The 72089-nt window shown below is 41.0% G+C and overlaps 1 protein-coding gene across 2 annotated transcripts; it reads left to right on the top strand.

Moving 5' to 3' along the window:
- The first annotated feature begins 25685 nt into the window (after positions 1–25685).
- LOC311253326 (uncharacterized protein) lies at positions 25686–30550 on the top strand. 2 transcript variants are annotated; one of them, XM_084347212.1, is made up of 9 exons: positions 25686–26180; positions 26478–26523; positions 26667–26729; positions 26832–26894; positions 27157–27231; positions 27334–27419; positions 27657–27731; positions 27834–27896; positions 28109–30550. In XM_084347212.1, the coding sequence occupies exons 1-9, from the start codon at positions 26098–26100 to the stop codon at positions 28281–28283; spliced, it is 729 nt and encodes a 242-aa protein (XP_084203338.1). In that variant the 5' UTR covers positions 25686–26097; the 3' UTR covers positions 28284–30550. The 2 variants fall into 2 exon arrangements, 1 of the variants encoding a protein (XP_084203338.1); XR_014621666.1 differs by lacking the exon at positions 28109–30550 and having other exon boundaries at positions 27334–27397.
- Positions 30551–72089: the final 41539 nt, after the last annotated feature.

Raw genomic sequence — 72089 nt, forward strand, 5'->3', positions numbered from 1 at the left:
AGTTACATAAAAACAAAACAAAACTATGCTGCATCCTCTCTTCTGTTTCGGTCGGGCCACAGCACCTCATCCACATTGCATCATCATGTTGCCCTTTTATGCTAAAGCTCTGATTGCTAATTGTAAAACTGTGTGACAGGTGTTTGCCCATGTGATGAGTCAGTGTATAGTGGGGCAATTAAATTTAGAATTTTGAATAACAGTGTGTTCCTTGTGAAAACAAGAGATTTTCTCCATGGAAATTGTGCCAAATGCAGAGAATTGTGCGTAGTGTTCTGAAAAAAGTGTGTTTTACAACTGCAATTTGAGTGTAAAGCAGGAATTGCGCTTGTAGTTTAGCAGAATTGGTTCAGGGGGTTGGTGCACAAGTTTCATGTTGAGGTCATTGTGTCTCAAGTACCAGTAATTGTGTGTAAACAATAGAGAAAAACTGTAATTAGGAGGAGGACAGTCAGTCTGATCGTGTGTCGTGACGTCGTTGTTTGGACAAAATGAGCCAAAGGAAATGGAGGTACTTTTCTCTTGTGGAAGACAGTAAGGCAAAATGCAGTATTTGTCAGAAAAATATTTCTTTTAAGTCCGGTTCAACAAATAATTTGCATAGACACTTGTAAACACAACACCCAACAGTGAAAGTGGCAGAGGTGAGAAGAGAGCCAACTGACTCAGGCAATAGTGACAATGAAGTCTCCATTGACACTGAAAATGCTAGTGCTTCCCCTGCCTCCACATCAGGTAGTGCTAGACGTCATACCAGTGCTACTATTACTCTAGCCACAGCTACAGCTACAGCAGCCTCTGAAACCACTGGGCCCACATCTTTGCCTGACCAGGCACCTGGAAAAAGCATTCCTGCTGCTACCACAAAAACAAAGCAGACATCGCTCAGTCAGTATTATACAGCTCCTGTCTTGACCCCATTGAGACATATAGATGAAGAGCTGGCAAAGATGATAGCCACTGATTTTCAGCCATTTAAAATTGTGGAAGACAGGGGATTTAAAAACTTCTGCTATGCACTCAACCCCTCCTACATTCCTCCATGTAGGAGGGTACTAACAATGAAATGTATGAGAGAGAAGCAGCATCACATAGGAGAAGGGTGTCCAAAGTGTCAGCAGTATGCCTAACAACAGATTGTTGGACATCAAGGGTTACAACCTCATTCATGTCTGTAACATGCCACTTTTTTGAAGATTTTCACATGTCCTCCTGCCTACTGGACTGTTTTGAATTCAATGAACGGCACACAGCAGACAACCTGGCAGAAAAGCTTCGTAGTGTTGCAGCAGAGTGGGGGATTGATAAGAAAGTGGTGTGGTGCTTAACTGACAATGCTGCAAACATTACAAAGGCCACTCAAATAACAGGATGGATCCACCTTCCATGCCTGGCACATACCATTAATATTGTGGTCAGAGATGCCCTAAGGTCCACAATCTATCATCGATAAAGTTAAAGAGGCAGTGGAATACTTCCACAGAAGCACAGTGGCTGCGCAAAAACTGAAGGAAACACAGCTCCAAATGAAGATGGGTGAACTACGACCCAAACAGGACTGTGTCACAAGATGGAACTCAACATATTACATGTTGCAGAGTTTTCTGACCAACAAAAATCCCATCATGTCCACCCTGGCCGTCACCAATGCACCAGTCCGCCTTTTATCCCAAGAAGAATGGACTACAGTGCAGGAAATGTGCACCATCTTGAAGCCATTTGAGGAGGTCACTGTTGAACTCAGTGCAGAAAGGTATGTTGTTCAGCTGGTCAGCAGTAGATTTCTATAGCATGCATGCAAATTACCTGATACTAAATTATAAGATTTGGTACCTTAATAGATATGTGTAGTACATTGTAGTATTTATCATTGTTTATCAACTTTATAATTGTATCATTAAAGTAATATTTATTTTTTTCTCACTAGCTACGTGACGGCTTCCAAAGTCATACTGCTGGCCAGGGGACTGCAAAGAGCCACAAACGATTTCCGGAGGAAGGCAACAACACAGGCAGCAAAAGACATGGTCAACTGTCTTTGTGCAAGCATGTCGGCTAGATTCCATCGAATCGAATCAAACCACATGCTTGCAGATGCTGCTGCTCCTGACCCTCGATTTAAGAGGATGGCTTTCGCTGAAACTGCAGATGAGACCTTCCAGAGGATATCAACTGCAGCAGGAAGACTCAGTCCTAGCAGCAGCGAACCCATCCAGCAACCAGTCGAAGTGGAAGGAGCAGGCAGTGTGGCCGCAGCTGAATCAATTGTTTGGAGCTATTTCCATGAGGATGTAAGTGTGGCAAAATTGATCACAATTTTTTCTCTAAATCTAGGATGACATCAGTCTAATATCACAATCTCATAAATTGTTGTATCTCCCATTGTTATATCTCCAACCCCTATGAGCAGGTAGAGGGAACAGTATCAGCCAGGAATCCCACGGCAGATGCTGTCATGGAGGTGCGAGCCTACCTACAGGAGCCTCTTGTTGCAAAAAATGAGGATCCCCTCAAGTGGTGGGAAAATCGGGTCCCTGTGTACCCCAGGCTTAGCGAGCTGATGGCCAAGAAGCTGTGTGTTGTGGCGACAACAGTTCCCTCTGAGAGAATATTCTCAAAAACCGGGCAAATTATCTCAGAGAAGAGAAGTCGCCTCAAGCCTGCAAAGGTCAGATCACTTGTCTTCCTTAACGCTAATTTGCCCAAGGACAAGAGGGACAGGTAGAAGAAACCATGAAGTATGGAACTGCTTTGTATTTGTTTACACTGCATTTTGTTATTGTTCAATTAAGACTTGAAGGGGCTCATCTCCTGTTTTTCTAAAAGGAGCTTATTTGCACACACTTGTAGGACAGTCCACCAGTCCATTGCAGAGTTAATATTAGTAGCAATAGTGGGCTTTATGTTCATATTTTCCTCTTATTTATTCTAGTTTTATCTATTTTTCTAATACTTGAAATATTTTTTGCAATTGAAGTACCATGTTGCAAGTTGTTTTCTAAGTTTTTCGAACAAAAATAATAACTGTATAGAATTTGCACTGATGCTCAGGTATAGGCTGCTATTCACCCAAGGACAGTTCAGGAGTCCTCCTCAGGGTTTAACTTTTTTTTTTACAAAGCAGCAAAATGCACCCCAGGACAGTCCACCAGTATGCAGATTTTATATTAGTAGTAATAGTGGGCTGTATCTTAATATTTTCCTCTTATTTGTTCTAGTTTTATCTATTTTTCTAATACTTGAAATATTTTTTTGTAAAATGTTTTTTGTTTTTCTATCAAAATATTCTTGTGTGAAATGTTGAATCTTATAATAAGCCTTTATTACAGTAGTGTAAAATTGTGTGAACATTTTTGCACTAAAAGCTGTTTTGCACGGATATTCATTGTAGTCTGCTTTGTTTTTTAATGTTTATTTGTAAGTGTTAAGGTCACAGTGTTGCATGAATAACAGGTAGCTTTACACACATACAAACAATTTGTATAAAGGGTAAATCCAAAATAGTGATGTCACTGTCAAAGCAGAGTGATATGGCGCAACCTTGTGGAATATTTACAATGAATCCAGATCAGACTTTAAAATCTAGTCCACACATGTCAAATGAGGTTATAATCAATATTTCAGAATAATTCAAACTCAGATATTGGTGGGTTATCTAATTTTGTATTATTTTGTTCCAAATCTCACCCTATCATACCTCCCAGTGATTATTTCCAAGATAAAATGAGTTACCACCAGGCTGGCTTCTTAAAACTTAATAAATATAAAAATCAGTCAAATGAGCCAGTTTTTTGAACGGCTCTGTGAAAGGAACGGCTCACCAAGATCCGGCTCCCCTCAAAGAGCCATAAATCCCATCTCTAATATCCACTGCTAAGCAGTCGAGAAGAGACGGCCCATCCAGCCTTAGGGCACTTACTCATTTCACTTTAATTGTTTCCACATTTCTCTCACTTCCTTGCGTCTTAGTCCCGCCCACAGAGGATTCGTGGAGAGACGCGAGGAAACCACAGGAGGAGAGAGGACAGAAGAAATCTGTTTTAAGACAAATGAGACACCCTTTCCTCTGTAGCATCACGTGAAGCGAAGTCCGTTTCTGATGATGGCTGCAGCTGATCACAGCTGGATCAGCTGTCAGTCAGCTTCAACATTTGTAGAGACCAGATGAATTTATGCCAAAAATGCCATTATCTATATACAGTATATTCAAATTATAACACAAACAAAAACTTGTTGAGAGATTTAAATAATCAATAAAGTTAAACTGATGTACCGAGCATAATTGTGCACATCTCTGTTAACTGAGAGACGCACTTATATTGTTTCTTATAGTGCAGGTAATGTGATGTTTTCCTCTTTAATGAGATGTATTATTTCACCCACCAGCAGCCCATCTGATATTAATCACAATGTTTAGTTTTTATGACAATGACCGCCCAACACAGATTTCCCGCGGTGTCCATGGATATAGGCCTACCTGTGATCCGCGCATCACTACCATGAAAAAATCAAACGTGTGTCTGCAGTTTAAGTGTAATCAGTTCATACACTTGGGAAATTACATTGTGATGAACTTGATTCACGGATGATATGATTTCAAATAGATATGATTGTCAATGTCAAATATCTTTGAAGCAGACGACAAACAGTTTTGCTGGATGATCAGTTTATTTTTTCAAAGGCTGATCTCTGGAGAAACTCTAACAGCTGGATCTGTATCCCACTTTGCTGTCTTCTTTTGTGTTTTGTGCGAGTTAAGTTCCTGTTTCAGTCTCACAGTTTTATCACTCATTAGACATGTCACGATGTGATGCTCCTGCTGATATCCTGATTATTCATTTTCATGCAAACAAAGCCTCGGTTGTACACATTAAACTTCTTCTGGATTTTCTTTTGTGAACCCACACCCTTAAAGTTCAAACTGTGGCTGAGATTTTATGTCTGTTACCTGTTTAACAAACACCTGCACATTAAGAACAAGCTGCAGTCTGTATTTATACTGTGTACTGTGTATTTATACTGTGTACTGTGTCTACTCGGAGGCACAGGATCTATTTCAACCCACAGAATGCATTTATATATTGATTCATTATTTGACTCTGTTCAGTGATATTCTGATTGTTAAATCATCATTTAATAACCCAAAATGTGATTATGGTGTCTTCTTGACACTGGAAGCTATTTTTAAGCTAACTGTTTTAGGGAAAACTGAAATGATGTAACATATGAAAGCCGACGCTCAGCAATGATCAGCCTGACGTGTTTAAAACAGACCATGAAAAGAAAAATGTTTCTAATAAATGAATAAAGCTGTTTGTTGTACTTTAGTTCTCCTACAGTCAGGCTGACACATTTTAACTCACTAGTGAATCAGAAATCAGACAAAATATAAAACTTGACTGTGACACACTTGAGTTTAATCTGTAATCTGTCTTCACTCTGGTATGACACTCCAGTAATGTTGTGATGTATGAGATCAGTCTGATCTGCTGCAGCGTCCAATCAATAACTAAGGGGGTGTGTCGGCCAATAAAAGATTTGCGTGAAGGCCGCTCTCATGGGTCCTCGCTCATCGCTCCTCAGAGATCGATCCTTGTTCATCGCTCCACGATCCTCGGAGCACAAATAAGATAATTGGGATGGCCTACAAGAAGGCAGACATGAACGACTTCTGGTTCAAGCGAGGAGCAAGGAAACGAAAAATAAGATAAATTATAGCTGCTGCGCAGCAATGGGTCGGGTCCGGGCTATTTTTGGCAATTCTGAGCAACAAACAGGAGAATAGGAAGACAAGACAGTTGACAACAATGTTCATTTTGGACCACTTGAGTATTGAACCCGCAACTTCTGGAACCAAAGACTGTCATCTATCGCTCTGAGCTAATTGGCAAGTGGTAATACAACAGTGGCTTCACAAATTGAGTAAGCCATTCACTGTTGTGCAGGCAGATTTGAAACCACTGTAAAATATTCAGTTATCAAGACAAAAATCTGAAAATACACATATTGCAGCATGGAGATGTTGGTAATTTTAGAAATGATTGATTTGCTCCATAAGTGAATAACTGGTGTTTAGCTATGTCATCATTGCATTGACTCCAGTTGTTCCCATGAAAGAAAAATTTAAAATGCTGTGAAAAATTCAGTTTTTGAGGGTCAATTTTTGATAAATCAAAGGAGGAGAGAGGAAATAGGTTTAAGAAGTTTTACAGTTTTTGAAAAAAAAACTGAGTGATGTACTTCATAATTTTTAATAGGTTTAAATGTACAAAAGTTTCTTCAATATTGAGGCTACAGTTTGATGAAAGTTCTGAAGCTGTAGGGAGTATGGTTGATTTGTTATGAATTTTCAAAGGTTTGAACTTTAGACGCTTGCTGTAGCACCACCATCAGGACTATTGGCTTGGGTTTACAGCTGAGGTAATCTGGCATGAGACTGGACCTTTGTGCAAAATTTGGTTAGCTTTCGTCCATGGTCCAGTCCAAGCTATTTGATTTTATTTAGAGGCTTGCTGTGATGCCACCGTCAGGACAATGGTCTTGTGTTTTATGTTGAGGACATCTGACATTTATGATCTGTCATCATCATCATCCTTGCTGGGTCTTGAAACCACAACCCCTGACATCAAGCACCAGCTCCTAACTCACTGAGCTAATTGGCTGGAAGTGAGACCTGCTGTGTGGCTTCATTTGTCGACTCAGGGAGTCACTGTCCGGGCAGTTGTTGTCAAGGCAGATTTCAAAAATGGTCAAAATGTCAGAAATTCCTTGACTTAAAAAAAATCTGATAATACATAAATTGCATCTTGACAGCATGGAAATGTTGGTGATTTGTTTTTAACTTAAAGTGTTTTGCTTCATAAGAGAAAATTTGATGTTTAAAAATGCCACTCTTACATTGACTCCAGTTGTTCCCATGAGAGCAGAATTCAAAATGTTCTCAAAAATTCAGTTTTTGAGATAAAATTCTGATATTTGCCAAACTCCATCAACCATGACTGCAAAATATTCTCAATTTTTTTTCAGGAAGATTGAAAATGTATTTAGCAAGAATTTGATAGTATATGTTTAGAGTACTGTTTACAGTCAAACATTTTGATGCACTGTAGGCTTAATTTTTGATAAATCAAAAATCCGAGAAACAAGTTTTGTGGAGGACGGTCTGAAGATGCTCTCTAGCAAGTTTGGTGACAATTGGGCAAAAATTGTGGGAGGAGATAGGTTTTATAAGTTTTACAGGTTTTGAAAAAAACTGAGTGATGGACTTCATAATTTGTAATGAGTTTAAGTGGACTAAAGTTTCAGCAGTATTGGGGCTACAGTTTGCTGAAAGTTTCAAAACTGTAGCATGTACTGTTGATTTTGTAGGTATTTTTAAAGTTTTTAAATTTAAACGCTTATTGTGCCCCCCCCCCAGGAGGAATATTGACATGTCCTTGGAATTAAGTAAATCTGGCATGGGGCCGGACATTTCTGTAAAGTTTGGTGAGTTTTCGCCCATGGGAAGTATGACTTCCTCGGAAGAAGAAGAAAGAAAGAAAGAAAGAATTCCTAGGAATACAATAGGTTCCTGGCAGCTTAGCTGCCCGGACCCTAATGAGAAGTACGCACGGTAAGTTATTCAGTGAACACAAAGATGCAGAAGCTCCAGAAAAATGACTTTTATCATAATCTCAGACAACAGCTCCTGAAAAGAAGAGAGAAAAGAAGCGGCATAAAGAGAAACTAAATAGGAGTACATTATGTCAAGAACACTGGAGACAGCATAAGTTAGAAGATGAACTCACAATGTTTCTTTAGACCGCTAAGTAACATCTAACGCTGTCTGTTTACTGAAACATATCTAGTGTAACTAATGACACACAAACTCTAACAGCGTGATGTGACTGTTTTCTAGGTACTGTGGAGTTGGTAAAGCTGTAAACATACTGTATTCACAAACGCCACATGTGAAGATCATAAGATGGCAGTCTTATTTTGACCGGCTGCATTTTTGCTCTGCTGTCAGTTATTAGTTGCCTTTAATTACAACATATGACTGTAAATTGCAATTGTATGGACCCAGTAGTAGATAGACTATCATCCTTCAGTTCTTGTTATTGTAACGACTTTGCATTCTGGTTATGAGATGAGGCAAGATTTGAGGTTATGTAACTTTGCTATACATTTTTGAGGACATTACAAGGTTTATTATGTGTGTCTCACTGTAGCAGTCACACTGTTAGACATTATGTACGGTTAGTAAATCTTGAAATTCTTGCTCCAGGAAAGAACAAGGAGCAGCTCTAGCTTCTACCCACATGAAGAAACGACCAGGCCTGCAGAGCTGGAAGATCCTGCTGCATTAATCATTGGACCAAGTGACAGTGACAAGTAAGTCTAAAGTGGCTGAAGATCAGAAGTACTGACATCGTCTGAGTGAAAAAAATGAATAAATCCTGCCTGTAATATTGATATTAAAGATCCTACTAATTATATTTTACATGTACAGAGGGCTTTACAAAAAACATTCAAAACACCAGTGTTCACACTGTATATATCTGAGCCTGATTACATCACTGTATAATAAACAGTCCTAACATGTTCTAATAATAAAACAATATGTCTGAAGTAAACTTTCTTACCACATCTTCCAGTCCAGAATTCCAGTCCAGCCACCCCCAGGGATGAATTACCACCCTGCCCTTTATTCTCATCTGCAGCTGGTTTCAACACCAAGCCCCAAGTCAGCTCCCCTCATCGGACGTCTGTCTCTATACATTACATCAGCTGACATCTTTGACCGTCATCCCATGACACATAGGGCTCTATCTTATGCTCGATGCAAAGCGGCATGCAAGTGTCATTGCCAGTTTTAGACCGACGCAGTTGTCATTTTCATGCCCAGCACCCACATTGTGTAAATAGCAACTGTACTTGCGCCCACCTGTGCACCCCTGGACGTGTTGGTCTTAAAATGAAGTGTGGTCAGGCGCACCGATAGCGGAGTGCTATAAGGTGGCAGAAAGCGACAGCGCCATAGACCAACAAAAAGCTGGGCTAAAGTCAAAAGCGCAGTCTGTTTCCTGCTATTTAAAGGACGCATTAGATGTGCCTACACAGGCTGGTTCATACAGTTCATACACTCTGATTTTATAATTTGAGAGGCTGCTTTCAGTTATTTTAAACATGTCACTGTAACAAATATTGTGGCACATTTAATGAACAACACTAAAAGCTGTAGTTATAAACTCTCCGAAAGAAATGAGTCAGGAGTTTTAAATAATCAATAAAGTGCAACATCTGTTCCTTGTGCGCAAATGCGTATGCTAATGTAGAGATACACATATCTGCTGCTGGAGGATCGTTGCAGGTCATGTCATTAATATTTTCCTCATTAAGGACATATTCCACCCTCTCATTTCATATGCAGTCAAACGGAGTTGTTGATGGGACAGGTGATTGTGAAATGGCGGGGCACTGGGGGCAGAGGGTCCAGCAGCAGAGGATCACATCCCTGTCCCTCACTGAAGATGAGTGCCATTGGTTAAAATGTGCCAGGTCCTAGCACACCTGGCTCTTAAGGGAAGGGGAGATGACACTCGGATTGGTTTGATTTATGTTCCACCCAACACACACCCATGACTAATTCTCTAAACACAACCCCTTTGCGGTGCACTTTGCGCCCAGATTATTTGCCGATTAACTAGCAAAATGGACTTGGACACACCCTAAACGCACTAGTGCACTGCACTTTAGACCATGCGCTATAGACCGTCTAAATAGGACCCATAATCTCTATACTGTGAACTTTTGCACATCCCATGATTAAAAGGTTTGCACAAAACTGTGTAGCTTTGTGAGTCTAAAATATACTACATACTTACACAATATACACATACTTACTATGGTATTTTCTTATTTTTTTATTCTATATTCATGGTCTTCACTGTTGCAGTTATTAGTCTTCATTTTTCATGCACCAGACACCAAGGCAAATTCCTTTCTCTAAAAAAGGAGTGGCACTGTAAATTTTGTAAACTGTAATAAATGGCAAAGCATGAAAGGCTTTTGTAGCAAGTTTGAGACACACCACGAAATCACCAAGACACCACAGCTCACTTTGGGTCTCTTTTACTTAATGAGCCTGTAATGATACAACATGTGACAGGGACTGCATCAGTTCACATCCTCTGCTAAAGCTACTGTCTGTTTCAGCTCCAAATGCAGATTGAGTACAACAAAACAATGATACAGTGTAGATAAAACCCATTAATTGAAATGATTGTATGGGGACTAATTTTAACAGTCATACCTGTAATGATAAATCATGTGACAAGGACTGCATCAGTTCACACCCTCTTCTCAGTCTACTGTAAGGATGCATGAAATAATAATGTAAAATGATTACAAAATACAATAAGTATGCCCTGCCTCACATGTCTAGTCCATCACAGAGTAAACACAATAACTCTACATGTACAAAAACACAAAACAAAATAAATATACCATGCCCCTTGTTTAGTCCATCACAGTGTCAGCACAATGACTTGATGTGTGTTCACCCAACCACACATACAACATTAGCAAAGTAAAAATACACTTCACATTTGCTCTATACAAATCTGTCAGGAGAACTACATCTCCCATAATGCTGCGAATCGCAAGGCGCGACTCGAAGCAAGCGGCAGCACTTCAAAGGAACACAGTTGAAAACAATGCAGTGCTTACTCTTGAGATAACTTTAAAACACCTTACAGTACAGACTTGCGCTTTATAAATTACAACTTTTTAAAATTGCTCTTCCAGAACATTGTGGAATGACAGTTAGAGGCAGAACACTGGATAAACACAACTGTCTGTTTCAGCTCCAAATGCAGACTGACAGGGAGCTTCCTGTGCACACGTACCACAGTGTGACAGGGGGGTTCACATATCAAAATACTCAACATATTCACCTGAAAAAAGTGGCACATAAAACATTAATTATTTTTGTTAGTACTGAAAACAAATTCACAACAATTTTAGGACTGATTTAACATAACCACTGAGTATAAAATAAAATTACAAAAGTACTAAATATTCATACTCCCCCCTGTTCTCATTGTCAGCAAATGAGACGATACTCATTGAGCAGGGGCTTGAAGTTAGCTGGAATACAAAACACACCATTACACTTTTTGTTTTGACAATAACTGAAATGACTGTTGTATGCGGTGTATGTGTGTTAACGGCAGGTTTCCACCAGTAAACATCTGAAACGAACTCCACCATCTCTTTATTGAACTACACACACCAGAAACATTACAGTGGGTTGCAGTTGTTGTTTAGTGTGGCCCTGCTCACACAGTCCTGTGTTTGTTACATCAATAGAACGAGGTTTTTTTTGAGAATTTAGTATCAATGTATATTTCAAAAAGTTTTATTTAGCATTTATTGTGTAACAAAAAAATGCAACAACTGAGCAATGGTGAAGATATGGGTAAATAAATGTATACATAGAAGTAATTTTTTCGGTCTTTACAATTTTAACAACTTGCAATAATCAATTTCCATAGAAACAAATGAATTATATAAGACAAATGCCAAAAAGGGTTTGAACTAAACATTGAGAAAGGGGGAAATACTGCCCCCTAATTGTTTGAACTAGGTGGCTGGAAATTACAAATAGCTCCTTCCTCCTATGAGAACACATCTGTAAAAAGTTTTCATGGTGCCAGAAAATAAGCAAGTTTTCATCTTTGTGACAAAGCATTTTCCATTTTAATCGACAAGTGTTCAGCTAAAAAATTTATTTAGCTGAAGAAGAAGTAGGGGAATTGTCTCACCACATAAAGGGTCACTTCATCCTTCAGTTTATCACAAACATTTAACATCAGCATGTCTGGACATACAAGGACACTGGACAGGAAGGTTGTGGAAATTATAATCTGAAAAGTAACTAGTAACTAAAGCTGTCCCGCAAATGAAGTGGAGTAAAAAGAACATTTGCCTCTGAGGCGTCGTGGAGTACATAATAAAGTGGTGTGAAATGGAAGTACTCAAGTACAATTAGTTTCAATTTGTACAGTGATACTTGAGTAAACGTGCTTCCATTCCCCCACTGTAACTGACTGACAGGAAAATATCTAAGGCCTTAAAAACAGTGGATTTTTGGCAAAGCTGTTGAATTTGATTTACTTAGATTGTAAATGTAGATTATTATATAAAGTGAGCTCTACAAGGGAAACACTGCAGAGTTAACAGGAGAAACATTGTCCTCCTTTTCAGAGCTATTCATACTTATGATCAAGCATTTAAATTTATTTGGTTTAAGTGACAAACTCAAAATTTATATTTCTAAGATACTGTGAACTCAGTGGAATATTATTAAGGTCTATGCAGCTCTCCATTTCTTTCAGCTTCAGTATGGTTTGCCAGTCTCCACTGACTACGTGTGTGTGTGTGTGTGTGTTTGTGTGAGGAGGTCTGGTGGCCTAGACCTTCCTAATGGTAACTGCTGGGGTCAGATGGTGCACTGTCTCAAGACTCACTACAACCAGTCAAAGTATAGTAGTGAAGTTAGGCTTATTAATGTCAACCATATTTTAAATTAAAAAACTGTCAGCCTACACTGTCACCATTTAGGATAGTTTTATTATGAATATGCTGGATTGAGTAATGGCACAAAGCAGGACGGTGATGCTCTATGATCAGAACAAACATAGTTCAAACTTTGCTGTCAGTTTCATCATACTGCTCCTCTTTAATAAGAACAAGAGGCTGGAGATACTGTGGTAGGAAGCAAGCTTCTTCCCCGGAGTCCTTGTGCTTTCTAGTCCTACAGGCTCCCTTGGATCCTGGCCGCGCCCGGGTCGTGGATCGTGGATGCGCCCACTGCTATGGCCCTGCCTGATCGTGGATGCGCCTACTGCTATGGCCCTGCCTGATCGTGGATGCACCTACTGCCATGACCCTGCCTGACACCCACCACTACTGTCGCTAATATTAGTCACATCTCTGTTACATACGTTCCACTACTATTATCGTACTGCATTGCTACATACCATCCTTGCCATTGATCATTACTACTGTTATCACTAGTAATCACATTTCCATGTGCATTTCATCATTATTGCTGTAATACATCTTTGTGTACTTTCACTCCTGTCAACCATCGCTTATAATTGAATACATTGTGATCTCGTTGATCTGCTCTGTACATGCGACATCTATTGCACGTCTGTCCGTCCTGGGAGAGGGATCCCTCCTCTGTGGCTCTCCCTGAGGTTTCTTCCGCATTTTTTCCCTGTTAAAAGGGCCTTTTTTGGGGGCAAGTTTTTCCTCACTCGAATCGAGGGTCGAAGGACAGAGGGTGTCGTCTCTGTACAGATTGTAAAGCCCTCTGAGGCAAACTGTGATTTGTGAATTTGGGCTATACAAATAAAATTTGATTTGATTTGATTTGAAGAGAGTTTCAGTGCAGGAGGAGAACTGGGATGTGTACAGACAAGGGCTGCATTCCAATTCACATACTTCTTCTTTTTGTCACAAATGTATGCATGCAGAACATACTTTTAAAGCTTTTTAAGCTGCTTTTTAAGGACAGCTAAAAGTATAAGATCGAAGTCTCAGGGGCATAGTGGAGTATACACACTAACAAGCACTGAACCTTCATCAAGGAGCTACTTTGAAGCTGTGCTGTTCACACACACGTTATGTACGTCATCACTCAGCCCTCTTATTCGCACAGGATAAAAACACCACCTCCTCCTACAATATAATTGGTTAATGAGGGTGTATATTACTCCAGCAAAATTAAACAAATTTAATTTGAATATCCCAGACACCTGCAATAGATGTGGGGTAAATAAGGGCACTTTATTTCACTGCCTCTGGCAGTGTCCAAGAGTGAGGGAGTTTTGGGAGGAGGTTAGACTGTCTGTACAGTAGATTCTCTCAGTTAGATTAGAACTGGAACCTAGGCTCTTTCTGCTAGGTCTTTACCCAGAGCAAGGACGAAATTTTGATTTCAGAGGTGGGGGGGACACAAGTTCTTCTAGTTTTCTATTGCTACTTTTAAGTTTACTGTTCACTTTTTTGGTTTGAATGGTTGTAAAGCATGTAGCAAAACATTTTCACCCAATTCTGTGTTTCACCTTGTTAGTCAACTTCACTCCAACTCAGTACCACCAATTTTACACTTATTTTTGGAATATATGGTAAACAGACCTCATTTCTGCTCTTCCATCTTGTGCTCCTTTACTGCCTGAGCATCTACTGACCCCTGGCTGCTGCTGACCCAGCTAAGATAAACATTACAAAAGGTGGAATATCTATGAGCAACTTATAATTTAATTAATTACAATAATGACAACAAATATTGCCAAATAAACTAGTTTATGTCACTCCTACTGTGAGTTCCGGACCCAGCTCATGAACTCTCTGCTTAGTCGCTACTATTTCTTACCAATAAAATAATACATTTACACATTTACACAGACTTTTTAGTACACCGGCCTCAACATAAAACTGTACCTGGCCAGTTTGCTTCTTTCATCTGACAAAATATAAGATGCATGGTGTTTGAACTTTGAAAGCTCTGATACAGATCATCATCACCCTCACATTTGTCACAATGCTTAATCTCATGACTAACACATGTTTATTCTTTCAACCTCACCTGTGAGCCTCCAGCCTCTCCTCCTCTACCTCCTCCAGCTTCTCCTCCTCTACCTCCTTCAGTCTCTCCTCCTCCATCTCCTCCAGCCTCTCCTGCTCTCCCTCCTCCAGCCTCTTCTCCTCCATCTCCTCCAGCCTCTCCTCCTCTCCCTCCTCCAGCCTCTTCTCCTCCATCTCCTCCAGCCTCTCCTCCTCTACCTCCTCCAGCCTCTTCTCCTCCATCTCCTCCAGCCTCTCCTCCTCTACCTCCTCCAGCTTCTCCTCCTCTACCTCCTCCAGCCTCTCCTGCTCTCCCTCCTCCAGCCTCTCCTCCTCTACCTCCTCCAGCCTCTTCTCCTCTACCTCCTCCAGCCTCTCCTCCTCTACCTCCTCCAGCCTCTCCTCCTCCAGCCTCTCCTGCTCTACCTCCTCCAGCCTCTCCTCCTCCACCTCCTCCAGCCTCTCCTCCTACATCTCCTCCAGCCTCTCCTGCTCTCCCTCCTCCAGCCTCTTCTCCTCCATCTCCTCCAGCCTCTCCTCCTCTCCCTCCTCCAGCCTCTTCTCCTCCATCTCCTCCAGCCTCTCCTCCTCTCCCTCCTCCAGCCTCTTCTCCTCCATCTCCTCCAGCCTCTCCTGCTCTACCTCCTCCAGCCTCTTCTCCTCCATCTCCTCCAGCCTCTCCTCCTCTCCCTCCTCCAGCCTCTTCTCCTCCATCTCCTCCAGCCTCTCCTGCTCTACCTCCTCCAGCCTCTTCTCCTACATCTCCTCCAGCCTCTCCTCCTGTATCTCCTTCTGCATCTCTACTATCCGTCACCTGACAAAAATATATTGATACATGACATGAACAGTGGGACAATTTGGGGTGCAACAATCATCAATTGATGATACGGTTATAGAGGAAAAAGCTTAGTTTCACAATTATCATGAGTTTGGATATAAAATCACATTTGTAATCCGAGGTTTTATTGTATTTTTCCCTAAATCATTCATTGTTGGTGTTTTTTAAACAGTTGCTGCCTTTCAACATAAAAATAATACATGAAAATAAGTGTATCTCTTCGGCATTAAATAGAAGCTTTTTTAAAATCTTTGCATTGTTGGGGCTCTACAGTTATAATAATAATAATAATAATAATAATAATAATAACAACAATAATAACAATACATTTGATTTATCAGCACTTTCAATACAACTCAAAGACACTTTACAAGATTATTGAGAGCTTTGTAATTGATGAGGAGGATCTTGAAGTGGATATGCTGCTTTATTGGGAGCCAGTTGCAGGATGGGTGTAAGGCATTTCTTTGAGTAACTTACACTTTGACTTCTAAAGAAATCTCTTATGTCCACTTTTCTTTTTTTAGACATCCTGGCTGCGCCTAATTACCAAACACACATACGCACGCACGCACACACGCACAAACGCACGCACGCACATGGACACCGATTCAAACGTTAATGTAAATGAAACCTCTGATATTACAATCCTTCTAGCTGACGTGACCCAGGCTGAACAAACGCCCAATTTACCGTGGCAGATTAATAAGGACTCCTGGGCAACTAGCAGACCGGTGTGCAAGCAAGATGGAGTGACAGCGGGGCCGGCCAATCACACAAGAAACGGCTGAGCCAATCGAGGAGCTTGTGGGCGGTCTAAACTCAGGGAAAACAGGCTTCAGCTTGAGCGGCCGTTTTCCGCTTGGTCCTAGTGCTTGTCGAGTCTCTGTTTACTATAGCGTAACATTGTTTTTGGACGGTAAAAACTGCAGGGAACCACAACGGCCTTTTGAAAAAGTGCAGGGGACATGTCCCCTGTGTCCCCCCCCCAAATTACGTCCGTGACCCAGAGGGACATGGATAGATAGATAGATAGATAGATAGATAGATAGATAGATAGATAGATAGATAGATTTTATTACAGACTCTATGTCCAGTTAAGAACAGATACAAAAAGACAGAGAAGGAAAAAACAAAACAAAACAATACAAACAGCGACAGCAACAACAATAATGACAGCAACAACAGCAGCAACAATGACAACAACAACAACATATGGGTCGTCTAGCAACCCCTTATTAAAAGACACTTATACCAGTGTTTCCAGAGCAGTGACGTGTAACGTGTGGCACTAAATGCAATGTTCGTCAGCTCCAAAACAATCTGATTTTCTGAGTTATTCAGACGTTTCGTCTGAATAACGTTCGTTCTCCCTTTTCAGTATTGTCTATTCAGACACATGGCCTGTGTTACTAATCATAGCATCGCAACCCCTTTTGGCATTATCAAAGATGACCTCCCTTAATTTTTTGACACTGAATGCTCATGGCTTAAACTCACCAGTAAAAAGGATCAAGTGTTTGGATTATTTAAAACGAAAAAATGTGGATATTGCCTTCATACAGGAGACTCATTTAAAATCCTCTGATGTTAATAGATTTCAGAATAAAAATTTCAAAGTACTTTCTTCCTCTTCAGCTTTAAATAAAACCAAAGGTACCTTGATCGTGGTCAGAAGGAGATTAGAGCTCACTCTAAGGACTGGGCTCTGACAATGATGGTAGATTTTGCTATGCGGTTGTTACTTTAAAAGGTTCTAAGTTCTGTTTAGCCTCTATCTATGCTCCAAATACTCTCAATACCAATTTCTTTAACAGCATAAAGTCAACATTGTTGAATTTTTCTGACTCCATTTTGATTCTGGCTGGAGATTTTAATTTGATAATTGATCCGGTATTAGATACCACCAAACATGACTCATCCTTTCGGAAACCAGCATCCTCATACATTACAGCTTTCCTAAAAGAATTAAACATCATTGATGCATGGCGTCAGTTAAACCCTTCCACTAAGGATTACACCTATTTTTCTGCTCGCCACTCTTCTTATTCCCGTATTGATTTCTTTTTCATTCCTTTAGTGCTTTTGAAATATAATGCCCAGGTTACTATACTGCCTATGCTCCTTTCTGACCATTCCCCGATTAGTTTCTCTCTTAAAAAATTCTCAGAACCTATCAGATGTAAGAGATGGCGTTTCAATACTACGCTTCTTCAAAATAAGGATTTTTTCATTTATTTTACCCAAAGTTTAAAAGAGTTTCTCCATCTCAATGGACAATCTTCGGTCAACCCACATATACTCTGGGAAGTAACTAAATGTCATATCAGGGGGGTTTCTACTTCTTTCTCCTCCCACCTGAGCAAAAAACGCAGGGAGACCCTCGAAAATCTTGAAAAACAGATATCATCACTTGAAGCCCAGCAGAAAATCAACTTTACAGAAGCCACTCAAAGGCTCCTAACTTCAGCTAGGTCAGAACATAGATGTCTTACCACTGCACATGCTGAGTTCCTTCATTTGAAAACCAGACAAAAATATTATGAAGCTCCTGGTATTGAAACTAAAACAATCAGAACATACAGCCTCTATTAATTGTATTAAAAATGACGCTGGTGAATTGTGTACACTTCCCTCTGATATTAATCATGTTTTTACACACTACTACTCTAAATTATATACATCAGAAGCTCCAGAAGATCATCAAGAAATGTAGTCTTTTTTAGACTCTTTAAATTTTCCTATTCTCTCTGATTCACACTTCTCACTATTAGAAGCCCCAATTACTTTAAAAGAGGTTGAAGATGCCCTGGTCTCAATGCCAAAAGGAAAGTCTCCAGGCTTAGATGGAATACCCCCCGAATTACTCTCTGCCTTGTGGCAGTTGATCGACCCCATTGTTTTTGACTCGTTTAATTTCTCTTTAGATGTTGGCTCTTTCCATAGAGACCAAAAGAATGCACTCATCTCGCTACTGCTGAAAAAAGGTAAGGACACAGCCAAATGTTCTAGCTACCGTCCCCTATCTATCTTGAATGCGGACCTCAAACTGTTTGCCAAGGTTTTATCACGAAGGTTAGACTCTGTTGTTTCTTTTTTGCTCCATCCTGACCAAACTGGCTGTGTGAAGGGTCGGATGGCCTCAGATAATATTAGTTGTTTATTACATGTAATAGATACAAGCCTCTGAGAAACATCCTTAAGCAATTTTGTCATTAGATGCCGAGAAGGCTTTCGACCGTGTGGAGTGGAGTTTTTTATTGGCAGTGTTGAAACGTTTTGGCTTCGACCCCTCTTTTATTCATATGGTCCAAACACTATACACAGACCCATCTGCACGTGTCCAGACTGGTCACCCTGGTGCTTGCGACTTCTTGACAAGAGGGACCAGACAGGGCTGCCCACTATCTCCTGCTCTATTTGCTCTCTCGCTGGAACCATTAGCCCTAGCATTGAGACAAAATAATGTCATCATACCTGTCCAAATTATGAATACATCTCATTACATTTCTTTGTATGCAGATGACATTCTTTTGTATCTAACTGACATGACCAACTCCATACCCAACGTTCTCAACCTTTTCCAAACTTTTGGCTCCTTTTCTGGCTATAAAATCAATTGGTCAAAGTCCATTCTTATGCCCCTCCACCTCACACCCACAAATCTCAATATGCCAAATTTTCCATTATCTATACAACCTCAGGGTTTTACATATCTTGGTATCACTATAAGTCCAACAATCTCTCAAATAATAAAAGACAATTTTAACTCTGCTTTAATAAAAGTAAAGAGAGATTTTGATACCTGGTCTTCCCTGAACTGTGGCCTGTTTGGCTGTATCGCTACCATAAAAATGAATATTCTGCCTAGAATTACTTTTATATTTTCCATGCTCCCTCTTCCTCCACCAACCACCTTTTTTAAAGACCTGGAGTCTTCATGTAGAAACTTCATTTGGAAGGGGAAACGAGCTAGGATAAGTTTTTCTACTCCTTCCCGTCCCAAAGTACTTGGCGGTCTTGCTTTACCAAACTTTAAACATTACTTTTGGTCTTTTCAATTTAGAGCCCTCAAAGTCTGGTTGGATCCTACTTCAGAAGTACCCTGGCGTGCCATAGAAAACGCTCTGACATATCCAATCAGAATTCAGGACTTACCTTTTTTGTTTGTTAAACTTAAAACTGCTAAATCACATATGGGTTCTATCGTATCTAACACATTATCCATCTGGTACTGCATTGAAAAGCACTATTCTATTGCGTGCAAATTTCACTCCTCTTCTCCCATCTGGCACAGTAATGCTTTATTAACCGGGTCAATGCCCTTTACTTGTCACGAGTGGTCTAAACAGGGGATTAAGGTATTAGGTGACATCTTCGATGACCAAGGAACCTGGGATGGAAAAAGACCTTAAAAATTCTTTTTCCATCCCAGGTTCCTCATGGTTCTTTTACCTTTAACTCCGCACTGCCTTAAAAACTTACGGGGTTCCTTGGCTTTCATCCAATAATAGCACTGCTCTCCTCAAAGTCCAAACTAGTTTCTCAGATCTATACCAAGCTTGCTTCAACTGGTTTTAAACTTCTTCCTGTTCTATATGGCTGGGATTTTTTTTTACAATCTCTTGATCTGGTTTGTGACTGGCATACAATATGGATTAATTTATTTTCATCATCAAAGAATTTAGCCCATCAGCTAATTCATTTCAAGTTCATTCACAAATTTTACTTTACCCCTGAGCGCTGATTCAAATTGAATTTGACAGATAAGGATGCTTGCCCCAACTGTCCGAATTCAGTAAAAGGGGACTACCTTCATATGTTCTGGCACTGTCCCTTGATCAGTTCTTTTTGGGAATATGTAAATGTAACCCAGGTAGTAAATCTTCCAGGCTATTACCTCCATTATTTTGAAAAATTAAGCTGCATTTCATGTGTTTTGTTCTTAAATTTTGTTTTTTTAAAGAAATAACCTATTTCCAATTTGGTCACAAGGTGGCAGCAGAGGCGCATTCAATACGCTCTGTTAGGTGCGAAGAAAAACGCTACGAGTCATCATCTTACTCGCACATATGATCTCTGTTCTTCCTCTTTCCTGCTACGCAGTCGGTGTGGATGTTGGAGAAATATCATAGCTGTATCTTGATAAACCTGAGTCAGAAAGTTGATAACTAAGATAGAAAGTAAACATTGATAAACAAGAGACGATTGAGAAGCTGTGGACGTCTACAGAACTCCGTTGAACTCCTTAGGAACTATTGATTGATATTCCGGTGAGTTACGCCGCTACTCAACATGATACGTTAGCATGCTAACTGTATTAGCGATTTGTTGCGCGCTGCTAAAACCACAGAGATTAGCCTTGAACTCTTATCAAAACCAGTCGGGATATTGTTGAAAAGGTGGTAACATGAATATATGAACATGTGATAACAGTGTGTATGTGCTGTGTGAATCCTGCTTAGCCATTAACCTTGTAGTTTAAGTTGAATGTATATGAGTTGCACTGTGAGCTGTAGGCTCAGGGAAACAATGTGAATTCCTGTTTTTTAGGGTACTGTAGTTTGTGTTTTAGTAGCTCTAGGTTATTATACATTCATGGGAGCTGCTATAAATTCATGGTAAAGAGGACGCTGTGGAGCAGTAATTTTTGGAGTACAGTGTATATGTGTATATGGACATTTATTATGGACTTAATGAATATTTTTCCTGCACGTTGTGTAGGCTGTTTTTTTTTGTGGAGCCCTTCAGAGGATCGTCATCTGTCCATATCTCCATCCTGGTTGCTTTCCATCTTCTGCCAGGGGATTGTCATTCACATTGCCATTTCATCCTGTGATACTCTTCCTGGACTGCCTCATTTGACATCCATTGGGGTGGTAGGACTTTCTGAGTGGACTCAATTTTTTTGTTTTCCTATTATTATTTTTATTTATTTATTTTTTTACCTGAGATCTCAGAGGTTTTGGTACGATTTCATTTAAGAAAGCCACTTGTGGTTCAACAGAACTTAAAGACAAAAAAACAACAACAAAAAAAAACATTGAAGGTTTAAGGTTCTTTGTGAATTTGACTGTATTGCTGTGGTTGACATACTAGATTGTTTATTACTCTTTACTCTTACTGTCTTTTGTTGAAAAGAGAAGTGTGGTACTTTAGTGCATCCCTTACGCAACAAAAATATATTTCTCAATATATTATCTGACAATATATTTCATGTGTATTCATATATTGTGAAATGTAGATATTAATATACCATATGATATATTATAATAATATATTATATAAATGCAAGTCATATATTGCAATATATGGGAAAATACTGCAATTATTGCCGTTTTCATATATTGAATAAATACATAGTTATACTACATAATATATTGTTATATATATTGAAATATGTCCCACATTAGATATGAGATTATATATTGGAAGAGACATTGTAAATATATATAAATATATATGTACAATTATATGAGATAATATAATGAGATCTATATGGGAACATGTCTTAAATATGTTGAAAAATATATTGATTTACATTAAATATATACATAATTATATTACATATTGTATACATGGTAAATATAAAATAATCTCATGTACAATGTCTGTCATATATTTTAAAATATAAATAATATATTGAATAATACATCACTATAGTTTACATTAACTGAATGAAGTTTATTTCAAAAGCAGCAGCTGAAAGGACATTTACTTGAGAACACACAGAATGAAAGGCATGTCTCCATGGTTCCATCTGAAACTGAACATCGGCCATATCATAGTTCCAGGCTATAAAATACATTTTTTCATGTGATCCAATCGATGGCAACACAACAATAAATTAACAAAAACACTTATAAAACATTTCCAATAGGACAACTGTCCATTATAATAAAACAGTCATTAGTGCAACAAAAACACAACAATCCCTTAGTGGGAAAAACAGGACAACAATCCTTTAGTGCAGTGTTATGGACACATGCTAACATTAAGACCCGCTCTGATTGGCCAGCTTTGGCCAGTCCTTCAGTTGTCCTTGGACTTTTTCTTCTCCTGGTGTCTTAACTCACAGATCCTTTTGTTTATGGCCGTCCGTATGTCTGGAATCTTCGCCCCTGGGTGTTGTTGAACAACTGCATCTGTAAAAGATAAGAAAATAAGAAAGACATCCACAATGTTAGCCTCTGATTGTTGCAAAAGTAAAGATGAGGTGGATCCCAATACTGGCAATATTTTTCTTGTATGCCTAGTCCTCACTCCTCAGTCGGTTACCTGCAAATAGTTCAGTCTGAAATCAGAATTGGCTTCTCAAGGAACCAAGGTTCTCCAAGGGGCTTTTAGAGCGAGGAGGTTATACTACTGTATCCACATTAAGTTTTCCAGGAAGTATTGTTGTCAGTGAGAGCAACTGTACTTTGCTGTAGCCAAGCGTCTGCCTATGGGAGATGAATTGGTGCTGGGATTTTAAAGGTGCTACAGGGGATCCATTTTAATGCTGATAAAATGTTTGATGTATTCTAACTAGATAGAGAAATTGCTTCATATCTAAAAGAATATCAAAGCTGTTAAAGCTTTTTATTCATCCATCTGTTTCGCTATTAGTTGTGTACATTTCAGTCCTAAAGTGTTTGTTACCCTTTACAATAACTTAAGCAAAATATATTAATCCATTAAACATTTTTTTTACTGTCTTACTGAGTAAAGCTTTAAGCTTCTTGGGGTCCAGAGGCTGGCGTCTCTGCAGATGGATCGACCTTGTTGACCCCTCCCGTCAGGTTGGACTTCAGTAGGACATCAATGCTGAACAGGCCCAGCAGAAGGGTGCGGGCCATTCCTTTCGCTGTTGGTTGTGCTTTTGCAGTCTCCCAACAATGGGCAGACACTGCGGCGGAGTCATCATTCCCTAGTTGCACCTAATTAATTGTAAGAAGGAAAGAAACACAGGAATAAAAACAAAGAAAATCACCAGTGACAGAATGTTTTATGTTTTTAATTGATCATTACAAAAATGTACTTACTGATGTTGGTTTGGGAGATGTGGGTTGAGGAGGTGGTGATGGTAGAGCAAGACTTGCCTCATATTCGCTTTCACCTTCATAGCTTGAGCTCTCCGTGACCTTATCCGAAATGAGGGTCTCCACAGCTGCTAAGAGTGATGGAATTTCTGGAAAATATAGACCACCGAATTTACCACAACAGGACTCCAAACAAGTTGTAAATACATAACATGTAAACAAAAATAAACAAAATACACCTCCGCTCACTTTTGGTGTCTCAAAGTGTAACAAAATGTGTTGGTGAGGGGTTCTGAAGGCATTACAGGGTTTCTGCCAGACCAATTCTGCCTCAGTGGGGAGTTGAGGCAAACCTTGCTCCAATGTTTAGCCCTAGGCTAAAAAAAAAATTCCTACCGGAAACCCTATACTACATCTGTAAATTCCCCCTAAAATGTAGACAGTTCTATCTTAAAGACTAACACCAAAAATGAGGAGAAAATGATACTCAATCTAAAAGAATCCCTATTTTAATCTAAAAGAGATGGTTGCCTTTAACTGCCATGTTGCGCAGCCTGGTGTTCTCCTTATGTAAAGCCTTGACTTGGGTCTCAAGATCTTTACTGGCTGCAGAAGATCCTACACTCTGCTGGTCTCGCAGTCTTTTATTCTCTTCCCTGAGGGCCCTGATCTTCACATCAAGTGCCTCTGAAGCAGTCTCCACTGGGCTGAGGTTAGGTTCTTCTTGGGAAAGAACCTCTAATTCAGATTGTCTTGCAGCTATGAGTCTGTAGTTTTTCTGTTGGGTAAAAATTATCAAATCAATTATGTATGAAACAATACACACAAGAGTTAGGAAAATGAAACCAAAAAATGATTCAAATGAATCATTAAGTTAATCATAACGTTTAATATGTTTCATGGCTAGAATCTGTTTAAATTCATAGCTGTAGTACTATCCACCTTATTCCGAACGTCAAAAACTTAAGCCAGTTTTGGCTTTTTTAAGCCTGGAACGTTCTCGTACAACCCAGCAGCGCTTACATATACAGACCGACAACCATCTACACCTATGGGCAATTTAGAGTCACCAATTAACCTAACCTGCATGCCTTTGGCCTCTGGGAGGAAGCTGGAGTACCCAGAGAGAACAGGAAACTCCACACAGAAAGGCCCCAGCCAGCCGGCGGGTTCAAACCCAGAACCCTCTTGCTGTGAGGTGACAGTGCTAACCACTGCCCCACCATGCCGCTGGTCCCAAAACAATTACAGTAAATATTTTCTATTTTCCATTGTTTGTGTTAGTCTGGCACACAACCCAACTACAAAACTGACAGAAATGTAAAAATATATTCTCAAAATGGCTGTCATGAAAAGAACCCCATTACCTTTTTTGCAACTTGTTCTACAGTTTCCTCCTGTGTGTCAAGGAAAAGTTTGTTGTATCCTCTTTCTCTTCTTGCTTTTTGGCAGGTCATCTTGCAAGAGTTTCTGCTCAGCAGTCTTAAGTGTAGACTCCTTTTCTGTTAGTAAAAAAATAGTAGCAAGACAGAATTTAATGCCTAGAAACAAAACTATGTGGATTACATAACATCAAATACTGTATTTTACTGTCCAATTTTTCCAGTTTTTGTATTTTCCCCCTGCTTTTTTATAATAAGTTTAGTTTTTTCATTTTAACACGTAAAATTTTGCTGCCATGTACAGCTGCTAACCTGATTTTTACTGTACAATTTTGGCTGACAATGTTGACTGGCAGTTAAGTATTATTATTAACCCAAATCTTCAATGTAGGACTTTTAAAATTGTGTTTAATTAATGTTTCACTGCAACTTAAAAATTCAAATGAAGCGGGAGTCACTCGAGTCCTGCTTCATTAGCTAACGCTAACGTTAGCTAAAACTTCAAATGAAGGACTCACATGGCTCATGTTAGCTAGCTAGCTATGAGCTAGCTCACGTTAATAGATATCTATAGCTAACGTTAGCGGCCTTTAGCGAGCTAGCTAACGGTCGCTAACGTTAGCTACGTTAGCGCGTTAGCTACGTTAGCGCGTTAGCTACGTTAGCGTGCTAGCTAACGGTCGCAAACGCTAGCTAACGGAAGCTAACGTTAGCTAGCTCGTCACTGTCCCGGAGCTAATAGCCTACAGCGAACGTTATTTGGCCAATAATGCAAAAACCTCAACAGGATAATCCATGATTAATGTTGCATGACTAACAAAGTAAAAAAAAAATGAAGCACTGTACTTGCCTGCCAACTGCAAAATGTGTGCTGGTTCAACCAGCCACCCATTAGTAGGCCTCTTGCCACCCATGTTGCGGCACTCGACAAGAAACTCCTTTTTAGAGTTTTCAGGATCGAAGTCTACGATCCAATTTACGGGGACTATACTCAGCGCATCTTTATCCTTCCCCTTTGTCCAGCTTACTAGCGCAAACTTCAGTTTTTTTTCTCTCCTCTCACTGCTGAGGCAAAACAGGGGCTCGTTCACGCCAGTCCTCTGCCTGCCTCGTGCTATTCTGCCGTCCCATAAACCATTGCAGTTCATGTGTCCATGGTAACAACTAGCTCCACCAATCAGAGACGTTGCTTTTACACCTCAGGATTAGAAGAAGAAGAAGAAGAAGAAGAAGAAGCATGGACGGAAGGAGAAGAAAATACACGGCCCCTGGTTCAGAATATGAGATTCCATCAAGAACAAGGAGATACTGGAAAAGGAGGTTTGTGTTTTACTCCATCCTAGCCTGGTTAAGTTACGTTATTAAACAGTTCTGTATTTACTGTTGTAGTTTCGTGGTTTGTGTGGGTTTTAACAAGCTTGCGGCTTAGCTTAACGTAGCGAGCATGCTGTAGCACGCTGGCTCGTAAACTTTATTTAAACAACAGACAGTGGCGGTTTTTGTTATGAGCGATGAGGCAATCTGTTTAAGGGCGCACAGCACAAAAAAAAGAAATAGGACAGCCTCTGACAATAGATATTCATTAAAATAAGGAGGATTTTTTCATTCTTATCACAGGAAACTGATTGAGGCCATCAACGTGCATCAGTCGAACCAGGAAACGGTGAGTCATGAACATGACCTTTTGTGTGTATTTGGTAGACATTAGTATTATGTGTATATATATATATATGTGTGTGTATGTGTGTGTGTATTTATTCCATACATATGCTTTGTCTAAAACTGTTCTCTATTCTTACACAACAGAAGCTGGATCAGGATTCCTCTGACAATGGCTCAGCAGACGAACATGATGGTGGTGGGATCACTGTAAGTAATCTACTAATAACTATTACTACTAATGTACTGGTTTCTATGTTTGACTATGTCTGACAGCACTTCCTCTAAGACTTCTTTATTCTTACACAACAGAACCTGGATCAGGATTCCTCTGACAACAGATCTGAAGATGCACATGATAGTGATGACATAACAGTAAGTATAATTTACTTTTGACAGGGATATACTGGTTGGCTGGAATATTGTCTTGAACCGTTCCATCCACTTTGCAGACCCTTGACATTGAACATTTCCCTTCCTCCTCTTGTAAGGGAGTCCCTTGGAGCCCCTTTTATTGCTAAATAGTGTTGCGTAATTATAATTTATATCTAATATAAAACAACAGAATCAAAAATAATCAGCCGTGTATACCATACACATGCTTTGTCTAAAACTGTTCTCTATTCTTACACAACAGAACCTGGATCAGGATTCCTCTGACCACGACTCTGACAATGGCTCAGCAGACGAACATGATGGTGGTGGAATTACTGTAAGTAATCTACTAATAACTATTACTACTAATGTACTGGTTTCTGTGTTTGACTATGTCTGACAGCACTTCCTCTAAGACTTCTTTATTCTTACACAACAGAACCTGGATCAGGATTCCTCTGACCACAACTCTGACAATGGCTCAGCAGACGAACATGATGGTGGTGGGATTACTGTAAATTCAATGTACTGTAAATTATATAAAACTACCTTGTAAAAATCCACCAGTAAAGGGTGGCAGAAGACCTTCTGTGTTTTCTGATGTACGTGTGTTTTGTCCTTTAATGGTTCATGAATTAATTGCTAAATAGTGTTGAATAATTATAATTTATATCTAACATAAAACAACAGATTAAAAAATAATCAGCCGTGTATACCATACACATGCTTTGTCTAAAACTGTTCTCTATTCTTACACAACAGAACCTGGATCAGGATTCCTCTGACCACGACTCTGACAATGGCTCAGCAGACGAACATGATGGTGGTGGAATTACTGTAAGTAATCTACTAATAACTATTACTACTAATGTACTGGTTTCTGTGTTTGACTATGTCTGACAGCACTTCCTCTAAGACTTCTTTATTCTTACGCAACAGAACCTGGATCAGGATTCCTCTGACCACAACTCTGACAATGCACATGATGGTGATGACATTACAGTAAGTAATTTTAACAGGGCAATGATCTCACATCTGATTTTCGTGTCTTCAAACTTTAAGTATTTTACTTTTTATTAACCTAAGCCTTATTTTTCCCTGTAAACAACAATGCCACATCTTTAATATTTTTTGTAAGTTTTAATTTTGTGCAAATTTCCTAGCGCCTATGTTTGTCAACTATTTCTTGGACTTACTGTATTTTCCCGTTACAGAGCCAACACGCAGACCCGGGTGATAATGTCCTCAGACATCCTTCTTCCCCACTCTTGTTTGAGGACAGTGTTGATTTTGGTTTGTTTGAACCACTATGGCAGTCTTTTACTGACTCTGAATCCATTGGCAGTGGAGAAGAATTTCCCATGGAAGACAGCACTGACAAGTCAGTAAATGAAGAATCACATTTGGGAGAAGGCGGTAATGAAAAGTTTCCAGTAAATGATGAGCCACTTTACACAGGCTCACAACTAACCAAAGCTCAGAGTTTTTTACTTATACTTTCATATGCTTTGAGACACTCACTTACTGGTGTGGCCCTGTCTGATCTTTTAGATTTGATTAATATCCACTGTCCGGAAAATGTTCTAACTTCAAAGCATCTGTTCTTAAAAGAGCTTAAACCAATACAAGGTCACCTAGAATGTCACATATACTGTCCCAACTGTGAATATTACATCGGCGACCAAGTCACTGAAGGGCAGTGTTCTGTATGTAACTCTACATGGGATAGAAACAGCTCACTGAAGAATGGAAATTTCTTCCTATACTTACCCATCCAAACACAACTGGAACATCTTCTTCAAAGAGAAGATATTGCATGTTGTCTTAAGTCAGGAAATGGCAGGTGTAATTCAGGAAATTATGATGACATATGTTGTGGTAAAATGTATCATAATCTGAACAAAGATGGAGGCCCACTAGATAGTCCTCATGCATTCTCCTTAACATTAAATTGTGATGGAGTTCCAGTATTCAAATCATCCCAGTATGGAATTTGGCCATTACAAGGGATGGTAAATGAGCTTCCTTATCAGGTCCGTAAAGAGAATGTTTTACTTTTTGGCCTATGGTTTGGTACTAAAAAGCCAAATGTTAATACATTTTTAAAACCATTCACACAAGAGTGTCAGTCATTGTCAACTGTTGGCTTCAAGTTACACAGCAACAACATTGTGAAGAATTGTAGAGTGATAGCAGCTGTTATGATGTGTGATTCAGTTGCCAGGCCCATTCTGCAAAACATGACCCAATTTAATGGTCATTATGGGTGCAGCCTCTGTCTACATCCTGGTGAACAAGTTCCAAAGGGAAATGGAACTGTTAGGGTTTATCCATACAAAGATGTTCCAAATAGGGATCATGCTTCAACCCTAACTGATGCAAGGGAGGCTGTGCATACCACACAATCTGTGAGGGGCATTAAAGGGCCCACATGTCTTGTCAACATCCCGCACTTTGACATCATATCTGGAATGCCTCCTGACCATATGCATAATGTACATCTTGGAGTTGTTCGGCAAATGACAAGCATGTGGCTGGATAGTGAACACCATGAGGAGCCATACTATATTGGTAATCGTGTTCCTGAGCTCGACCAACAACTCTTGAGAATTAAACCACCTTGCAATATCACAAGAGTGCCCCGCTCTTTTCAGCAAAGGAAGTTTTGGAAAGCTAGTGAATGGCAGAACTGGTTACTTTTTTATAGCATCTTTGTGCTAAAGGGAATACTACCCCATGCATTTTACCAGCACTGGTTAATCCTTGTCACCTTCATGTTCTTGCTATGTAAGGACACTGTCACATCAGAGGGGTTAAAAAGATGTGAAAAACTAGTTGTTGAGTTTGTCAAACAGTTTGAAACACTGTATGGAAAGGAAAATGTGTCATTTAACGTACATTTATGTCTTCATTTGCCGGACTCTGTGAGAAATTGGGGACCTTTGTGGGCACATTCAGGATATATTTTTGAGTCTTTTAATGGGGAGATACTGAAGATGTTTCATGGCACCCAGTGTGTTCCCTTACAAATAATGAAACACACATATAGACAAGTGTTGCCTCTTTTGAAAAACAATGCACTGAGAAATGCTGTGCCTGGATGTATACAGCTGTATAACAACTTGACTGGTGGAAAAAAGCTGAAACAGTTTGAAAGAGTAGCAGATCAGGTTGTGACCCTTGGTTTACACTACGTACGAAAACTTACTGACGAAGAGATACTGGCTTTGAGAGAGAAGCTTTCAGTCACCACGGATACAGTTGTGAAAATATTCAGTAGAACTTTAGTCAAAGGAGAACTGTATTACTCAGAGCAGTTCACTAGAGTAATGAAAAGGAACAGCTTCACTATTTTGTTGGATAATGGACACATAATCACTGTGTATTATTACATTGTGGTAGGGAGACTTGATAACAGAAAATGTTTTGCTGTTGGAAGACAGTATGACAAATCACACAGTTCAGTGCCAAATTTAGAACATGTAGTAGGCTTGAAAAGAGTGTTATAGGGCAGGAAACAGGTTTTTGATGTGATGAAATTCAACAGGAAATGTATGTTAGTTGATCTGCCACATTATGCCAACCTTTATGCATGTATACCTCCACGTTCCAGTGTGGAGGACTGAAATGTTGAGGATGAAATGTCATGTGGAGGAATAAAAAGTGGACTCAAAAAAAAATGTCATTTTTTGCTGGTGTTAATGACAATTTAATTTATAATACTCTGTCATCTACATTTTACAATATATGAATCAATACATAGCCATGTATGGTCCATCCATATGGCTATATAATGTAAATTAAATATAATGACCTATGTATGAGCTGGCTTAACAAAAAATACTTTGTATACTTTGTATACAAAAAATACTTTGTATACAATAATGTAATACAGTTTTTTTTGCACAGCAATGTATTTTACAATATGTGAATCAATATATAGCAATAGGTTGTCCATCCATATATTGCTATATATCTTCAAATATATGAGCAAGTTTATCATATATTGAAATATATTTTCTAATGTATTGCAATATAAATTCTAGTATATTGCAAAATACTTTTGTTTCGTAAGGGATTAGCAATATTTTTTCTTCATTCCATCATATTTCCAGTGATATCTGCATTGTGGAATACTGACTCCATAAGTTTTTGGTTTCAATATATATTTTTTCTTCAAAACTCAATCGGCAGTCTGTTGTCGTGTGAGTTATTTGGGGTGGATATTGCAGGTCTATCCTGGCAGTGTACCAGGAGAGATATAACCAATCTCCTCATCGAGTCTAAAATAGATAACGACCCCTGCCTCTTGGTTTGATATAACACTAGCTTGGAGACATAGGTGCAAGAGGGGTTACATAAACACTATTGTTAGTAAAATTATCGGTAAATCTCTTCCTACCTGTCCTGCTCTTTACTTGGGTACAACCCCAATGTGTATGTCTCTTTTCAGGAGAAGCGAATCTTAATGGCAGTCTCAACTGCAACTAAAAAGTCTATTATTAAAAACTGGTTTGAACCCGTTATCTCTCTAAGGAAACTTTGGATTAATTTATTTCTTGATATTTGTTTATTGGAAAGATCTACCGCCAGAATCAATGGTGCTAAATTCGACTCCCTTCTGACCTGGTCTAAGGCCATCGAGCATATTCAGGAAATGAACGCGTCATAGCTTCTATGATAATTATTATTTATTTATCTATTTATTTTTTTTAATCTTTTTTTTCTCTCTCCCTCTAAATTCTACGGTTGTCTAATAGTCAGCTGCAAATATGGTTTGACCCGGAAAAAATTCTAACAAAAGGTTTCTCAGTGGTTTTCAGTAGTATCAGATGTACTTAAAAACATACTAAAAGTTTACCAAAGTTTGACTCCAAGAAAGGCCCTATTTTCAAAATGGCGGCCGTCAGGTCCTTAAAATGACCATTTGTCATCCACCACTTTGTATTCCTCCTAGACCAGGAACACTGGTGCCTGATACATGTTTTGGCCATGTAATATTCTAATTAGCATATTTGCATGATAGATAAGTGATTACAAGTACAATTATATATTAAAGCAATTGGTTACAAGCGTATTTATGCGAAAAATAAGTACAATTTTCCTTAAGTAATTACATATTTCTCCTTTCTCATATCGTTTTGCCTAGTGTTGGTGGTTTCTGTGGTTCATAACCATTCTTTTGATTCCAATAAAGAATAAATTCATTAGAACTGTGTGGTACTGTAAAATTAGTTAAAACAGGGCTGCCACGTGAAGGCTCAGTACCGCTAACCCCTTTTATTTTTTTCTGTTTTATTTTTTTATATATTTTTTTATATTTTTTATAATGTGTTTTTTTTATTTTTTTTATGCCTTTTGTTTTTTATATTTTTTAAATCCTTTTCTTATTTATACATATCTTTTTTCTATTTTCTTCAGTTGTTTCCTCTTATTCTGGTTTAATTTTTGCAATGTGACCATTACATTTACCATTAGTCATCACACTCGTCCTCCCATTGAGGTTGATTATAGTGATTCTCACAATCCCCATCTTGACATGGTCCACAAGCAGGCTTGCATGGTAGTCCATATGCCCTGCAACTGCACCGTTGTGTTCGGCAGGCAGTTGTGCAATTACAGTGGATCATCTGCAGGAGGCTTTCTGGGGCAGCAGTCTTACTGGTCATAACTGGCAGGAACCGGTTGTCTACCAGTTTCCATCCCCAATCCACTGTGTTCATGTCACCTTCCTTTCCAATCCACATCATGATCTGGAAGTAAACTCTTTGGCAGTGGTATTTGGTTGAGGACTCAGTTGGAGGCAGACGTTCTGGGGTAACAAATGATTTGGCGGTAACGATTTTCTTGTTAAAAAGGTTGTAGCGCAAAGAGGCAAGTGAATCGGTACTCTTTCCGCCAAACAACACTGCCATTGCCTTGGTCCCATGGTCCTCTATGACATTCCTTGCTTGATGTGGGAGCAGAAACACATTTGCACAGGACTGGAGGGTTGATTCACCATTCACAAGTTTCTGGAAAGCTGTCTGTTTGCCAACACTAAAAATGCGTGAAGTTGTATCACATCCTGTGAAGGCGTGAATAAACAGCAACTGGGAACACAAGTCACTACCCAGGACTTGTTTCATCTCACTGATGTTGTACACCTTAGTAGCTTCGGACTTGTCTGAACGAAAATAGAGGCCTCTATTGTTCGTCCCAGCATAGTAGAGGAGAAGAATGAGTAAGTCTGTATCCTCCCCTATCAAGGTTGTGGGCTGATGTTCTGAGGCCTTGACTGCAGCTTTGACAATGTCCACGTCTGCATCACCTGATGCATTGATAACAGTGCAGCCCTTCTTCTCCAGCTCCTCGGTCATAAGATTGATAAGTCCTTGTTTGTTGCAAGATCTGGAAAGGAAATCATCCCTTCTTCCCACAAACTCAGTCTCTGCATTGAAGTTAACAATGGGGTGAGTGTTTTCACCACGTCTCTGATGCGTATTGTCTTTGATGGAAGGACCTTCGCTATAACCATCAAAAACGACTGTTGCTTTACCATAATGGCGTACGGTAAAGTCTGCATATGACTGTGCAATGGCACCGTAACTGTCACCCTTTTTCCATGCCAAGCGGTGAACCAGGGAGCCACCATCAAGGACATAATGCTCAGTTGGTGGGATGGAATCCAGGACAGTTTTGTTAGATTTTTTGCTTGAGAACTCAGTGACTGCCTGCGCTAGTTGGGGCTTGTTGGCCTTACGGAAGATTTCCTTGCCTTCGAACAGGGCTGCAGGAAATGAGCAGAGCTCATAACTCATTACATCTTCCAATGAAAACTGTCCAGTTTTCGACATGATCAGGAAACGTTGGAACAGCAAAGCAGGATCAATGGTCCGGTCTTGGGCAACTTTGATGTTGGAGTCATCTGCAAGGGTTTTTGCCCGGTCTTTCCGTTTGAAGGATATTCCAAAAACAGGTTTTCCAATCATCTTTTCAATGATCTCATTGCCAACAGTCTCAAACTGATGCACATTCACCTCCTCTTTGGCAACAACACCAGTTACAATGTTTCTCAGAGATGGGTCTGGAGAGAATGGTGTGCAAATGCTTAACTTTTCCTTGATCTTTTCTAGATCAGAGTGATCTCTTTTCATCCTTGCTTCTGAGGATTCTCGGTGCTGCTCGCTGGTCGTGTAGGTGAGGTCATTGAATTCCTGCATAGCGTTGTTGTATTCAGATGTGATGGGTGTAGACATGGTCCACAATGCTCGCATTTCTTCAGTCATTCCACTTCCATGGGTCAAGCCTCCACTGCTTTTCAAGGATCGCATTAATGTCTGCTCAATGACAAGGTCGGAGCTAAGGCCTGCCCAGTACTGGTTGCTGCGGCGGATCACATGGAAACCCCTGGAAAACTTGTTATGTACATCAGGGTGTCTGGTCTCGAGTTGGCACATTTCTTGGAGGTAGAAATATGCCGATTTCAGGTAGTTGTAGTGCCCAGCTGCGGCAAATATTGGCAGACAGTCCAACATTGCGCGCAAGTGCATCTTCCAAGATCCTGTACGATCTGCTTTGATCAGAGCTCGGGCTGTCTGCAACATCCTCTGATAGTTTACCCACAGTCGGCTGGTTTTTGACCTTGTGCTAAGGTCTGCCCTCTTCGTGTCCACCTTTTCCTTGATTTGGTTCAGCATATCTGATGCTGCAGCATTTTCCAAAGTTGTTTCTTTCGTTACCATAGATGAGTACATCTCTCCAGCTTGGTTCACCAATGACTCAAACTGTGAGTCATCCTCCTGCAGCTCTGACACAACCAGGTGATTGAGACATCTATCCACCAGCAAATGTCCACGAAAAGCTCTTTGCACTGACTTTCCAGTCATCATGTGCTGGACAGCATTTGATCCATAGACAACTTCTATAATGTTCCTGAGTCCTGTGCCTTCCATAAGTGTGCCTATTGCACCAAGTAGGTTCATAAAAGTATGAAAACCTCCAAGCATTAAGACTATGCTTTTCAGGGGACTACTCTGTGGTGCATCAATGATGATCTCTGCTGCTTTCCAGTACAGTGGCTGATCAAACGTAATAATGGGTGGAGCATTGTGTTTGATAGCCAGGTCACAAACAAAATCCAAGGTGGACAAAATACATGTTTTGTCTCCAGAGTACAGGTCAATCATTGGCAGGAACACAACTGATGATTGGCCTGGATGTTCTAGTCCTTGATGAATGATATGCATCATTCCCTGCCACCCTGGGGTTTCTTGTTTGAAGTTCAGTGAGAGCTCCCACAGGACATCAACTGTTCTGTCACAGTTGATCAGTGCTGGGAGGTCATTGAACATGATGGTTTGGCGCACATGTTTCGCAAAGCGATATTCGATGACTGGGATTTTACTTTGCACTGCAAAATCTAGGTTGGTAATGTGTCTCCTTGGAATGATACGGTCCTTTTTTCGCCCTGGAGTGATTGCTGCTATGATTCCCATTCCGTGGAAGGTCCCCTTACCATCAATAGTAAGGATGTTGTGGTCAACATTGTCCCCAGCAAAAAGAGGTGCCATGTCCAGCACATCTATGTCATCCGCTAACATATCTGGGATAACTGAATCTGCTGCATTCTTTTCAAAACGCAAAACTTCCTTGTATGATGAAGCAAATCCCATTCCATGAAGGGTATCCACCAGGAATTGTGACCGATACATATGATGTGCCTGCACTGCAAGGCCAAGTTGTAATGGAGCTACCACAGCACGTGGTCGTGCTGCCTGGACAATTGCCTGTCCAATTCCTGCAACCTTTTGGCTTGTCTCTTTACCCACAAAAAGACCATTCAAAAGTGTACGGAGGGTCTTGGGAACAAACGGAAGGGCAGAGTCAAGCTCAAGTGACTTTGTGCTCTGATATTGATCCGTAACGGACGGGACATTGGACTTGATATCACTTTTGATCAGTCGCGCAGGTGTTTGAATGATGGCTTGTCTCTGGGATTCCTCATCCTTTTCTTGTTCGCTGAAATAAGATCGTAGTATTTGTGATGTCTTCTCTCTCATTGTCACTATGTCATGGAGGCCTTCCCCTTCAGTGAAATGTACATTGTCCTGGTACTGTTCCCTCAATTTTGTCTTGAGGTATTTATTTACATATGGTTCAGAATCTGGGTTTCTCAGAGATTCCTTCATTTTGTCTCGAAGATGTGTAATTGTCAACTGTTCCTCATCATTACTCTCGAGGTAAGAGCAAACTTTCATGAATGCCTGCTCCTGATCTTCATTTTTGGGCCGGCCAGACTTTCTGCGCTTAGCCTCTGGGTCTTTCTGGAACTGTATCGGTATGTTATATCTGTTACGAAAACTACTACTGCATAAGTGGTGGTAAACACAGTCTGCAGCATGTAGATCACGGCCATAATACTCAATCCTGCCTTTCACAGTGAAAGCCCATTGATCTGCACGGTTGTCACAACACTCAAGAATAGACTCTGTGAGCGTATCAGTCTTAACACTACTTGTGTCTTTACTTCGAATGTGTTATCGTAGTCCCACAGAAAAGACAATCGGTTTGGCAGTTGAAAGGACCAGTTGCTACTCTGGCACTTCTTTTTGGTGGCTCAGCTTTATTCTCTTGTTGGATTTTAATGTCTTTTTTATTTATGTACTTCTGTCGACATTTTGAGTGTACTATTTCACCAGCGGAAATGTGTACGTCGTCGCCTCTTTGTACACTTGCATTGTTGATTCCATCAGCTCCCTTCTGATGAACCTCAACCACATCAGAGCCATCTCTTAATTTTTTTACAGCAAATGGGGCAAGTCTCTTGCTTTACAACAACATGACTCATGGTCAAAATTGCATTTGGAGTGTACTTTTTCTTCAAGCTAATTCAACAATGTCATCCTCTCTTAACACACTCACATTGTTGGCCTTTTTCATGTGTTAGAAATCTGTCTAATGTTCTTTGACACCCCCATAAAATGACACTAAGCATTTGTTGATGGTTTACAGTAAGTAGTCAAGGATGGATTTGTTGGGACACTGTGCTGCCAACAACATTTAAATGAGGCAAGCAATGTCAAATGTCAGTATTCTCTTCAACCAACTGATATTATAACTTTCCTTTTGCTGTTGGAGAGGGGCGGGTCTATCTGTCCCGTCCCCCCTGTCCCCCCACCGTCACCCCACCCCCCTCATCCCGCGCATGTGACCGTGTGTGTGTGTGTGCGTGTGTGTGTGTGTGTGTGTGTGTGTGTGTGTGTGTGGTGTTCCGTTGAGGAGAGGAGAGGAGAGGAGGGGAGGGGAAGGGAAGAGAAAGGGGAGGGGAGGGAAAAGGAGAGAGGAGAGAGGAGGGAGGACAGAGGAAAGGAGAGGAGGGACAGGAAGGAGGACAGAGGAGAGAGGAGGGAAGAGGGAGGATGGAGGAGGGAGGACGAAGGACAAAGGAGAGAGGACAGAGAGACAGGACAGGAGAAAGGAAAGGAGAGGAGAGGAAAGGAAAGAAGAGAGGAGAGGAGAGGAGAGGAGAGGAAAGAAAAGTGTTTTAGCAAAAAAAGGGTATGTGTCCAAAAACACGTACTAAGTAGGAGATACATGACATAGGCTAAATCATACATCTCTGGTTCACCCCAAACAAAGATAAAACCTTACAGTAATCTCACAAAATCATGTATTCCATAAGTATGTAATCATGTCAGTGCAATTTAGACAAGTCCAATGGATTCATAGACCCAGAAAACATGGGGTTAGACACCAAGATTACTTGGCTAGGTCAAATAATAAAGAAGTTAGGATATCTTAAGGGCTTCCTGCCCATCTTGGACGCCATCTTGAAAATTACACCTTTCTAGTTGTCAAATTTTGGTAAACTTTTAGTATGTTATTAAGGACACCTAATACTACAAAAAACAGCTGAGAAACCTTTTGTTAGAATTTTTTCAGGGTTAGGTGTTTTTTTTTCATATATGCAGCCGCCTATAACCCTACAGGCCCTGTCTGTCCTGTTTGTTTTGTCTGTGGTTGTCTTCGTTTTTGTGTATGTGAGTCTTGTCTGTGTTTTATTTGTTATTGCTGTGTGGTATCAGAGCATCTTTTTACATTATTTTCCCCCTTTTTTTTAATTGCATTTCTATTGCTATCATCATTGTTATTATTCTTTATTTAATTGTTGTCATTTATCCATTTACCCTATTCTTTTATCTTTTTTTTTCTCGCTCTTACAGTATAATACGTTAAGGTTACCTTATTATTTATTCTTATTATTATCCTTACTTATTTTGTCATTTATCCATCTATTTATTCTTTTATTTATTTATTTATTTTTATTTTTTCTTCTTTCATAATAGTTATCTTATTTTCTGTGTGCATTTGCTCTGGTTCTGTCCCCCCCCCCTTTTTTTTTTTTTTTTTTTATTTTATTTATTGTCTTGTTTGTGAGTATTGTCTATTGTCTATCTATTACACTCCCTTGTGCCCTGTATTATTCACTATATTTTTTCAAATTTTTGAGTAATGAAATAAAATCTTGATAAAAAAAAAAAAAATAAATAAAATAATACCGCCCCACCCCCACCGCCCTGGCAGCAACCCTCCCTCCCCTCCCAGGTCTCCCCTGGACCAGTCAAACATCATCAAGTGTCAACAGTACATTGTAGTGAGTGGTGTTCCTCTGTTCACAACCCAAGAAATTTATCCTTTATCTGCGAAGAGAGAAGTAAAATTGGATTGCATGTTATGACAGTACCTAATAATTCAGACAAGATTTTGGACACCCCGCCCCAAAAGGCCTGAACAGAGGGACATTCCCACATCATGTGTTTATAACATCCTATTGCGTTGAGTTGGCACATGGTACAGCTTGGACTTGGTATCAGTTTCATGCGAAACCTAGTGACAGGTGTATCATAGAGTCTGTGACACACTTTAAAGTGAATAAGTTGGTGATTTGGATTCTTGGAGGCGAGAAAGATGTTCTCCCACACATTGTTCCAAGAAGCGTCGTCATCCTTCTGATCCAAGTCTCTCAGCCATGCTCTGATCATCGGTAGAGTCTCTTGTTGTCCAGATAGTTTGGAGTAGACTTTCGATACAAAGCCCCTGCATGGAATGGAGTTTATCCAATTTATCAGAGGGTGCACGGGAAGCTTGGCCCTGTGCTTTAAGTGCCGATCTTATTTGCAAATAATAAAAAAACAACATTAATACCTTTCAAAGACCATGGTTTAAAGTCCAGTGGCTTATTTCCAATCTGTACATTCATGTTGTGCCACAGAGGGGCATCATTGTGCCACTTTAAGTTCCCCTTCAAGTCTCTCTCGACGATCCTGAAATTTCTAATTGTGTTGGCAATAATGGGGCCACAGTGCAACATACAGTATTTATCTTTTATGCCAGAAAATAAAATGTCCTCCAATCTCCTCGTGTGAACTAGGTTGTTCTTTAAAGATTTCCATGAGACACATGAGCGACCGTCAAGCCAAGCCATGACAGGACGTAGCTGGAAGGATTGGTGGTATACTTTGAAATTTGGGAGGGCGAGCCCGCCCTGATCTTTGGGTCTCTGTAGCACTGAAAGCTTTGGATGGCCATTATTCCAAATATATCCACGTAACAATTTATCAATTTTAGCCCAGTAGTCTGGAGAGGGAGAGAGTGGAATCATCATACTCAAGAAATTAACGCGAGGCAAAACATTCATTTTAATTACAGATATACGCGTCTGCAACGAGGCAGGTAGCCTGGTCCAGTTAGCAAGATCATGTTCAACTTCCTTAAGAATTCTTTCATAGTTGCTCTTCACTATTTTCTGGAGCGAGGGGTGTATCTGTATGCCCAAGTATGTGATTTGAGTTACTATGGGAATCTGGCTTGATATTTAGGCTTTCTTGGCAGCTTCATTTAGCAACATCAGAGCTGATTTTGTCCAATTGATCTTAAATCCTGACTGCTGTTTGAAATCCTCAAAAGCCACTAATAAAGAGTTAACAGAGTTTTCTATGTCTGTCATATATATGAGGACGTCGTCCGCAAAGGCCGACAGGGTATGAGATGTCAGTCTGATTTGGATAGGGGACATGACTGAATTTTGCACAAGGTGCTGCGTAAACGGTTCGAGGGAGAGAATGAACAGGCTCGGGGAGAGGCTGCAGCCCTGTCTCGTACCACGGAAAATGGGAAAGGGTCTGGAGTTCAATCCATTTGTGTTGACCATAGCCGAGGGGTTTGCATACAGAATTTGTACCATCTTAATAAAAGCTTCACCTAGTTGAAAGTTTCGCAATACAGCCCACAAATACTGCCACTTGACCCTGTCAAAAGCTTTGGCAGCGTCGAGTGACAGAATAGCACACGGCGCCTGAAGCTGTTCAGATTCTTCTATTACATGCATTAAACGCCTAATGTTATCCGCAGCAAGACGGCCCTTCATGAACCCAGCTTGGTCGGTGTGAATTAATTTATCCATATAGCGCTCCAGGCGTAGTGCCAGCAACTTGGAGTAAATTTTCAGATCTGAATTTATCAGAGATGTAGGTCTTTAGTTAGAGCATTGTAATGGGTCCCTGCCCTTCTTTGGTAACAATGAGATTGAAGCTACATTGGTGTGTTCGTGACAGGCACCTTTCTCTAAAGCAGTCTGGATGGAACTCAGAAGAACCGGTCCGAGGAGGTCCCAGAAATGCAAGAGCACTTCAGGCGGAATCCCATCAGGGCCTGGAGATTTCCCTCTTAACATTTTACTGAGTGCAGCTCTCAATTCCTGCAAAGTTATCGGACGGCCCAGGTCTGCTGCCTCTTCTCCCTGTAGGGTGGGCAAATCCACTCCTTCCAAAAAATTATTACACACTTCTGGGTCAAAGCTACCAGATGACGTGTATAAATCCTCGTAGTACGCCTGGAAGGTGTTATTTATCTCTGCTGGATTAGAAACCAGGCCTTTAGTAGGGTGGTGTATTGAATCGATGGACGCTTTTGATTCACACTGTTTTAATTTTAGAGCCAGGAGCCTGCTGGGCTTACTTCCGTTACAATAGTAATTTTACCTAGTTCTATGTATAATGAATTCCGCTCGTCTGCGTAATAAATCATTCAGCTCTTGTCTAATGACCTGCAACTTGTCACTAACTGTGTTAGAATAGTTCTGCTTAAGAGCCCTCTCCAGGCAAAAGCATTTCTACTCTAACTCCTTAATCTTAAGATTCCTAACCTTTTTAATATGCGATGGGTACGACGTTGTAAAATCACGGAAAAACCCTTTGTTGCCATCCACACTAGCCTAGCGTCATCAACAAAGCCCATATTGTCTTGGAGACATGTGGACAGTTTAGTTCTAAATTCAGAGACAAATGCAGTGTCATTTAAAAGAGAGGTGTTGAAATGCAATCTCTGAGATTTTTTGGATTTGAAACTGACATCAATACCGAGAACTAATGGGTTGTGATCAGCCAGTGTGGCTGGGAGAAATTTAACAGGTGTTACACAAGCCTTCAAACCACGCGACAGTAGAAAATAATCAGTCCTTGAGAATGAATGAGTGTAATCTCGACTGCCGGGGTTTTGAGATCGCCAAACATCAAAAAGGTTCAAGTTGTTTATCATTGTATTCAAGGCCGTAGAGGCTGATTGCTGACTATGTGTAAATGAGCTTGTAGATCTGTCTAAATCAAGGTTACAGGCCGCATTCATGTCACCTCCTAGAACTAATTCACATTCTTTAAGTTTCAGTAATTCCTCTGTGAGGTCAGGATAGAAATTATCTTCAAAGACTGCTGGTGCATATACCGATATAAATGCAACCTGCATACCATAAATTTATGTACACACATATGCTACTCGCCCAGATTTATAGTTAATACCCAGTGAGCAAAAAGTGGTCTAGATCACGTCTTTTAGACATTCATGGACATCCAAGACGTCTAAAAGACGTCCTCTGGGGAGCCAGAATGAAAGTTTTTTACGTCTTTTCTGGACGTTGTATAGACGTTTATATATCGTTTATCGACTAATTCTGGCTGTCAGTGGATGTCCAGATCAAAGCCAGTATGAACGTCTATTCTCAACTAATTCTGGATGTCAGTGGATGTCTAGATTATGGCCTGACTGGACGTCTTTTCTCATCATCATTTATCAACTAATTCTGGCTGTCAATGGACGTCCAGATCATAGCCAGTATGAACGTCTATTCTCAACTAATTCTGGATGTCAGTGGATGTCTAGATTATGGCCTGACTATTGACATGACCAGGCCATTATCTGGACGTCGATAAACGATATATGAACGTTTATACAACATCCAGAAAAGACGTATAAAAAACTTTCATTCTGGCTCCCCAGAGGATGTCTTTTAGACGTCTTGGATGTCCTTAAATGATGTCTAAAAGACGTGATCTAGACCACTTTTTGCTCACTGGGTAGTCCCTTCAATTTTCACAGGTAAATTCCTCTTGAACATAATCATTACTCCTTTCGAGCTAGACCCACTGCTGGAGGAGGAGACCACCAAATATTGTTTATTATCCTTTGGACATCTCCTTGTTTTAACTGGGATTCCTGAATTAGTACTATGTCAGCATTTGCTCGACGCATCAATTCTTGACATTTAACCCTCTTAATATTGACGTTCAAGCCCCGGACATTCAGACTCAGGATAGTCAATTTAACCATTATCAAAAATCACTGTGGTTATATTCCAGTTATACACCTGACTGTAAACCAAGTATCCAAGCATATAGTCCAGTAACAGACCCACACCCACCCACCCCATTGCTGCCATGCCCATACCCCAAAACCCGTGTTTCTGTGTAACTTGACCACTGCATAACAGGCACGTGGACACATAGGGCCCAAGGGGTGCTTGAGCCCCTGCCCTTTTTGCCTCGTATTAAAAAGTACCCTTTTTGTGTGTTTTTTTAATGAATAAATACATTCCTGTTGTGCATAGGGATGTAAAAACAACAGCGGTATAAAAATGCCACGTTTATCTACCGTACGCATTTCCTTGTAATATGGTGTGTGTGTGTGTGTTGAGCCTAAAGCCGCTTCTCTGTCCACTGCGGCTCCGCTCGTCTCTCACAGAGGGGCGAGAGAGAGAGAGCGAGAGAGAGTTAAGAATAATCTAATATGACAGCTGTCTATGTAGGCTGTTTATCTTACCAATCTTAAAATTCTTCCAGATATTGAGTTTATTGCGACTTTGCTGTTGTAAACATTGCTGTTCCTACTAACATTCACAGCAGTCACAGCAGTAATTTCTTGGTTTTGTCACATTTTTAGATGTGTAGCCTGTATTTCTAGTTTGCACTTGCCCTCCCAGGATTTTCTTTTTGTTATGCAAGCTGTGTTAATGTGCAACGTTGGAAAAAATATCATATTAGTCTTAGCCTAGCAGTTCGGAAGTCATGACTTGGTTTCGGGAAGTTGGGAAATTGGTCTAGCTTATTGTCTAGCTAATATAGGTCTTAGGCTACGTTAGCTATGTGTGTGTGTGTGTGTGTGTGTGTGTGTGTGTGTGTGTTATTAAGGCCTGAAAAAAAATTTCACACGCGCTTTGCGCATGCACATACTACACTTTTCTGACTTTGAGCCCCTGCCCACACCTGCTGCATAATGCCGCTCATTGAGACTCCAAAACTCGGTTGTATCCCACTTATAAACATAACTGACCGGGCAGGAATATAAACAGTTGAAACATAAACGTGAAACCCACTATTGACAGACTCAGGCTATATACATGAAAAATAACTGAAATTGTCCCTCTGAAACATAAACATTACTGTGTGGCAGGATCCATATTCTCTCTTAGAAACAGTAACTAGTAGTATAGCCTGGGAAGGGACCAACAGCCCTCAATGTCATAATTAGTATGGGACAGATAGATGTCCATTATAAAAAGGGCAGATCTTACGGTGAAATCTGGGTCATGAAAAACTCCTCGCCTTATCTTCAAGTGCTGGAATTCTCCTCCTGCACCGTCTCACACTCCTGCTCCATCACTTCCCCGTGTTGATGGGCTGTTGCCCGCGTTGTCAAGACCCCATGCCGAGACCCTCGTAGAATCTCCTCTGCGTCCTCCGGAGTAGAAAAGCTGCGTTGCTCGCCGTCCAGGGTGATTTTCAGAATGGCAGGATAGATCATGACGGATGGGATACCCTTCTCGCGTAGATACTTCTGTACATCCACAAATGCTTTCCGCCGTTGACTCGTGTGGGCACTGTAGTCAGCATTGAAACGCAGCAACTTGCCGGCATCTTGTATGGGGGCATTCTTCGACGCCTCCCAGGCACCGTTCAGTATAGCGTTGCGGTCTCCATGCCGAAGCAGCCTCAGTATCATGGTTTGCGGGATGTTCCCCTTCGCATGCGGGCTGTAAATACGATGAGCTCTCTCTATCTCAATAACTCTGTTACCGAGCGAGGGTATCCACTTGGGAAGCATTTCTTGGAGAAAAGTGGTCGCGTTGTCGCCCTCTCTACCCGCACTGATTCCTGTAATCGGAACGTTGTTTCTCCGGTTGTGGTCCTCTAACAGGGCGAGCTTCTGTTGAAACTTCTTGAGGCCGGTGGTGTCTAATATCTGGCGTTTCATGGTCCGTGTATCTGTTTGGACCCTCTCAACTTTCGACATCAAGCCCCGAACAATATCCATATGGGCGTCTAAGTCTTTCTGAAGTTTCATGACAGAGTCGTTAACACTCCCCACTGCGTTGGTAATAGCACGGGTGACAACCATTTCCAACTGGTCGCGCTGTTTGGCTAGGGCTAATGAGATAGCTACTTCCATGCTAACATCGGTAGTTACCAAGCTGTAAGCATCCTGTTGCTTACGCTTAGCCGGGGGGATTTTGGTCGGCGAGTTAAATAATTTCCTTTGACTTGACATCCTACATGGCTCTCACTACCAAATATAACACTGCCAAGGTCTTAGAGATCAAATTATCAGTAAAAATGGGGATATCACACGGGAGCTCTAGAGTCTTTCAACCATTGCGCTTGCCGGTCACCTGACCTCCTCAAACATGATGTTTCTTAAGACAGATTGGAGAGTGTTGACTTGAGCAGTCACAAACATTTCGGTGGCGCTGGTCCATCTGGGCCGTTTTAACAAAATTCTCAGAGAGTCATTGTATGCCACTTGCATTCTCCGAAGGCTCGCTTTTTTATAATTAGACCACAGATGTGCAGTGTATAGCGGTGTGCAATAAGCTTTAAACAGAGTCAGCTTAACGTCATCAGAGCAACAGCCAAATTTCTGTATCAGTACATTTGCTTGCACATATAACATGCAAGACTGACGCAGAATGTCCTCATCATCAGTCAGTGTGTCTGTGATCACATGACCAAGATATTTCACCTGACTACAGGTTTTTCAACATGACCTGACAGCTTAAAGTCAGGGAAAACCATATGTTTATCCTTATTTGTTCTGGAGATCATAATAACACTCTTTACATCATTATATTTTATGTCATGTTGCTTTCCATACAAGGAACACACATTAAGGAGCTGCTGCAGACCAGCTGAGCTCGGACTAAGTAGCACACAGTCATCCCCGTACATGAGATGGTTCACCACTGTACTGCCAAACATACAGCTGGTTTTACACATTTTTAACTCTTTTGACAGACTATTCATATAAAAATTAAATAAAATAGGAGATAAAATGCTCCCCTGTCTGACTCCATTACTGACTTAAAAGGGAGCAGATACACAATTATCCCATTTCACCTGTATTGTTTGGTGAGCATACCAATAAGACAGGATTCTCACTATGTATTTTGGGACGCCTGCTTCGCTCAATTTTTTAAATAACTTTCCATGGTTCACGTGGTCAAATGCCTTGGAGGCATCTAAAAAACACATAAACATGGATGAGTTTTTTCTTTTGTAGTTACTCAACAACTCTTTTAAAACATAGATACACATATCCGTACTGTGCTTAGGTTTGAAGCCAAATTGATTTTCTGCAGAGATAATAAATGCATTGCAGGGCTCCAGACTGCGACCAAATGGTCGCATTTTGCGACTAAAATCTGTGACAGTGCGAGTAAATTTTTAATCTACTCGCGCATGCGCGACCAGTAAATTTGCCGTTTTTTGTTTTTTTTTATATTTTTTGTTGCTGACAAACGTACAGAGTTTTAAAACCAGGAAACAGCTGATCACAGCAGTCAGTTCATCACTTCATCCGTGGATGTCAAGATGAGTAACTGGAAAGCCGCTGAGATCCGGGAGATGCTACCGTCTCCTCGGTCTCTGTAGCTGACAGCTAGCGGACACAACCAAACAGCTAGTAGCTGCTGACTGTCAGCTGTTGTGTAGCGGCAAGGTCGCTACTTTCAAATTAAAAGCCCAGCTAAGAATCCAGTTCTAAAATCCAGTGGGGTGCAATGTAAAGCTCTTATTTTGAAGACAACTTTGTTGTCACTGATCACTGCCCAACTTCGTGCTTCACGTCACGTCACATGTTTACGCCTCATTAAATCCAGGGCATGACTGTTTTCAGTGATTTACGCCAATAGAGGGGGCTCTCCTGCAAGTGGAGCTTTCCCTGGTCAAAGTGCAAATGTTTACAAAGTCATAAGATAAAATATTTTGTGTCTTTGAAAAATACAAGTCAAATGTTCCAAAAACCTTGTTATTTACTTTATGAGTGTAGTTTGAGATGAACTGAGTTAATTGATAGGCTATTTATTTACAAATATAGCCACAGATGAAGACAAAATCAATCTTGTATGGAAAAAAGCATTAAAAATTGCAATAATCGAAGAATCGTGGCCAATAATCGAAGCTCCCATAATCGAAATCGAATCGAATCGTGATGCAGGATAAAGTACAGGATAAATATTAACTTTGTATTTTTAAGCTGTTTAACTGGTTAATGTTGTTAAAACTGTTGCACAATAAAATATGAATTTATAAGATTGTAGTTTCTGCATTTATTGTCAAAGCATTTATCAGTAATGCAGTGAAAATTATAGGAAAACTTTGCAAGTCGATTTCGGTGTGCGCTCCTAAATTTCCTGCTTGCGCCCCTAAAATTTTAAGTTAGGGGCCACTGTGCTCCTAGTGAAAAATGTTAGTCTGGAGCCCTGCATTGACTCTTTCAAGAAGAATTTGTTCAACAACTTTAGACAATACATGAGCAAGAGCAATGGGTCTGTAATTGTCTGAGCTGCATACTTTTCCTGATATATCCTTGACAACAGGGACCAGCAGCACTGTCATCATAGAGTCTGGAAGACAGCCATGGACCATGAAGGCAGTGAAGCATAGGGCAAGCAGAGGAGCTAACCTTGAGCTGGCAAATTTGAGATGTTCAGCAGAGATAGAATCCATACCTGTAGATTTATTGACTGATAGGTTTCTGATCACTTGATACACCTCATGGGTCTTAATTGTACTCACACCTTCAACATTATCTACTTGATAGCATTCAGTCGGGACACAATTAAATAGTTTAGTATAATGCTGTTGCCAAAGTGCAGCAATTGCATTTGCACCAGAGACTCCATCTACTGTACATGGTAAGGATGGTTTGCAATTATTAACACGCTTTACCTCTTTCCAGAAAGCTTTGCAGTTTTTATCTAAAAGTTTCTTGACCATGAAGTCAGCCCTCAAAGTTTGCTCGTTTTTGCTGATGTAACGTATAGCATATTTATATTTTGCGTTTGTATGCTTCTTGTATTCAAAGATAGGTCCCTGTCTTGGTTTACCAGCCATTGCCCAAGATTTAGTAGCTTCACAGGCTTCCGTATAGAATTTAGCCACATACGTGTTCCAGCCAGGTCTAGCTTTCCCCTTCTTTTTTGTTTTAAAAAGAAGCTCACTGGCTTTAAGTAGAGCTGTTACAATATCAATGTGCACTGCAGAGATATCCATTTTATGTTTAATGTTAGAACAGTTAGTATTTTTACAGATGAATGCCTCTCTTGGCAGATATATGTTGCTCAACAGTTGATCAGTGTGAGTAAAATAGGAAGCAATGTCCTCTAAAAGAGAGGGCCAGTCCACATGATCTGGAATAAAACTGTTTGCACATTTTACAGTGTCAGGTATGTTATCCCATCTAATAACCATCTTTACAGTAATGTGTATGGCAATACATCAGTCCACACCAAGCCTAATGACATTCACCACTGAGTCCAGTTTCTTATTCCACAGAATTGCCACACCTCCTAGTATTCTGCCCCTTTTTATACCGACGCTGAGGTCAGTGGTGGACTCACCAGCACCATGGAAATTGACATTAATTGAGTTTAGCCCTTTTAGATTAGCTAGAGAAGTTTCTTGTAAGCACAGAATTTCACAGTGCTCCAACAACTGATCCACAACAATGCGGCACTTTATCCTCTGTGCTCTGACCCAAGCGCAGGCCACGGCAGTTGTAAGACAGGATGCTTATCTCCATAGCATCATCAGACTTGGGCTGTCATGCCAGTAGCGGGCACATTTAAAACCCCAGCAGATAAAGTGTTAACATTAGCGCCAATGAATCCGGCTTTACGAGGTTCATAAAAGCACCATACATAAGCTCCCTCCGGCCAGAGCTCCGGGTTATACATGTCACATGTCCTTGCATTCAGCGGATATTTTGAATTAAGAGTATCTGCTATTCATGGTGACAATTCTTTGACATCACCTCACGAGTTTCTCCTCAAGATGAGCATGCAGAGTTTCAGCGTCTATTTCTGGAGAGAACTTAGTGGCAAAAACACTCACCAGTTTCGTTGTTACCACTTTGATCCCTCCAGCTGCTCCAGTGCCCACAATAGTTTTACCAGCTTTCTTCTGCCCTGATGTCGATTTACCGGTGCATAATCCCTGTTTAGCATCGGCCGACTCTGTGCGCTTCCGTTGCCCTCGTTTCACTACTTGGCTCCACTTTGGAGACCCAGGTGAAGGCATCGTTACACCCGAGGCAGCTGCTGGTGTAGCCCTCTCCACAGTTAGAAGCAGCAGTCCCTGTGGATCTCCTTCTCGGTGTTCATCTCTTGGCGCTTTGGTCCCCCCCGCCGAGCCCTCAGCACCGCTGGCAGCGGCTGCGCTAGTGGGTCCCGCGGCACTAGCATTCACCGCATCCAGACACCTCACCGATGTAATGTGGCCGGCACAGCCGTGGTCAGCGTAGGTCTCCAGGGCACCGACCCGGCGGCTCACATCAGCCGTGACAGCGCGCAGCCCTTCGCTGATTTCAGTCTGCAGGTGTAGTGCATGTTTCACGTCACTGGTGGCAACTCATCCAAATAGTGAGATACAAATCTTGGAACATTGTCCACACACTCGTTCAGCACCTTGAGGCAGCTCTTTATGTTATTGACATCTATCTGTGCACCTTTACGCGAGATGTTCCGCTGCGTTGTAGGACAGAGCTCAAACAGCGTTTTCTTTGAGGTTTCAATCCACTCTGAGTCGAAGCTGTTGGCAGCTAGCACCGCTAGCTAAAAGCTATAGCGCCTGAGGAGCACGTTGCTGTGAGGTCCGCCATCACGTGATGAAGAACTACTAAAAAAATAGAATAGAATAAAGCATCATCAATGCTTCATCAATTACATGAAGGACAATGATTTGTTGTGCCTGATGGACGGGCCTGGAATAATGTAGGTGCACCCTCTGCACGACCCAGTTTCTTCTTCTCCTGTTCTCTCGATTATATGATAATGTATCTTCTGTGGACTCATGATAAGGTGCCTTCATTGGGGAGGCCCCTGCCATGTTTTTGTTTCATTTTGTTGGTACGGTTGTATGGAGCAAGTGTATAGTATGAAAATTTGTACACTTCGGTACCATTTTACACACTTCTCTGTTGTTATTTGTTCTTGTATGTATTTTTTATAAAAATGAAAATCCAATAAAGATATTGTTAAAAAAAAAACACCACCACATGAGTCCGCGGAGAGTGAGTGTTACCTCCAAAACTGAGCCAAACATGAGCTTATAGTATTTCATTATGTAATATCAGTATAGTTCAAATGCACAGAATGAAAGAAGACAGATATGGTCACTCATTATAGAGAGCAGGATTTGACTGAAGAACCAAAGACAGTAAGAGGACCATGAACGTGGACTGAATCATCCAGACATCTTGTGATGGAATAGGAACATATTCCATGGAATTTGGAACATTATTGGATCCTGACAGAGCCTCAAAATAGATTATGTATATATTTGTTTGTTTATTTGATTTGTGCTCTGGATGCCACAGTGTAGCAGTATGTGTTGTCAAAGAATGGAGTCTCGAGTGTGCCACCAGAATAATATAAATCTTGATTTATAAATCATTTAAATTGAAAATGTTACTGTAAAATATTTTTTTGTGATTTTATAATGGAAACTGTAAGTATTAGAGCAGAAACAAATAACTAGCCAGATGAAATATGATGGGTAGACACATAAGTTAATAAAATAATAATGTTGTCAATTCCATGTTTAATGTTCAATTATTAATTAAGAGCTAAAAATAAGATAAATATAAATATATAAATATTGACTGGCACGTTAGATTATCTTTTATTCTTTTTATTCACTTTTGTTATTTGGGTTTAATTTAAAAGTACATTTAAAGAATCAATTTATTTTCTTTTTCAAATGTAGGAATCATGTACAACATTTTTATTTGATCAATTTTAAGTTTCTGAGTTACTTTTAGGCAAACCTTGTTTTCTGTGCAGCCATATCACAACCAGAGAATAGAAAGGAAAGGGAGATAACTTTTTATACATGCATTTTGTTGCAATGCAAAACACAGTACAGGATAAATAACAACTAATTTACCTAGCAATGGCTGCTCTCATTCCCGATCCACAGCATTTATCTAAAGTATTTTTTTGGTTGATATCAATTTTGTAAAACTAAACAGTCGGTCATGGCAGCATCAGATTTCTAGACCTCCCTCTTTTACACCAAGTTTACCCTGAGACTGTGTGTGTGTGTGTGTGTGTGTGTGTGTGTGTGTCCCAGTTTACGATGGAGGATGACACCCAACAAGGCAGAACAATAAGGGATTGTGTTGTACCTGGAAATACAAGCACTGTATTCTCCCACGGCACACCCTGAGATAACTTTACCAGTCAGCCACACAAAAGCAGCGTGAGGGTGTTTGTTGTCCTTGGCAAACACTGTAAATGCTACGGTCTTGACTCCTGCAGTGGGAGATATCACATGTGAATTGAAAATAAAGTCATGAAATGGAAGCATCATTTACATGGTAATGTACTGTATCAGATGAAGGATAAATAAAAGGGTGAAAATGTGCTCTTTTATTGAACTTAAGAGCAGGTTCAGAAAATCCTCCACCATCTGCTCCACAGACTCTTTACAAACACACTGAGTTAGGGTTCTAGGGTTTAGTTCATCATACAGGTTAAATTTTGTCCCAAGCTCTCAACAGCTTGGCTCTTGAACCCGAACCGTGTAGGACACTAGTAAAAGGAACGTTTGAAATACAAGGGGCTGCATAAGAGTCAGTCGCAATATTTCAGTTTGACAAAATGGTATAGCCTCTTTCTCAACAGCCTTCACTCAACTAAAGTGCATAATCTTCAAACAAGCACATTGTATACTGTTTAGTGTTGTATGTTAGAGTATTAGGGCCAGGGGTAAGGGGGGGAAAAAATAAGAGGAGGAAGTTTTTTTTTCAGTATGCACTTTAGGAAAAAAAAGTCAATAATAGAGTTGAAATACAATTTCGTGAATAAAGTTGAAATGTTGTGAATGAAGTGTCAAATGTCAAAAATAAACTTGACATTTCAAGATTAAAGTCGACGTTTTGAGACTACATCAAACTGCGCATATGACTGCCTCAACAAAATGCCTTGTGTAGATGAATTGGTGAAACTATACTTCAGAATTGGCTTTAGAAACAAAGAAATGATTTCTCTTTTAGCTCATAAACACAGCGTAGTTGTAAGTATTAGGAAAAACTTCTTCCTCTCATTTTTTTTTTCTCACCCCTGGCCCGAACAATCTTCTGTATGTTTGTGACATTGTGTCACAGTGCTGGAAAAATTGTCTTCCCCTAACTCTTTGCTTGAACTTATGGTGAAACAAGAGTAAAATTTTACTTCCTGTCTCGCATGTAATGACATCCTTGTTTGTCCTAAAGATCATTCACAGCAAAAAGATTGTTTCACAATAAATAAATATCCTTACCACATAAGAGTCCAGTAACTCCAGTTCTCCATCGTCTCTAAACTATCGCTCCACTACATTACACATTTCATATGTACAGGGAATTATCCTGTGTGGATATTCCTTGCCTGGTCAAATAGTTTACCTATAAAGTACCTGTGCTGATGTGTAGTCAGTGATATTTTTATTATAATTGTGCATTAAAACTGCGGCGTGAAGAGTTGGAGAGACTCTTCACTCCAACCAAGGTTACATTGTACCTAAACGTTACATTATTAGAACATTAGTAAATTAAAATAACTCACCATTGACTGTTGCTTTCACACTGGACACAAACAGTGGCCTACTGTCCATTAATCCCCAACTTCTTCTCTACTTCTCCTCACTTCCTACTTTGCTGCTGTAATAATTACTATGGAAACATAAATATGGGTCATAATAAGCTGTTCTTACAGTTGACGTATATGGTCGGGGTTTTCTTTTCTTTTTTTGATGAGGTAAGGCTGAGTCACACTTGAACAGAAACACACATTTCAACCAAAAGGTTTTTTTCAACTTACTGTGTACAATAACTTACATCTCTTAACGTGTTGATGAAAGTTCTCAGTCATCCAGGTCATGGTAATTCTGAGTGCTATATCGTAGGCAATTGGTCTTGTTTCAGTTTCTTGAAGACATTTCGTCTCTCATCCGAGAAGCTTCTTCAGTTTTAACTAACTGGAGGGCAGTTGCAGGCTGTGAACCCTGTGTGAATGTGTCCTTAAAAAATCGTAAAGTCACTTGTGAAGATTGGGAACATTTAAATATTTAAATAGTTCCCAAATAGTTTGCCACTTAAAGAATGAACAAAAAGATAATAGTTGAATATAGTTGGAATGTATTCTGTGTGTGTGTGTGTGTGTGTGTGTGTATGTGGGCATGCGGTTATGTGTGCATTTTTGGCTGTATGTGTGTGGTCATATGTGCACACTTACGTGTGTATATTTGACTTCATTTGCGCGTTTGTGTGCCACTGTGTGTTTTAAACTGACTCATTGATAAATCTGTCTCTGTGTTGGCCCAATTGTTATCAGTTGCCATGGCGATGGTAACTAAGTTGGCAGTGGGAACGGACAGAGAGAGAGAAAAATAATAGCCGAGGCTCACCTCACATTATCATGCTTCTCCCTCAAAGACAGTCGCTATAACTGCTATGATAACTATGAGAGTCTAATGAGCACACTGAAATGTTCGTGTGTTTATTTTCAAAAATGCGGCTAGGAGAGCAGTTAAGAAAAGTGGATGTGTTTGCCTGCCTCCAGATATTTTTCCTCTAAGTTTAATGGGACTTAATGCAGCAGTTGGTCAGCGCTCCTGTCATTCAAAAGCCTACTGAAACAGAAGTTTTGGTCCGATTGCTTCCAGAGGCACATTATTGCGACCAGCGCATATTTTTTCCTACAAACAGATGTCCTCATCACTGCTGGAATGAACATTGTGGATATGGGAATGAGTTGAAGACGAGGTTTCCATTGTTTTTTACAGCTCCTCCCCACTCTGTCAGTTGGGTCCTCCACTCTGGCTGTCATGCTGCCCCAATGTACACACACCTACACACCAATGTAATAATATGAAAATGGTGGAAAAATAACACATTTTTTAACTTTTGAACTTCAATTGATATGAGAACGTCCTTATCTTTGTGAATGTTTCAAAATTTGAATGGAGTTTCTATGTGAATGCATTAAGGAGTGGGAAGAGTTTGAAAATTAGTGGGTTTGAAGGGATTTCTAATTGACTTCCATTATAATGAAGCAAAGACTACGCTTTAAAGAAAGTTGAATGTTTTGATAAGTTTAAATGGGATTTGAGAGATGAATCATACCTTGAATGTAGACAAAATGTGTAATAAAATAAAAAGTTTGAATGGAGTTCCCAGCTGAAAGTATGAATGAGAAGGTTAGAGTTGAAAATGTGGGATTTTTAACATTTTGCCATTAATTTTGAACGGAGTTGATGAAAAATGTGGAAGGAGTTAACGTTTGAAAAAATATGATGGAAGAAAATATGCTGTGAATTCTTCCATCCAATAATAGATTAAAAAATATATACAATGATTAATGTAAATATGTAAATACCTGACTAAGTACTCAAAACAGCTTCTCTGTCATTTCCTGCTACAGGACCACATTTTGCCATGATGACACACACACACACACACACACACACACACACACACAAAGGTGAAAACAATATCAGTCTTGCTGTTGCAGCTGGTAACTATTCTGTGGGAGCAGAGACATTTTTGAAGTACAAAACGTTACTGCCCTTTAGTAAATATGAAAAACATGTAATTTGATTACACATAAAGTTGGGAACAAAACTTATTTGTAAAATATTCTTTACAGTGATTGAGACAATTACAAGATAGCTTAGTTTACAAAACAGAGTAGTTAACCTGTATTATAATGGACAAGCAATTTGAATCCAGTGGCCATAAATATTTCCTAATCCTTCATCCAATCATTCCTGTTATTGTGCGCATGTGCCGCGGTGTATGCAGCCTGTTCCAGTCGCTCCTGCTAACTTTAACTTTGTTTTCAACTTTTTTCCTTTTTTCTTTATCTTACTTGTTCTGTTTTTACCTTAGTTATTTATTAAGCTACGTCCTCTCGAAACATGCTTGTGTGGAGAGTTTTTGCTGTTTTGTTTGTGGTGGAATCGCTCCTTTTACTATGCCACTCGAACGCCGCTCAGCAACACCGCACTGTTTACTCCAGGGATCAGCTGATAGAGCTGAAGCCGGCCGGCTTGGCTACGGTGATGGAGGATATCCCTGCTGAACTTTGGAGGAAAACACACCGGGGTTGCAGAGGGAAAGGATCGCTACGGTGGAGGAAAGGAGCCAAACATCGGAGACTTATGGAGAAGACATACAAGCCGTGTCTCCCATCTCTCATCATGGGCAACGTGAGATCACTGGGGAATAAGATGGACGAGCTTACAGTGCTAACCCGGAGTCATCAGGAATACCGGGAGTGTAGTTTGTTGATTTTCTCGGAGTCATGGCTACACACGGATGTTCCTGACCACAATGTTTCCATTGAGGGTTTCCACACTGTCCGGGCTGACAGGGACTGCACTATGGGCCGGATCTACTAAAGCAGGGGTGGGGAACCTTTTTCCTATCGAGGGCCATTTCAATTTTCATAGCATCCCTCAGGGGCCATGATTTTTTTTTTTAAGGTAAGCAGCTCACAATATATTTTTATTGCCTTTTTAACTTAATTGCAATAACATAAATATCATGACCATTAATTAATGTTTTAGCCAATTTGATCCATCTCAGTGTATCTTATTGTTTTAATCCAATTATTTTTTTAATAATCTGTTCCTGTTGGTTTTATATTCACTGATGTTTAGTAGTTTAAGCAGTAGATAACTTTACAATGTACCTCAAATCATGAAATTAAAAAAATTCAGCCCTCTAAAATGTCATATATCAGCTTTAAATCACTCGAAATTTGACAGGTCTGACTTATATTCACCCTGAATTCAGTATGCTATTGAAAGAAAACTCCCTGTTTCCACTGAAAAACTTCACCTCAGATTGATAGTAGACAACCTTATAATGTACCTCAAATCATTTCAGAGCATTCTGATGTGAAATTAAAAAAAAATCAGCAACCTAAAATCTCATAGCAACTTTAAATCACTCGAAAATGACAGATCTGAGTTGTCTCATATAAGGCTATTACTAAATTTGCTACTGACCACGAAGCTAGCCTGCGTCACGTTGTCCTGGTCCGCTCGCGGTTTGGATCAAGCTGCTTGCTGGCCGCTCAAACTCCGTCGGAGAGCGACAACTTTATCCACCGCTCTTGTCCTTTCAGGTCATCCAGTTTAGCATGTTTCGCGCTGTAATGACGCTCAAGGTTTGCCTTTTTCATTTCGGCCAGCGCGTCCCCACACACCAGGCTCACGGGCTAGCCTCTCACTTCCACAGAGAAGAATTCATGAGTCCATTTGTCCTGGAAAGAGCGACACTCCGCATCAACTTTTTTTTCTTTAGTAGCCATGTTCCGACTCCTCACGTTGTTGTCACCTGTCAATCACTGAGGACACAACGCGATGACAGTTATGCTGATGTTGTGTTCAATGACCTTGCTCATGGCCCAGAAAGACAGACACCAGCCCCAGGGGCATTTAATTCCACATTTAAAATAATTTTTACTGAATTAATTGTTTGTGGGTACACTTATGGATTGCCTGGCGGGCCGGACCAAACAGTCTCGTGGGCTGTATACGGCCCGGAGGCCGGAGGTTCCCCACCCCTGTACTAAAGGTTTGCGTGTATTAAAACGTGTGCAAACTCCTTGCACACGCAAAAAAATGTACAAACTGATTTACTAACAGTGCGCAAAAAGGGTTGCGTCTGTCAAAGGTGCAAAATAGCGCGTCTGCATTCAGTTAGTATGTTTGCAGCAATGAATATGCAACATGGGGCGTTTACACGCAATTGTGCGTGTTGTGGGTGGAGAAAATGTAAATATATTAATTTAGCACACTTGAAGTGATTTATCAAACCTGAAAGCAATTTTGCCAATAGACACTGCATCTATATTTAACACGTCTCAAAGGGAGGTGCAAACGGTTTGTATGCGTAATTGCGCACACATGGCTGCCGTTATTGTTGCAAGAAGGAGACGATGAAACAATGGAAGGAGACGCCGAGATGCATTTTTCACCCTCGTGTGAAAATTTTTGGGATGAATGAGGAAACTATCATTAGAACTAGGGCTGGGACTCGATTAAAAAAATTAATCTAATTAATTAGAGGCTTTGTAATTAATTAATCGAAATTAATCGCATTTTTAATCGCATATAAATATTTGACCTGAGGACAGTGAGAAGCAATTTTTTTCATATAGGTTTTAGTATACCATTGAATAATGACTGAATACAAAAAAAGAAAGAAAAAAAAAAGTTCCTTTGTAATATTTAACTTTTTGGGGATACTGAATTTTAGGTCTTCATTGAATGTTAGCCATAATTATTACTATTAAAATAAACTGAATAAATAAAGACATGGGGTGCTTCATTCGGTGTGTAATGGACATATATATATAATGTATTAGTTTCACTTTTTGAATTGAATTAGTGACATTCTAATGCACCTGTACATCAGAAACAATAGGAGTGATAGGTACAGTAGGATATGCAATAATTAACTACTGCATACATCTTGACAGCTCTACTTTACACTGTTGATTTGTATAATCCCAACAGACATGTCCAGTGATTTTCAGCTTTCTGTGTTTACATGTGTCTGTTCTGATGATGCAAGTCAGCGGTCCTGAAATGTGTGTTTCTCTTCTATAAAACACATTCTACATCGCGGAGGCAACGTCTTTCCACTGAGGGCTTCCTTCACCTTTGAAACAGGGCAGAGCTCCGTGGGAAACACCTGCCTGACACAGCAACGTAGGGAACCGTGCACGTCCGCGGCGCACAGCTCCACGGACATGCGCGGGGGGAAAAACGGCATCGCCGTTGCACCGAATGCTCGCGGCTACGCGCCGCTTTGGGTTGTGAGCACGCATGTCGCGCGTCTACATTGGAAGCTAATAGGTAGGCTATTATCAGTATAATCAGAGGCAACCATGAATGAGTTCGCCTCAGTTTCACGTGATTGTCACTGTCAGCCTGTTAATTTTACTGACCCGAGCTGAGACGCACCCCAAGTATCGGCGGCTTTTTAACTCGTTAAATAATTGTGCTCTTCCAACAGCATTAACTTTTTCATCAATTCCTTTGCTGCAGCTAATTGAAATGTTTTTTCGCTTCCTCTACCAACACGTCTAATTCCAAAGGGTCGAATTTCACTTTGCGCTTTCGCTCTCTCAAACTTGCCATGCTGAAAACCATGAAACACGCTAAACCCTCATTTAAATAGGCGTGTCTCCAACAAGTTTGCACCTGTTGTCATTAACGCAATCCCTCTTAGTAAATCGCCCGCAAACCGCGGTTCAACCCCACACGCAAATTTCTAGATTGCGCATGCAGATTAGTACAAGCAATTTGGGATCTTAGTAGATCCGGCCCTAAGAGCGGTAAGCGCAAAGGAGGCGGGCTTGCTGTTTATGTGAACAACAGGTGGTGCAATCCTGGTCATATTACTATCAAAGACCGCATCTGCAGCCCGGATATTGAACTGTTGGCTGTGGGTCTTATTATTTACCCCGTGAATTCTCACATGCTATTGTAGTGGCTGTGTATATTCCCCCGTCTGCTAACTTGACGTCGGCATGTGACGTCATCCACTCTTCAATAGCCGGACTACTGACTGCACACCCAAGTGCTCTCATTATAATCTCGGGTGACTTCAACCATGTCTCCTTTAAAAAAACACTCTCGAAATTCACCCAGTATGTGACCTGTAAAACCAGAGGGGAGAAGACCCTGGACCTGCTGTATGCTAATGTAAAGGACGCATACACCTCCACATCTCTCCCCCCGCTGGGAAGATCAGATCACAACTTGGTGCTTCCCACCCCCTGCTACCACAAAGACAGTGAGGACATGGTCAGAGGACTGCTATGAGGCTCTGCAGGGCTGTTTTGAGGTGACTGACTGGAATGTACTCTGTGAGCCACATGGAGAGGACATTGATGGGCTTACTGAGTGCATTACAGACTACACCAATTTCTGTGTGGACGGCATTGTCCCACCAAGGACTGTGTGCTGTTACCCAAACAACAAGCCTTGGGTAACAAAAGACATCAAAGCCAGACTCAACCTGAAGAAGAGGGCTTTCAGAGGTGGCAACAGGGAGGAGCTGAGGGACATTCAGAGGGACCTGAATGCCAAGATCAAAGAGGCTAAGGATGGCTACAGAAGGAAGCTGGAGTGGAAACAGAATGACATGAGGGAGGTCTGGAGTGGTATGAGGACCATCACCGGTTTCAGACCAACTAGCAGTGGAGCTGATGGTAGTGTGGCGAGGGCCAATGAGTTAAATCTGTTCTTCAACAGGTTTGATACTGCGGCCCTGGCCCCTGCTGGCTCTCCTGTTGACTCTCTCCAGCCACCACAGCTTCTGACCCCTCCTCCTCCTCCTGATAGCACCCCATTCAACTTTTTGAGCCCCTCACACCCATCCCCCACTCCTCACACCTCCTCTGGCTCCTATGCTACCTGCCCTCCTCTCATTATGGACTCCAACTCTCCCCCTCCTCGACCTGCACTGTTGACACCACTTCATGTTAGAAGACAGCTGAGCAAACTCCCCGCCGGTAAGGCTGCAGGCCCTGACGGTGTCAGCCCACTGGTTCTCAGAGCCTGTAGAGTGCTTCATCCTGTTTTCAACATGAGCCTGAGCCTCCAGAGGGTCCCTGTGATATGGAAGATGTCCTGCCTCGTTCCAGTGCCAAAGACGCCGCAGCCCAGTGGTTTCTCGGACTACCAACCGGTGGCACTGATGTCACATATCATGAAGACCCTTGAGAGACTTGTCCTGGAGATGCTCAGGCCTATAGTCAGGCCGCACCTGGTTCCCCTCCAGTTCGCCTACCAGCCCCGGATTGGAGTCGAGGATGCCATTATCTACCTGCTGAACCGTGTCTACGCCCACCTGGACAAGCCGGGGAGCACTGTGAGGGTCACGTTCTTTGACTTTTCCAGTGCTTTCAATACCATCAGGCCTGCTCTACTGGGTGACAAGCTGACGGCAATGCTGGTGGATCCCCCCCCTTGTGTCCTGGATTGTGGATTACCTCACTGGCCAACCACAGTATGTGCGCTTGCGGCACTGTCCACAAGGGACTGTCCTCTCTCCTTTCCTCTTCACCCTTTACACCACGGACTTCAGCTACCAGACAGAGTCTTGCCATCTTCAGAAGTTTTCTGATGACTCTGCTGTTGTTGGATGTATCAGCAAGGGTGAGGACGCTGAATACAGGGCTGTGGTGGACAACTTTGTCACATGGTGTGAGCTGAACCACCTGCAGCTCAACACAACAAAGACCAAAGAGCTGGTGGTGGGATCTGAGGAGAACCAGGACACCAGTGACCCCAGTTTCCATCCTGGGGCATAACGTGGACATTGTTGAACACTACAAATATCTGGGGGTGTTCATTGACAATAAACTGGACTGGACTAAGAACACTGAAGTCCTTTACAAGAAGGGACAGAGCCGCCTCTATTTTCTGAGGAGGCTCCGCTCCTTTAACATCTGCCGGACTATGCTGAGGATGTTTTATGAGTCTGTGGTGGCTAGTGCTATTATGTTTGCGGTTGTGTGCTGGGGCAGCAGACTGAGAGTAGCAGACACCAACAGACTCAACAAGCTGATCAGGAAGGCCAGTGACGTTGTGGGGGTGGAGCTGGACACTTTGACAACAGTGTCAGACAGGAGGATGCTGTCGAAGTTGTGGGCGATACTGCAGTATGGCTCTCACCCTCTCCACAACGCTCTGGTCAAACAGGAGCACCTTCAGCGAGAGACTAATTGCTCCCAAATGCATCACTGAGCGCCACAGGAAGTCATTCCTACCTGTGGCCATTAAACTTTACAACTCCTCCCTCTGATGATCGGACTCAAATGGCTATATATATTTATATATTTATATATGTATATATGTTTATCTATGTATATTTCCCATATACCATATTTTTATTGCACTGTATATATGTACATACTTGGAGTGGTCATTGTACACTTGAGATTGTCTACTACTATTATTTTATTTTGTTGTCTACTTTACTTTGTATTTATATCTTTATCTTTATCTCTTGTTTCCATTCATGCTACATTTCTATCTCTACTTTGCACGGAGCATCTGGAACAAAAACAATTTCCCCCCGGGGATTAATAAAGTGTTCTGATTCTGATTTCTGATCCTGATGATTCCTCTCCGCTCCTTTGAGATGGGGGGCTGAGTCCACTGTGTCGGCTTCTAGAGTAGCTGCAAATCATCGAATAAATCTCTTCTCTCCAAACACACTGACTAGAGGCTGATAATCGCTTCACAGTCGTGCTGGATCTGTAAAACTGCACACGCATACACTGAGGACAATATGCCAGATGCTACGTCAACACCAGTCTCTGCAATAAACTCTACAAGTTCTCTGGGTGCAATCCAAGGTGGAGGTCCAGTTGTCTTTACAGTGGCCCACATTTGATTTGATTTAGAGAATCAGAGTAAGCTTACACTTTGAGTAGTAAAGAGACGAGAGAGAGATTGATGGTCAAAGCCAACAGCCAGAGCCACAGCTGTGATTTCCAGAGTCAGTGTCAACAATGGGCTTTAAATGATTCATGACTAACGATAATTGTACTCATGTGTCCTCAAAAGCTATTTAGAAACATTCCTTACATAACTGCCAGCCCTCAATGACACACAGGCTCTTCGATGACAGCTTTGACCAGAGAAATAGAAATAGTCACACTGAAAAGGCTGTTTCCTTTTCAACTTCCTTTTGTTCACATATCTTTTTCTCACCATGCAGTGCAGGAAAAAAATATTCGGTCGCACTTTATTTTACGGTACGTTAATAAGACGTAACAGTACGTTAATAAGCAGAACACCTAATAAGACGTAACAAGCCGCACTTTGTATCATATTAGACAAAAACCACACCTAATAAGACGTAACAAGCTGCACTTTGTGTCATATTAGTCAAAAACAATACCTAATAAGACGTAACAAGCCGCACTTAACAAGCCAACAGGAACCTCAGAAACAGCTGTAAATTCTGACTTATATTTAGACTGCTTCTCTCCCATTGACCTCCACCAACTAACTTCGATGGTTTCTTCATCTAGACCAACAACTTGTCTCCTAGACCCCATCCCAACTAGGTTGCTGAAAGAAACTGTACCTTTAATTAGCACATCTCTACTAGAAATGATCAACGTGTCTCTTTTAACAGGATACGTACCACAGTCCTTTAAACTAGCTGTAATTAGACCGTTCCTTAAAAAGCCTAATCTTGATCCAGAAGCTTTAGCCAACTATAGACCTATATCCAACCTCCCTTTCCTCTCCAAGATCCTTGAGAAAGCAGTCGCCAACCAGCTATGTGACTTTCTTCATAACAATAGTTTATATGAGGATTTTCAATCAGGTTTTAGAACACATCATAGCACAGAGACGGCACTGGTGAAAGTTACAAATGACCTCCTAATCGCTTCTGACAAAGGACTTATCTCTGTCCTGGTCTTACTAGATCTTAGTGCTGCATTTGATACCATTGATCATCACATTCTACTACAGAGACTGGAACACTTAATTGGCATTAAAGGACCACGCATTAAACTGGTTTAAGTCCTATTTATCGGATCGATTTCAGTTTGTACATGTTAATGATGAGTCATCCCTGTATACCAAGGTTAGTCATGGTGTTCCTCAAGGCTCCGTGCTTGGACCCATACTATTCACCTTATATATGCTCCCTCTAGGAAATATAATTCGGAAACACTCCATAAACTTTCATTGTTACGCAGATGATACCCAGTTATACCTATCAATAAAGCCAGATGAAACTAATCAGCTTACTAAACTCCATGCATGTCTCAAGGACATTAAGACCTGGATGACCTGCAATTTTCTGCTGTTAAATTCAGATAAAACCGAAGTTATAGTACTTGGTCCTAAATACCTTAGAGAGATGCATTATCTAATGATATAGCTAGTTTGGATGGCATTAACTTGGCCTCCAGCACCGCCGTCAGGAATCTGGGAGTTATCTTTGATCAAGATATGTCCTTCAACTCCCACATAAAACAAATTTCAAGGTCTGCATTTTTTCATCTACGTAACATTGCAAAAATCAGGCCCATCCTGTCTCAAAAAGACGCAGAAAAGCTAGTCCATGCATTTGTTACTTCAAGGCTGGACTATTGTGATTCTCTATTATCAGGCTGCCCTAACAAGTCTCTAAAGAGTCTCCAGCTGGTCCAGAATGCTGCAGCACGTGTACTGACAGGAACTAAGAAAAGAGATCATATTACTCCTGTATTGGCCTCTCTGCACTGGCTCCCTGTAAAGAGAATAGAATAGAGTTTAAAATCCTTCTCCTCACTTACAAAGCTGTTAATGGTCAGGCACCATCATATCTCCAGGAGCTCATACTACCCTATCACCCAACTAGAGCATTACGCTCCCAGAACGCAGGATTACTTGTAGTTCCTAAAGTCTCCAAAAGCAGAATGGGAGCCAGAGCCTTCAGTTATCAAGCTCCTCTTCTTTGGAACCATCTTCCTGTTTTGGTCCGGGAGGCGGACACCCTCTCTACCTTTAAGAGTAGACTTAAGACCTTCCTTTTCGATAGAGCTTATAGTTAGGGCTGGCCCAGGCCCGTCTTGGACCAGCTCTTAGTTATGCTGCTATAGGCCTAGTCCGGGGGACAAATGACACACTGAGCTTCTCTCTCCTCCTCTCCTCTCCATCTGTATACATTATGCCTGTATACATGCCCCATCTCTGCATGTCACTGACTTCACTTCTTCCCCGGAGTCCTTGTGCTTTCTAGTCCTACAGGCTCCCATGGATCCTGGCCGCGCCCGGGTCGTGGATCGTGGATGCGCCTACTGCTATGGCCCTGCCTGATCGTGGATGCGCCTACTGCCATGACCCTGCCTGATCATGGATGCGCCTACTGCCATGGCCCTGCCTGACACCCACCACTACTGTCGCTAATATTAGTCATATCTCTGTTACATACGTTCCACTACTATTATTGTAATGCATTACTACGTACTATCCTTACCGTTAACCACTACTACTGTTAGTAATCACATTTCCATGTGCATTTCATTGTTGTTGCTGTGATGCCTCTTTATGTGCTTTCATTCCTGTCGACCATCCATTATAATTGTATACATTGTGATCTCGTTGATCTGCTCTGTACATGCGACATCTATTGCACGTCTGTCCGTCCTGGGAGAGGGATCCCTCCTCTGTGGCTCTTCCTGAGGTTTCTTCCGCATTTTTTTTTGCCCTGTTAAAAGGGCTATTTTTTTGGGGCAAGTTTTTCCTCACTCGAATCGAGGGTCGAAGGACAGAGGGTGTCGTCTCTGTACAAATTGTAAAGCCCTCTGAGGCAAACTGTGATTTGTGAATTTGGGCTATACAAATAAAATTTGATTTGATTTGATTTGATTTGATTGCCTAAAACCCAACCAAAGCACCGAGAAAATAATTTTTTTTCTCCCCCGGTCTGCTGTCAGCAGGGTCGCCGGCTGCAGCAGCCTCGCGCCCGTGTAGTGGCCTCAAGGGTTACATGCTGCTATTCCGACATGCCGCTATTTAGACAGTGACCTCTAATTGTCGGAACAGCGGCATTAAAGTTATTTTTCAAGCGTCCCACTATTTCGACATTGTTTTTTGTCATTGTCGGAGACATGTCGGAACAGCGGCATGTCTAAATAGAGGCATGTCGGAATAGTGGGATGTCGGAATAGCGGGCGAACCCCCTCAAGCCGCGTTCAGCTGCGCTCGAGCGGAGCGAGGGAGAGAAACAGTGTGTATTTCTTTTACTCTGTGGAAGATCTCCCAACGGAGTGAGGGACAAAGCAAGTGGGACGGATCTGCCCAGTCCCTGAGCAGCGCGCGTTTCACAGACAAGCCACAACGCAGAGAGTAAACAACGTCACCTGGTTCAGCAGCACCATGGACAGCCGCGGGGGGCTCACTCATCCGGGCATGTACTGCGGTCTCATGAGGAAACGTAGCTTTTTGATATGATGTTTTTCTTGTTCCCGAATACAAATAATTTTTAAAGTATTTGTTAGAAATAAGTATTTGTAAAATTTATTTATTAATTTTTATTTGTGCTTTTCCGAATACCGTATTCGGGTTCGGCTCCACCCCTATTTATTAGGTCTAATAAGACTATAACAGTGAGACGGCGCACTTCACTTTGCAGTGCTCTTTTGTTGTAATATGCCAGAAATTATCCTTTATTAGGTCTAATAAGACTATAACAGTGAGATGGCGCACTTCAGTTTGCAGTGCTCTTTTGTTGTAATGTGCCAGAAATGATCCTTTATTAGGTCTAATAAGACTATAACAGTGAGATGGCGCACTTCAGTTTGCAGTGCTCTTTTGTTGTAATGTGCCACACATTATCCTTTATTAGGTCTAATAAGACTAATAAGTGACTAACAGTGAGAAATAAAGATGCAATGTCCTGGCAGCTTCAATAGCTGGTCTAATATTACTGGGGTTGGATAGTGACATGGCTTTAAATGGTCTAATGTCTTAACTATGGGAGTAGAGCATCGAGGAAGCCACCTACAAACTCCACAAGACTCCAGGGAACATCCAGGTTACCAGGGACGTGTGTAGTAGCGACCAGTTGTTAACCAATGTGGTTTGACTTTAGTTAAGGTACCGTTTTCCTCTAATGATCTATAAATGACTCTGTAAGAAAGTGAAACTATGTTAACTAAAGCTCAAATAAATGTATTTCCTCTGAACTGTGTGTGTTTTGTCCGAATAGCCTTGCCTATTATAAAGGCCAATGAGTAGGCCTACGGCTTCTTACGTCTTATTAGGTATTGTTTTTGACTAATATGATACAAAGTGCGGCTTGTTACTTCTTATTAACGTATTGTTTTTGTCTAATATGATACAAAGTGCGGCTTGTTACGTCTTATTAGCTATTGTTTTTGTATACAGTGTGGCTTGTTACGTCTTATTAGGTATTGTTTTTGACTAATATGATACAAAGTGCGGCTTGTTACGTCTTATTAGGTATTGTTTTTGTATACAAAGTGCGGCTTGTTACATCTTATTAGGTATTGTTTTTGACTAATATGACACAAAGTGCGGCTTGTTACGTCTTATTAGCTATTGTTTTTGACTAATATGACACAAAGTGCGGCTTGTTACGTCTTATTAGGTATAGTTTTTGACTAATATGACACAAAGTGCGGCTTGTTACGTCTTATTAGGTATTGTTTTTGACTAATATGATACAAAGTGCGGCTTGTTACGTCTTATTAACGTACTGTTATGTCTTATTAACGTACCGTAAAATAAAGTGCGACCAAATATTCTAGTCAGAATCTGATATGGACTAGATGTATTGTATTGTAACTGTTAACAGTTCAATTACATATTTAGTGTGAATGCTGAGGCATTCATTCAAATTAATAGTTCAAAGCAGTTCACCCAAATTAACTCGCACTGTAGTTAATTTGGGCTCAATCCCACAAACACCATCCTGCTGCCACAAACACTGACTGTAGCACCAAATGTGTACTATTTCACCAATGAAAATAGACCCAACAAATGCATGATTTATCGTTGTTTGAGTGATGTTTTAAGAGGTTATTACTCAAGTGTTCTTCAACAAGGAGAGGACTGTGACCCAGGAGACTGCCGCTCACGTGAAACCAGAAGTCAACTGTTAGTTCTGGGAGTTTAACTTACTAACATACAGTAGGTACTACATCAAAGTGGCCATTTCACTCGCGGGGAGCGAGATTCACACAACGCGTGAAATGTAAGTGACAATTGTAGCCACTAGGTGGAAGCATAGTACTGAATTGCAGCTCAAACGATTTTGGGACAATTCCACATTTGACCACAATGTAGCTGCAATGGAGAGTGGCGCTGTTTTAGGCTACAGGTAGAGTGAATGGAGAGGGGGACTGCTAAACCGTATCAGATTGATTCAGACTGATTGTTTCACAGCGGTGGGACACCTCAATTATCTGGGTGACCTTGGATAATCACTTGTGCTTTCTTTGTTTTACAGTAGAGCTAAAATATGGACATCAGTTGTTTTTTAAGGAACATTTGTTTACTGGTAAAATTGCCGACCTGAATTATTGTCCCAGTCCGCCCCCGTGAGCCTATATCATGGCCTGACTGGATGTTGCTTAAATATAAGAATAGCCTATAATAATATCTGATACCCTAAAGACATCTGAGGTTGTGATTTTGCTCGCTCGCTGCAGCCATGGCTAAGCGGAGGCAGAAACAATTACACACAGCCTACAGAAGTTTCAACGTCCATACAAGCATTAAAAAATAATTCTTATGAGTTCCATAATTCAGAGAGGATTTTTACTCAACGAAAAAATGTATAAAGATCAGTTTTTAGGTTGAAGACACGACAGCAGCACGTATGTCCAGACGCTGATGTGTGTCAGCTGGGGCAGCGGGTCGGTGATCCATAAGACACATGAGAGCATTATGACTGATGTATAGCTCTCCTGGTAGAGCAGCTCCCTCAGTAAGCAGAATCATCCGCTAGCATGGGTTCGAATCTCAGTATAGGTTGTACCTTTAGTTAATGTGTATGGACGTTGAAACTTCTGTAGGCTGTGCGTAATTGTTTCTGCCTCCGCTTAGCCGTGGCTGCAGCAAGCGAGCAAAATCACAACCTCAGATGTCTTTAGGGTCTTTGACGTGTGCACAAAAAAAGACCACAGTTAAACATAAAAGCAAAACCAAAACAGATAAACATAAAATGGGAATATCACAGATAAATACAAAATACAAAGAATAAGACCTTAAAAGACATTTAAAAGGCTTCATAGTGAGTTGTTGATGGCGGATGAGATGAATGATTTTTTTCACTAAGTTTGTCCTTGCTAGAGGGACCTTGTAGCGACAGGCTGAAGGAAGGAGTTGGAATGAGGTGTGGAGTGGGTGAGGTATTATTAGCTACATTCTTGTATTTAAGCAACAACGAACAGAAACATAAATCTGGCAACTCTGTCCATTCCCCGTTCATGGTCACTGCTCCCTGCTGCTGCATGTTGTCGTCCTCCTGCTCACAGATGCCACCTGGTGGTTGTTTGGGCACATTGCCGCTTCTCATGAAAACACAATTGATCCTCCACTAAAAAGGTGCGTGATTCACGCGAGAATCACGCGTGAACTCGGCCACAACAAAGTAGTACCTACTGTACATAGTACACTGACAAGCAACTTGGCACTGACCATGCATAGCATCAGTAATGTATATTTGTAAGTATTTTTTCTTGCCTAAACCTAATCAAACAGCAAACGTCATCGTTTTGGGACCCATTGAGTCATTTAGGTATGACGATGAGTTGTTAGGTGTCGGTATTTCATGGGATAAGTTGACAGTAAGAAAAACATCATTGGAGCCTTATGCTTTAAGAAAAGTAAAAGTAAAATGGTCAAATTTCCTCACGTTTTGATAATGCTGGATTTACTACTGCCATAAAATAAAATATATCCGTGAGTTTACTGGGAAAACAATGAGTGTGACACTTTTGGTGCTCAGTGGACATAGTGTAAGTAATAAGAATAAGTGGGCTCAGCAATAATAATAATAATGTTAGTGTTATTCACTTGCTAAAGTTGCTAACCTAGATCTACATGAATGAATGATCACCCAAATTACCCTTAGAACAAGGATTAGTGTCCTGTTGCCATAGAAAACACCGCCTCCTTGTTAAGTGACAGGACGTGCCAGAAGTCGCGCCCATAATTCACGCAAGGTGTCATGGGGGCTATAAATCTCTATTTAAAAAAAGCAGAAATGCTAAATGAGATGCAATGATACATTTGCATGTTTAGTCCTAACACTTCTTTTAGCTCCGTGCTAGTGCTGTGGCTCTGGCTCTGGGATGTGTGTGAAATGAACCAATTTGGACCAGACTTAAATATATATTCATATTTATTAGAAGAATTGCCATGATATTTGCAGACATTCATGGTGCCCAGAGGATAAATCATGATAACTTGAGTCATCCCTCATCTACCGTCATTATCAGATGTAGATTTGAATGTGTCCATAATTTTAGCTTATGACCAAATAACTGCAAAACTAATGACATTCCCATCAGCATCAGTTGTACTTTGTGTTTTGTGCAAATTATTACACTTTAGCATGCTAACATAAAAATAAGATGATGAATGTAGTGACCATAACACCTGCTAAATATCAGCATGTTACCATTGTCATTGTGTGCAGAAAAAAACCTCACACACTCTGGCTCTGTACGCATTTTTCTTCTGATGACTTTCGGCCCTCAGGCCTTATTCAATATCGTCAACCATACTGAGACACAGGCCTGATGTGTTAGAGCAAACCACTGTAACACGTGATGGTGATCAAAGAATCATCCTCTACCACATTTTCATAGTGAGCATGTTACCATTGTACTGAAATGACCAGAGTCAAGTTCAGCCTCACAGAAACACTGGAGAACTTTTCAAGTGTAGTCAGCAAAATGTCACAATGAGATTGTAGAGTTTTAAAGAACATCAGATATGTCACATGCTCACTGGCCTTTGGTGGTTGTTTCTAATGTCAATCAGAATAAACTTCTCCAGTTAAAACACAGAGCTCTTGAACACATTACATACCAGTATTTAAACCAAAAGTATGATGATGTAAGACTAACATGGGGGCTTAAATGCTTAACATGTCAAGATCAGTGGCGGCTGGCCAATAGAGGGCGCTAGGGCACCACCCCCCTTGAGCCACAAAATAATAATAATAATAATAATATTAAGTATAATAAATTATACAAATTGTTAATATTTGTGTGTTTGAAATATAGGATGCACCCAGTAATATGTGTAAAATATGATAAAAAATCATCTGTGCAAGAAATATGCCTTTCCTACATGTCCCCTGTCCCATGCTTCAACAGCTCTGGGGCGATGGAGAAATCGCCCAAGGAGGCGGGTCTGTGTAACTGTTTAGCCAATTGCTAATTTAAGATATGAACGCATGACATAAAATTTAGCCAATCAGCGTCCTCAAATCTAATCAGATATGGGCAACTATGTTATCGCCCCAAGCGAGCCACTGCTAAGGTCAGGAGGACTAGTCCGAAAGGTGCCATTTTTACTACGAGTCATGACAATGGCGAGCATGACCACGACTCCTCCAAGACACAAACCTAACTCGGTTAAATCTCTCATTCAAGAGCCGTTTGAGAGGAGGACTTTGGCGGAGAAGCTATGGGTGAAAGAGCTGGGCCCAGAACAACCTGACCTCGCAATCAGACAGCAGGCCAGCGAAAAGGGGAAGCAGTACACGAGAGGCTTCACTCGTAGCTGGTACACCAGAAAGGCATGGCTAGCCGGTTGCGGTCATGCTAATGCCTTATTTTGCTTTCCGTGCTTGCTTTTTAGAACAACGGGGACAGATCCAGCATGGACAGTTACCGGAGTGAGGGATATGAAGCACCTGTCTGAGAAAGTAAGGAAACATGAGAACACCAGGGCACATATGGATAATTCTGTCAAGCTAGCCGTGTTGGGGAGAGTGAATATCGCTACGCAGCTGGATGACGGCCACAGGATTGCTGTGAGGAAACACAACGAGGAGGTGGATAAAAACAGGCACATTTTATCCAAAATAATCGATTGTGTTAAGTTTTGTGGGGCTTTTGAGTTGGCGTTGCGTGGGCATGACGAGGCTGACTCCTCAGACAACCCTGGCATTTTGAGGGGATTGGTGGATTTTGTTGCCTCTCTTGACAGTGTGCTGGAGGAGCACCTTAAGACAGCTACCGTTTTTAAAGGCACGTCAAAGACGATACAAAACGAACTGTTGGACTGCATGCTTTCAGTGCTAAAGGATTACATTCTGGAGGAAGTAAAGAGCGCTGATTTTATCGCCATTCAAGCCGACGAGACGACTGACATTTCCACCCACTGTCAGCTGGTGCTGGTGCTACGCTACATCGATGCAAACAGTAACATCCAAGAGTGTTTTTTCGAGTTCATTACCATCCAGAACGCAACCGCCGACACCATCGCTACAGCGCTTCTGGAGAGGCTAAGCACCATACTCCCAAATGGACAGAAGGCCAAACTTGTTGCCCAAGCTTACGATGGAGCTAGTGTGATGAGGGGAGCCACCGGCGGAGTGCAGCGTAAGATAATGGATGTCTACGAGAATGCTCACTACGTCCACTGCTATGCGCATCAGCTGAACCTCATAATGCAGCAGGCAACATCACACATCCCCAGAATCCGAACTTTTTTTTCCGACCTTGCAGGATTTTCTGCCTTCTTCTCCAGGTCACTTAAGCGAACCACCGTGCTTGACCAAGTGGTTGCGCATAGACTTCCCAGAGCCTCTCCAACACGGTGGAACTTCCACAGTCGCGCTGTTAACACTGTGTACGAGCACAAGGATGACCTCTTAAAGTGTTTCCAGACCATCAGAGACTCTGGGAACTTTGATCCTACAACTGTCAGAGAGGCTGGGGGCTTTGTGTGGATGCTTGAAGACGAGGCTTTCTGTTTTTTCCTGGCATTGTTCCACAAGATCATGCCAAATGTGGACATGCTATTCAACCAGTTGCAGAAGAGGAACATCAACCCTGTCTTCATTAAAGCACTGGATGACTGGATGTTAAGGAGTCTGATGGTAAGTCAGCAACTTAAACTTTATTTTTTGGATCAGAGCCTCCATTTCCTCTCTGTGTGGGGACAGTGCATCTGACGAGCAGCAGCAGCCCATAAAGCGACGGAGGATGCTGGGACCAGGAGAACAACGGAGGCTGGCTACAGAGGTAAGTTGTGATGTAATTGTTAGTGTTTTCAGGCCTGGTGGTATGTAGCCCAGGATGGCATATTGCCACAACTGACTTCAGTCGAGTGATGCAGCAGGCAGTCTGCAATTTATATTTGCATTCATATTTTTGCTCACTCAGTAGATTCCAGGTTTATGACAGAGCAGTCACAAGCAGCATGATGATTTTTTGTCATCCACACACATAAGAAAGAAATTAAGTGTATAAGGCATCCTCACATGTAACAGAAAATAACATGTTTATTTATTGAAATGCCCCTGTAGACCTTGTTTTGTTGGGGAAACTAATAGGAAGTTAAATATCAGGAGAAGTAAAGATACTGTAAAGTGCAAGTAGGAATAATGGTGTTAAAACCTTAGTAATCATATACTTGACTTGGACATAGCCAGGTGTTTAGTCAGAGTCACTTTCATCAAAATAGCTTTCTTGCAAATTTAAGCTGATGATGTATCTTTTACAGGTATGTGATACCATCCTGGTGCATGCCAAGGAGCGGTTCTCCTTCACCCAGCACCTCGTCAGTGCAACACTGTTGCACGGAGAGTTGTTCCCACAACACA

Source organism: Pagrus pagrus, assembly GCF_965226575.1.
Source record: "Pagrus pagrus genome assembly, chromosome: 3".
Classification (NCBI taxonomy): Eukaryota; Metazoa; Chordata; class Actinopteri; order Spariformes; family Sparidae; genus Pagrus; species Pagrus pagrus.

Coding starts and splice junctions, on each gene's coding strand:
- LOC311253326 (XM_084347212.1), top strand. CDS start 26,098: ATGGACGGAAGGAGAAGAAAATACACGGCCCCTGGTTCAGAATATGAG. Junction 26,524..26,666: donor ATCAGTCGAACCAGGAAACG/GTGAGTCATGAA, acceptor CTTACACAACAG/AAGCTGGATCAGGATTCCTC. Junction 27,897..28,108: donor ATGATGGTGATGACATTACA/GTAAGTAATTTT, acceptor TTCCCGTTACAG/AGCCAACACGCAGACCCGGG.